Source organism: Bufo gargarizans, chromosome 1 (assembly GCF_014858855.1).
Source record: "Bufo gargarizans isolate SCDJY-AF-19 chromosome 1, ASM1485885v1, whole genome shotgun sequence".
Lineage (NCBI taxonomy): Eukaryota > Metazoa > Chordata > Amphibia > Anura > Bufonidae > Bufo > Bufo gargarizans.
Genome location: NC_058080.1, coordinates 187,292,814 through 187,364,902, shown reverse-complemented (window position 1 = coordinate 187,364,902; position 72,089 = coordinate 187,292,814). Strand labels below are relative to the sequence as shown.

At 43.8% G+C, this 72,089-nt stretch overlaps 1 protein-coding gene across 4 annotated transcripts; it reads left to right on the top strand.

The window, feature by feature from the left end:
* Positions 1–31,890: 31,890 nt before the first annotated feature.
* Positions 31,891–47,055, top strand: LSM6 (LSM6 homolog, U6 small nuclear RNA and mRNA degradation associated). 4 transcript variants are annotated; one of them, XM_044300767.1, is made up of 4 exons: positions 31,891–32,039; positions 35,898–36,002; positions 40,303–40,416; positions 46,825–47,055. In XM_044300767.1, the coding sequence occupies exons 2-4, from the start codon at positions 35,909–35,911 to the stop codon at positions 46,857–46,859; spliced, it is 243 nt and encodes an 80-aa protein (XP_044156702.1). In that variant the 5' UTR covers positions 31,891–32,039; positions 35,898–35,908; the 3' UTR covers positions 46,860–47,055. The 4 variants fall into 4 exon arrangements, with proteins under 4 accessions (XP_044156702.1, XP_044156774.1, XP_044156862.1 ...); XM_044300839.1 differs by having other exon boundaries at positions 32,020–32,065; XM_044300927.1 differs by lacking the exon at positions 31,891–32,039 and adding an exon at positions 32,060–32,107.
* The last annotated feature ends 25,034 nt before the right edge of the window (positions 47,056–72,089 follow it).

Here is a 72,089-nt window from a genome sequence, read left to right as displayed (position 1 = left end):
TCAATGACAGGGGGGTGATCACCCCATATACACTCCCTGATCACCCCCTGTCATTGATCACCCCCCTGTCAGGCTCCATTCAGAGGTCCGTATGTGTTTTGCGGATCCACACATACGGGCGTCTGAATGGAGCCTGACAGTGGGGTGATCACCCCATATACACCCTGATCACCCCCCTGTCATTGATCACCTCCCTGTCATTGATCACCCCCCTGTCAGGCTCCATTCAGACATTTTTTTGGCACAAGTTAGCGGAAATAGATTTTTTCTTTTTTTTTCTTACAAAGTCTCATATTCCACTAACTTGTGTTAAAATCTCACCATACCCCTCACAGAATCCAAATGCGTAAATTTTTTTAGACATTTATATTCCAGACTTCTTCTCACGCTTTAGGGCCCCTAAAATGCCAGGGACATGTGACCCCATTTCGGAAAGAAGACACCCCAAGGTATTCCGAGAGGGGCATATTGAGTCCATGAAAGATTTACATTTTTGTCCCAAGTTAGTGGAAAGGCAGACTTAGTGAGAGAGAAAAAAAAATAAATAATAATAATTCTGCTAACTTGAACTCGCCATACCCCTCATTGAATACCTTGGGGTGTCTTCTTTCCAAAATGGGGTCACATGTGGGGTATTTATACTGCCTTGGCTTTTTAGGGGCCCTAAAGCGTGAGAAGAAGTCTGGGAACCAAATGTCTAAAAATGCCCTCCTAAAAGGAATTTAGGCCCCTTTGCGCATGTAGGCTGCAAAAAGTGTCACACATGTGGTATCGCCGTACTCAGGAGAAGTTGTGGAATGTGTTTTGGGGTGTTATTTTACATATACCCATGCTGGGTGAGATAAATATCTTGGTCAAATGCCAACTTTGTATAAAAAAATGGGAAAAGTTGTCTTTTGCCTAGATATTTCTATCACCCAGCATGGGTATATGTAAAAAGACACCCCAAAACACATTGCCCAACTTCTCCTGAGTACGGCGATACCACATGTGTGACACTTTTTTGCAGCCTAGGTGGGCAAATGGGCCCACATTCCAAAGAGTACCTTTCGGATTTCACAGGGCATTTTTTACAGATTTTGATTTCAAACTACTTCTCACGCATTTGGGCCCCTAAAATGCCAGGGCAGTATAACTACCCCACAAGTGACCCCATTTTGGAAAGAAGACACCCTAAGGTATTCCGTGAGGTGCATGGCGAGTTCCTAGAATTTTTTATTTTTTGTCACAAGTTAGCGGAAAATGATGATTTTTTTCTTTTTTTTTTCTTACAAAGTCTCATATTCCACTAACTTGTGACAAAAAATAAAAACTTCCATGAACTCACTATGCCCATCACGAAATACCTTGGGGTGTCTTCTTTCCAAAATGGGGTCACTTGTGGGGTAGTTATACTGCCCTGGCATTTTAGAGGCCCAAATGCGTGCAAAGTAGTTTGAAATAAAAATCTGTAAAAAATGGCTGGTGAAATCCGAAAGGTGCTCTTTGGAATGTGGGCCCCTTTGCCCACCTAGGCTGCAAAAAAGTGTCACACATGTAGTATCGCCGTACTCAGGAGAAGTTGGGGAATATGTTTTGGGGTGCCATTTTACATATACCCATGCTGGGTGAGAGAAATAACTCGACAAAAGACAACTTTTCCCATTTTTTTATACACAGTTGGCATTTGACCAAGATATTTTACAACTGAAAGTGAAAAATGTCATTTTTTTGCAAAAATTTCATTAAATTTCGATTAATAACAAAAAAAAGTAAAAATGTCAGCAGCAATGAAATACTACCAAATGAAAGCTCTATTAGTGAAAAGAAAAGGAGGTAAAATTCATTTGGGTGGTAAGTTGCATGACCGAGCAATAAACAGTGAAAGTAGTGTAGTGCAGAATTGTGAAAAGTGGTCTGGTCATTAAGCTAGGGGGGCTGAAGTGGTTATAGAGGACCTGTCACCACTCCTGACATGCTAATAGCTTCATGCATTCCCCATGTAATAACAATTCTGGGGCATCTATTCTTATGGCTCTATGTTGTACCATTCCATTATTATTTCTACTAGAAGTTATGAATGACTTGCTAGCAGTCTGCAGTAAGGGTACAGAAGGGTGGTAACCAGTTGGGGGGGTGTACCTGCACAGTCTGACAATGGCAGCACTGATTGGATAGAGTGAGTCTGTGCAGGTTCACACCCCCATCTGGTTAACACCCCTCTGTATCCTTACTGAAGGCTAATAGCAATCCTTTCTCAACTTCTAGTTGAAATAATAAATGAATGGGACAACATAGAGCAGTGATGGGGAACCTTTTAGAGACCGACTGTTCAAACTGCAACCCAAAACCCACTTATTTATTGCAAAGTGCCAACACGGCAATTTAGCCAGAATACTACAGTCCAATACAGTATATCTTCCATGTACTTTATCATTTAGCTATAATATGCTGCCTACATATAGTGCACAGTCTGTGCCGTACATAGTGCGCCCTGCGCTGATGAATGGCAGGAAAAGTCTAAGGCATATTGGTACGCCATAGACTTTTTCCATGGTGCGGGTGCCCACAGACAGTGCTCTGGGTGCTGCCTCTGGCACCTGTGCCATAGGTTCGCCACCACTGACATAGAGCCATAGGAATAGATGCTCCGGAATTGTTATTACATGGGGAATGCATAAAGCTATTAACAGGCCTGTCAGGTGTGGTGAAAGATCTTCTTTAAGTAAGTAACCCAGCGTTATGCTCAGGGTATCTGTCACCAGTTTATGCTGCCCACAGATATGGCACCATAAAACTGCTGACAGATTCTGTTTAAAGAAAAAGAAAGTATAACTGACCACTATTCTGCAAATCAACTAATATATATATATATATATATATATATATATACACACTGTATATATATATATATTGTGGGGATTCGCTTTGGTAGGCAGGGTAAGCGGACGCAGTACAGAGGCAAAAACAAGGTTTAAATCAAAGTTCAGTGTTTATTCACACATAGCAAGAAAACAAGCCAAAAGAAAGTGTTCAGTTTTGGTGCCTGTTCACACCACACAAAGTTCACAGTGCAAAAAAGACGTCACCTGGTCAGCAGATGATTTTCACCCAGAGTCCGCAGCAGTCTTTAGTGGCCTGTTTCCCCAGCCTATGGCTCACACAAACAGATGACTCAGTGTCTCCAAACCACAGACTCCTCAGCTCCTCTGTCATGGAGGATAATCCACCACCTGAACATGCTGGCTGTTTTTTTTTTATTCCAGCCAAAACCCGGCCTGGAACCGTGGGGAACAGCCACCCACCCTGCTCTTTGGCTGCTCCCAATAAGAACCGGCCCGGATTGGCTTTACAGCCATTCTAACAGTTGAAGTGTCAGATTGCACTACAGACCTGACACTTCTGGAAAAAACCCGGTTCTTACCTCACCGAGGCCAGGAACCTCGGTGACACGTATCTTCCGTCAAAGACGGCTCCTTGTTCCTTCTTACATACCTCCCCCCTTTGTTCAACCCTGAGGGGGTGAACACTTGCCAGACAGTGTACGCGGGATAGGGCATCAGCGTTTCCCTGTAACCTGCCTGCCCTGTGTTCCACGGAAAACTTTACATTTTGCAAAGATAAGAACCACCTGGTGACCCGAGCATTCCTCTCTTTGGCCTGGCTCATCCATTTCAAAGGGGAGTGGTCGGTCACCAGACGGAACCTTCTCCCCAAAAGGTAGTAGCGGAGAGACTCGAGTGCCCACTTGATGGCCAGGCACTCTCTCTCCACTATACTGCACCTAGTCTCGGCTGGGGTGAGCTTCCGACTGAGGAAGACAACGGGATGCTCCTCCCCGTCAATATCTTGAGATAGTACAGCACCGAGACCTACCTCAGAGGCATCGGTCTGCACTATAAACTCCCTTTTGAAGTCGGGCGTCACCAAAACCGGGGACCCACACAGGGCCGACTTCAAAGCGGAGAAAGCCTTTTCCGCCTGCTCATTCCAGTGGACCGTCACTGACTTGTGTCCCTTCAAAAGGCCTGTCAATGGTGCGGCGACTGTAGCAAAATTGGGGACAAACCTCATATAGTACCCCACCATACCCAGGAACGATTTTACTTGCCGAGTAGAGACAGGTCGGGGCCAATTCCTAATTGCCTCAATTTTGTTCACCTGAGGTTTGATCACTCCGCGCCCAATGACATACCCCAGGTACTTGGTCTCTTCTAACCCTATCGAGCACTTTTTTGGGTTAGCGGTTAAGCCAGCCTTCCTAAGGGAGTCCACTACAGCCTGGACTTTAGGTAAGTGACTTTCCCAGTCGTTGCTATGGACAACGATATCGTCCAGGTACGCTGAAGCGTATCGACGATGTGGACGGAGTACAATATCCATTAACCTTTGAAACGTGGCGGGAGCGCCATGTAGACCAAAGGGTAATACCTTGTACTGATACAGCCCCTCTGGCGTGACGAAAGCCGTTTTTTCTTTGGCAGCCTCCGTCAAGGGTACCTGCCAGTACCCTTTGGTGAGGTCCAACACAGAAAAATACCGGGCTTGGCCCAACTTTTCAATAAGCTCATCCACTCGGGGCATGGGATACGCGTCAAACTTGGACACCTCATTAAGTTTGCGGAAGTCATTACAAAACCGCAATGTCCCGTCTGGCTTGGGTATTAATACTATCGGACTGGCCCACTCACTTTTTGACTCCTCGATGACACCCAGCTGGAGCATTAGCTGCACTTCCTCCGTGATGGCTTGTCGCCTAGCCTCGGGTACCCGGTAAGGTTTTAACCGGACTTTCGCCTGAGGCTCAGTGACAATGTCATGCCGGATTACGGACGTGCGTCCAGGGAGGTCTGAGAACACATCCGTATTCCGACTAATGAACTCCCTGGCTTCCTGAGCCTGTTTAGAGGAGAGGCTGTCAGCAATTTTCACTGTGACAGCCGCTTCCCCTGCTTCAGACTGAGGGGCCAAAACCGCTTCCCCTAGGAACCCTGGTCGTGGGCTGTCTTCCGTACAGGTTTCCCTTTCCTTCCACGGCTTGAGCAGATTCACATGGTACACCTGCTCTGGCTTTCGCCTCCCTGGCTGGTGTACTTTGTAATCTACTGGTCCAATTTTTTCTAGTACCTCGTAGGGCCCCTGCCACCTAGCTAGGAACTTACTATCTACCGTTGGTACCAGAACCAACACCCGATCACCCGGGTTAAAGTTTCGGACCCGAGCCTGCCGATTATAGACCCTACTCTGGGCTCGCTGCGCTGCCTCCATATGCTCCCTAACCAGAGGTAACACTGTTTCCATCCGTCCCTGCATCTGGGTGACATACTCAACTACACTTTTGTGCGGTGTGGTTTGTTGTTCCCACGCCTCTTTGGCGACGTCTAATAAACCACGAGGGTGTCTGCCGTATAGTAGTTCGAAGGGCGAGAACCCAGTAGAGGCCTGGGGCACTTCTCGCACTGCGAACATGAGATAGGGCAGAAGAAGGTCCCAGTCCCTCCCATCCTTAGACACCACTCTTTTCAGCATATTTTTTAACGTCTGGTTAAACCTCTCTACCAGGCCATCCGTTTGCGGATGATACACGGATGTCCGTAACTGTTTTATTTGGAGCAACTTGCAGAGTTCCCTCATGACCTTGGACATAAATGGGGTCCCTTGGTCAGTTAGAACCTCCTTAGGCAGACCCACTCTAGAAAACATTTCCATTAACTCCTTAGCTATGAGTTTGGCTGACGTATGACGCAGTGGCACCGCTTCCGGGTACCGCGTGGCGTAGTCGAGGATGACCAGGATGTGCTGGTGCCCTCTAGCTGACTTCGGTACTGGGCCTACAAGATCCATAGCGATCCGCTCGAAGGGAACCTCAATAATCGGGAGAGGGACCAGAGGACTACGGAAATGTGGCTGGGGGCTGGTTATCTGGCAGGTTGGGCATGACTTGCAAAACTCTTCTACCTCTCTGAACACACTGGGCCAGTAAAACCGCTGTAAAATCCGGTCCTGCGTTTTCTGCTGGCCCAGGTGTCCCCCAAGAACATGTTGGTGGGCTAATTTCAACACGAGCTTGCGATATGCCTGGGGCACCACCAGCTGTTCAATATGTTCACCCCGTAGTTTATTTACCCGGTACAGCATCTCCTGTTGAACCACAAAACGGGGGAACATAGATTCGGCCCCCGGTTGTTGCGGCTCACCCTCAACTACTACCACATTTTCCCAGGCTCGAGATAGAGTCGGATCCTGGTGTTGTGCTGTACCGAAATTATCCCTAGAGACATTAAGGTCTGCCAGCTCAGGACCCGGCGGCAAATCCTCTACGTCTCCCATCATCACACTTAACGGGGTTGTCTCCCCCTCTTCCACCGAAGTGGCGGTCACCCCTACTGCTGGTCCTTCTGACTCCGGTTCCCAAGGTTCTGGCCTCCCCCCTGAGTCAGGCCACTCTGCTAGGGGTACATCTGTCTCCCGGGTAACTTTCGTATCCGGCCAGAGTGCCGGGAACCCGGGGAAGTCTCTCCCAATGATCAATTCATATGGTAGCTTTGTGGCGACGGCCACCTCATGCATCCACCTGCCGGCCACCATTGACAGAGAGACCAGGGCGGTGGGATACTCCTTTAAGTCCCCATGTATGCAAACAACACCGACTCTTCGGCCAGTATACTCAGCTGGCCGCACCAGGGCAGCTCTTACCAGGGACACCAGGCTCCCTGAATCCAGCAGAGCCACCGCCAGAGTGCCCCCCACTTCCACCTGGCACAGGTGGCTATTGTCCATAGTCTCTGAAGTTCCTGTGGCACACAACATCCTGGCATATAATGAGTGGCGGAAGCCATAGTTGGTGTCCATGGGTTTCCCACGATGGGGACAGTCAGCCCTTATGTGTCCAGGCTCCTGACAACGCCAGCAGACCACCGGGTTGGGGTCAGCAGGGGGTACATCCCGGGCGGGTCTAGCTGGCACCGGCCGCCGGGTCTGGGGTGGAGTTTTCCGGGGTTTGACTGGCCCCTTCCCAAAAGAACCCCCCTGTAGATTTCTGGTGGCCTCATAGCGCTCCACCAGGTCGACCATCTCCACGGCATTATTCGGAGACACCTGGCCGATCCATTGCTGGAGAGGGTACGGCAAAGCCCTCCAAAACACATCCGCCAACAGCCGATCCAACATAGCAGTGGGAGTCAACATGTCCGGCTGCAGCCATTTTTGCAAACGGTGCAGCAGATCATAATATTGTGGTCTAGCGGGTTCAGCCGGGTTAAATTCCCACTGATGCACCCTCTGGGCCCGGACCAATACATTCACCCCGAGTCTTGCCAGGATCTCACCTTTTACTGTCGGGTAGTCGGCCGCCTGATCATCGGGGAGATCAAACAATACTTGCTGGGGACCGGACGCCAGGAACGGAGCAACGACCTCAGCCCACTGGTCTCGGGGTAACTTTTCCCTCACGGCCACTTTTTCGAAGACCGCCAGATAGGTCTCTACGTCATCCGAGGGGGTCATCTTCGGAATCGCCGCGCGGACAGCTTTCCGGGCATCGTGGACATTCTGGGACGCTCCTGACGCCTGCAACGCCATCACATGTTGCAATAGCAGCTGGTTCGTTTCTTGTTGCTGCTTGTTAGCCTCCCGCTGCTGCAAGTTAGCCTCCACGAGGGCCTTCACGACCGCCTCCATTTTGTCAGGGGATACGGGTCGTAACCTTGCCGGCTTAATGTAGGACATGCACTTGTGCCCGGATAAACAAAAACTTTTCGGCCTTCAGGCCTGCCTCACTGCGTTTGCCCGCATTCTCCACCAAATGTGGGGATTCGCTTTGGTAGGCAGGGTAAGCGGACGCAGTACAGAGGCAAAAACAAGGTTTAAATCAAAGTTCAGTGTTTATTCACACATAGCAAGAAAACAAGCCAAAAGAAAGTGTTCAGTTTTGGTGCCTGTTCACACCACACAAAGTTCACAGTGCAAAAAAGACGTCACCTGGTCAGCAGATGATTTTCACCCAGAGTCCGCAGCAGTCTTTAGTGGCCTGTTTCCCCAGCCTATGGCTCACACAAACAGATGACTCAGTGTCTCCAAACCACAGACTCCTCAGCTCCTCTGTCATGGAGGATAATCCACCACCTGAACATGCTGGCTGGGTTTTTTTTATTCCAGCCAAAACCCGGCCTGGAACCGTGGGGAACAGCCACCCACCCTGCTCTTTGGCTGCTCCCAATAAGAACCGGCCCGGATTGGCTTTACAGCCATTCTAACAGTTGAAGTGTCAGATTGCACTACAGACCTGACACTTCTGGAAAAAACCCGGTTCTTACCTCATCGAGGCCAGGAACCTCGGTGACACGTATCTTCCGTCAAAGACGGCTCCTTGTTCCTTCTTACAATATATATATATATATATATATATATATATGAAATCTAGCTGTCATTGTGACCCAACATACATGACACACTGATAATGCAGATGTTGGATCTCTTCACAGTGTATAGGTGGGGAGTGGTGCAGGCTTCACCCTTCTCTTTCAAGATGGCACCGGCACAGGAGCTGGGCAGATGCCATAGCCAGTGGGTGCCTGCTATTTTACATGGCAGACATCTGCCGGCAGTGTCTGCTATCTGAGACCACGTCGATCATGGACATTTCAACCTTAAGATGCTATGGTCAATTACGATAACAGTATCTGTGAAGTTCCTTTTGAGGAAGGGTTCCCTCTGATGCCCAAAAGGCTCACCCACAACAAGATCACAGCAGCCTTCTGGTTGATATGGCAACAGGGGCATTGTGAAAGCTTTTAGGGCTGCCATACTGGAGTTCCTATCAAGCTATAAGAGTTATACTTACAGATAGGGTTGAGCGAATTATGTTTGGATTGCTGTATCCAAACCGGATTCGTTTAAAAACGTTGTTAATAATATGGGATCCGTCTTACTGTAAAATGTATGTCCTCTGCGGAGGTCTTTCTGAAGTTTCTGCAAATATTGCGAGACTTACTTCGTCTCGGCTCTATCACGTGTCAGTTTGTTTAATTGCATAAATTATTGTATCAAAATATGAAAGCTGAACTCGGCTTTGTGCCTCAGCAATGAATCCGAGTTCAACTTCGTATTTTGATACAGTAATTTATGCGAATAAATGAACTGATACGTGATAGAGGCAAAACGAAGTAAGGAGGACATACATTTTACAGTAAGACAGATCCCATATTATTAAGGTAGTTTTTAAAAGAATCGGATTCGGATACAGCAATCCAAACCAGATTCACTCAACCCTACTTACAGATGTAGCAAAAGTCAGTGTGTCATTTAACACATACTGTCGCAGCAAATGTTAAACTGACACTGAACTCAACAACTGTCATGGGATTATAGATTATACTGAACCCCATTCACCCAACTTGAACCTACTAATAATAAAATAAAAATACACATGGACACACCATATAATGGATAAATTTAGGCCACGACCAACTTTATTAAAGACCAGCTCAATATTATATAACCATATACATTCAATTAATAACCACTGATTAGGCCAGCCATAAGCTCGGCCTAAATACCTGAATCAACTTGTCCGCTCGCCACTTATTGGTGAGCGACCTTACCCAACGGACCATGCCACCTAAACCGGTGGCATGGGCCCCACCCAACCCACAGCTAAATCATTCGTAGTCTGCAAATCCAAATTAAATATATCTAAGCTAATGTCGGAAAGATACATTTTATCTGAAAAGTAAAGGCCAGGCAAACCTCCTTCCAAGTCCATGTGTCTAAAAGAAAATCCCCAAACTAGTGGTAGAAAAAGAAGCCATAATCCTGTTTACACGAATTTAAAATTTTATCCAAATATTTTAAATTCGCATAAAACAGCTATAATAATCTTGGCACCATTTCAGAAAAAAACTGACAGACATCGGGAAACAGCAGCTTGACTCTGACTAAGGTCCGTTTCATACTAAATGCCAACTCGTGGGGTGAGCAGCGGGCACCATGGCAGGGGAGAGCACCAGAGTGCTCATGTCAGGGTTCGCGTTTGGTGCCCTCGCCTTTCAGCATGTGAGCTCTGGCTCAGACACGGTAAGTAAGGCAGCAGGCTCCTTTGACAGGGGGAATAGGAGAGGACCCCTACTACTGTTTGTGGGTGTAGTGTGCCTCCACATGTGCCATAGAGACCATGGTCAGTTTTTCTATGTGCAGCTTAGTATGGTGCCCTACGCCTGGCTTCACCAGGATTGCATTTCCAGCTCAGTCCCTGTACACTGGGGGGGGGGGGGGGGGGGGAACATTCCTGTCCTGTGAAAAAGGTAAAAGGGCGTGGTCAATGGGCGGAATCAAGGGGGGGCGGCAAAATTAGCTTTTGCCTAGGGTGGCAAAATTCCTTGCACCAGCCCTGGCTCTTCTATGGGCCCAGTGTACAAAGGAATGGACGACGATCCATATGGTGAGTCCTGAAAAAACTATCAAGAAAACAAACAGCATTAAATAACATGAAGAGATGGAGCTGAAAGCGGTTAGAAGACCACCTTCCCAACCTTTTAATCTGTGACTTACTCATCCCCAAATGAGCCGCTGTTTTTGCTGCCCCAATCTAAAATGAATGAGACGTGAATTTAAAACCCTCTAAACCCAATTCCTTCAAGCATTTGTACAAAACTGCTCCAGATTGATATTGTGTTACCGGTGAGGAATCAGCATGAATAAAAAACAAAACACCACCTGCTGGTCTACAGTGCAAGTAGCGTGATAGTATACCCACAGGGCAGATGTCACCCAACTGGATTCTGCCCACCCAGATCCACAAACCCGTAACTGCCCGATCTGTCTTAGAATGAGGAAGAAAAACTAAATATAATTACTATGCACACGCACGTTCACCCAGGCCAAACCCAAATCAGATGCTCTACTTTTAGGTAAAATATCACTGATCCTGAAAGCACCAAAAAAACATGCATGCAAAAATTGAAGAGAAAAACAAAGCCTCATAAGTCATATGCATTAGCACAGATCAATGACGTTACTTGACATAATGAAGACAACAAACTGGGGGAAATAGGACATCTATTATCAGGAGAACAATTATCCGCTTTATACCGCTTCAAAACTTGCCTAACCATAAAATAATCCAAAAAAGCAGGAACACCCAAAACTCGAAGAAAAAAGGAGACACCTGACAAAACCCGCACAACTGTTGCATGTGCTAAATTCTCCTTAAAAAGAGACAAACAAAAGGATAAGGCCGATTTTTCATCACCTACAAAAGGGGAGCAACCCATAAAATTCACAAAACGGCACCACTTACCCCAAGAACGAAAATAATCTGACCAAGTAGCCAGGGCCAATGAAGACTGCAGATAAGACATACCTAGGACCAAATCAGATTCCAAAGATATAGAGGACATAACTCCCCTTGTAGGTCGGCCCCCCTCGCCAATGAGCGAAAAACCTGAAACTGAAAACAAGAGAGCGTGTCAGCAATAGAATTATCAACACCCGGAATATGCCTAGCTTTAACCCAAATATTCAATTTCAAACAGAGCAAAACTAAATGACACTATAATTTAACAACTAATGGACACTTGGACGACAAACAGTTAATCGCGAACAAAAAACCCTTTATTGTCAGTGTGCAGAAAAATCCTCTAATTAGCGAAAAACTTACCCCACAATACCAAAGACACCACAATGGGAAACAACTCCAATAAAACAATGTTTTTTGTCACACCAATCGTAACCCATGACAGATGCCATTTAGATACACACCAATGACCCTTCCAATAAGCTCCAAATCCACAAGACATTGCTGCGTCTGTAAACAAATCCAAAGAAGGAGCCGAGACAAAATCTTCCTCCCAATTCGAACGACCATTATAGTGCTGAAAAGATTCCAACCAAATTGACAAATCTTCCTTAACTTCCTTGCATAAACACACATGAAATACCGGGTTATGTACACCCGCAACTTTAGCCGCCAATTGCCTACAAAAAACACGACCCATTGGCATAATTCTAGAGGCAAAAGCTAAAAGACCTAATAATGACTGAATTTCCTTCACGGTTGTAGGGATCGACCGATATTGATTTTTTAGGGCCGATACCGATAATTTGTGAACTTTCAGGCCGATAGCCGATAATTTATACCGATATTCTGGGAATTTTCATTTTTGAAAAAAAATTAAAAATTCCCACAAATCTGCTGAAAATTAATGTTTATTGTTAATGTGTATTTTTTTTTTTTTTTTGTAAATCTTTCTTTTTCATTTATATTTAATATTTTGGTGTTTTTATTATTATTTTTTTAACTTTTTTTTTAACTAACTTTTAGCCCCCTTAGGGACTAGAACCCTTGTCCTATTCACCCTGATAGAGCTCTATCAGGGTGAATAGGAGCTCACACTGTCCCTGCTGCTGTGTGCTTTGTGCACACAGCAGCATGGAGCTTATCATGGCAGCCAGGGCTTCAATAGCGTCCTGGCTGCCATGGTAACCGATCGGAGCCCCAGCATTACACTGCTGGGGCTCCGATCGGAGGAGCAGGAGATAGTGGATCCTGTGGGGGAGGGGCGCACTGCAACTGGGGTGGGGGGGAGGGGGGGGCGCACTGCGCCACCAATGTCTGATACTGGGGGGGAGGGGGGGGCGCACTGCGCCACCAATGTCTGATACTGGGGGGCTTGGGGGGGCGCAATGCGCCACCAATGAAGCTTAATCTCTAATTTATTCATATACAGGAGGCGGGAGCTGGCTGCAGGATCACATAGCCGGCTCCCGACCTCTATGAGCTGTAGCTGCGATCCGCGGCACCTGAGGAGTTAACTACCGCAGATCGCAGCTACAGCTCATAGAGGCCGGGAGCCGGCTATGTGATTCTGCAGCTCCCGCCTCCTGTATATGAATGAATGATAGATTAATCTTCATTGGTGGAGCAGTGGCCATAGCTTCTCCCCTCCTCCTGTCCCCTGTACTTTCATTGGCTGCAGCGGCAGGAGCAGCACAGGGGGAGGAGACACTGCTTCCTTCTCCTCTGTGCTGCTGCTGAGGGAACGCGGAGAGCGCTGTCAGCAGCGCGATCTGTGTTCCCCATACACTATCGGAATATCGGCAAAATAAATGCCGATACCGATAGTGTTCAAAATCCTGAATATCGGCCGATAATATCGGTAAATCCGATAATCGGTCGATCCCTACACGGTTGCTTTCCGTTTACCCAACTAAATAGTGATAGCAGAACATATTCTATTCACCTTCTGTACCTGCAGCCGAAACCCACCCTTTACAGAATCAATAACAATTCCCAAATACTCCAAACAATTAACTGGAAAAACCATCTTATCAATCGCTAAAGGAACACCAAACTCAGAACAAATACTAAAAAAGGTCTGAACAAACCAAAAAGTTAACTGGACCAATAAACAAAAAATCGTCTAAATAATGTGTTACAGCTCCCGCATGCTCCTAACAGCTACCGCCCACTCTAGGAAGGAAGAAAAAACTTCAAAATAAAAACAGGATAACGAACACCCATCGGTAAACACTTGTCAAAATAAAATTAACCCTGAAAATGAAAACCAAGAGAAGTAAAAGCAGATGAATGTACCGGCAATAGGCGAAAAGCAAACTGGATATCCGCTTTTGCCATCAAAGCACCATTGCCATAGCTATGCACTAGATTCAAAGGTAGCATACTTAACGGAGCACAATGCCTTATCAATTTCAGCATTTAGAGATGCCCCATAGGTCAATGACAAATGATGAATTAAACAATAAGTACCCTACTCTTTTTTTGGTACTACCCCTAATGGGGAAATGCAAAAATTAGCGAAAGGAGGGGATGGGAAAGGACCAGCGATCCGATCCAATGCCAACTCCTTCCCCAATTTTGCTTGGACCACCAGCGACAGCTGCACCACCAAAGATAAATTATTCACCCACATACAACCTATCCCTGAAAAAAATGGTAAGCGGAACCCTATCCCAAAACCCTCAAGGAGCAGATCCGCCATCCTGTGACTTGGGTGTTGCTCTAACCAAGGACGCATGATCTCCAGCTTTACTGGCGTCCACGTTCTTTGTAATAAATTCCCTGGTAGAAGGCTGATTGGGAAAATTGGCTCTCTTAAAACAGCGGACCATGGGGTGCCTACCCCCACAAAATGTACATTCGTGTATGTATTTACAGGATGAAGGCCATAGACACTGCGCTTCATTAAACGCAAAGCACGTGCCCTTCCTCAGCCCAGATTGCTGTCCTGTCAAAGTTGGCTGCTGCTTAAGGGAGGAAGAAGACGTACGCTGTGGCACCAATAAATTAAGCCACAAACCTACGTTCTTTGTGCCGCAAAGCATACTAGGGTATACCGCCAGCCTTTGCCTAACTCCCTCATCATATTGTAAACCAATCAAATCCCCCAAAATTTGTATAAGCTTCCAAAACATTGTCTAAATGCCGAAATAAATCCAAACATCTTTGTGGGAACTCCTCGCCCATCACGCTGCAAAATATACAATAAGTCTGCAACCAGTTATTAAAAGTTCGAGGGATCGGACGTCTCCTATCCTCCTCTGCCTTATCATCTCGCTTTTCTAATTTAGCCTTTTGATGCAGGCAGCAAGGATAGGATGTAGACAAATTCATTTCTCCATATCTTTTCTTTAACAGACATGGACAAATGAAAACCCAGAGGTGAGATATCACATGGGAGTGTTTCTTTATAGCAAGTCTCAGCTACCTCTCTACCCCTAGAATGTAAGGAGGGGAGTCCTCACTATCAGAGTCCCCGCCCCCCCCCCCCCCCCGGTCACCCGAACTCCACGCATCGGCAACATCAAAAGCCAAAGCAGCCGGACTAACAGGTGAAGGCAAAGGGGGGGACCAAACTCTGCAAGGAGGACAAAACTTTAGACAATGATGCTAGCACAGGGGCTAAACCAGCGGTACACTCACCCCAAGACGCAGCCCCAGGTTGCTCCGTAGATGGACTGGATTCTTCAGGAGGCTGGAAAAGATCTTCTTGGCACGCATCACCCAGCTGCTCAACGCCAGAGCGAAGCTGCTGGGCCGGACGCTGCCCTGAAGGAACCGGACTCCTGCGCTGCCGGTTGTTCTTACGATGCGATGCAGCAAAAGCTCCATTAGACGGACTGCCCCCCTGCAGAGCCGGCTGGGAACTTCTTTTCCATGAAGGCAGATCGGAACCAATCTTCTGGACAAAGTTTCCAGGGGACCTTGAACTTTGGTACACAGCCAGACGTTGAGCTTGAGCTCCGCAATAAATTCCTCCATGGTTAGTGAGGCGACCGGATGCACGCAGGGAAGCAGTCCACACGGGCGGCAGGCGGGCAGTCTTGACCGGCAGCAGGAGGGCAGCTGAATCCTAAAGATGGGCAGACAGCCTAACGCCGGCCACCCTGTATTATATACAAAATATACCCCACCACTCCAGACCTATCCTCCAATGCACTACTTGTTGCTGGGCATCAAAAAACTTCCTAGCCTCAGCAAGCATTCCCCTATAGGATATCCTAACTAGCCAATCACCTGTATTCTTCCACCTACCCAGCAACTATGCAAATTTAGCTAACTTGGCCACTGAGTTTTGGCGGGAAAATTCCCGCCAAAATGCTCTACACTAACTATGGGGAAATCATAATCCCATGTAGATCTCTCCAAATGGGATTTTTGAGATCCTAATGTCATGACCGTAGGCAGGGACACGCACTCACACAGTGAGCTCTAACTTAAACCCAGCCCACTGACCCTGCCTACTTGCAGAACAAGTCCTAGGCGACAAGTCCACAACTAGTCGATGGTCCCTATACTGGTAAGTGCAGAGATACAGTCCAAGTGCCCATGGAACCACAGGCACCTGTTCACACACAGGACAGACAAACAAATGCCAAGGGAAGTTATGCCAGAAACAGTCAAACCAGGAGATCAGTACCAACAAAATCACAAAGCGGAAAGGGGAAGCAATAACAAGCCAAGGGTCAATACCGGACAGTTAGAAAGTACAAAATCGCATTCATAGAGAGAGGTCAAGGTATAGCCGAAGTCAAGTCCAAAAGCAACAGTTCAATTAACACACAGGCAGCAGAGCACAGCAAAGAAAACCTATAACTGGCAAAGGTGATTGCCAGTTGCTGTCTTAAATAGGAAAATAATCACCTGAGCGCTGACATCACCGAGGGCGCAGCTCGGGTGTGAGAAAGGGGGCGTTGACAAAGCGGGCAGTCGAGAGGGGGCATGGCCTAAACATCATTAGAGGGCGTGGCCTAAGCACCGAGTCACCAAGGGGCTTGGCATTACAGCACGTCTGGCACCGCGCTGCAGTGTCCGAGCCCCAGACTGCAGCGCTGGAGCTCGGACAGGCAAGTTGGTGACACCTAACATTCATGTTAAAGTTTGATACCGCATTGTATTTAACCACTTACCGCTAAGCTAACGCCGAAAGGCGTCATCTCCGCGGCGCTCCCAGGCTATGCTAACGCCGATTGGCGTCATCTCGTGTGAGCCGAGATTTCCTGTGAACGCGTGCACACAGGAGCGCGCGTTCACAGGAACGCATAGTGCACAAGTTCATCTGCAGCCTGCCGGCCGCGATCATTGGCTGGCAGGCTGTAGATTTTTGAATCGTCCAATGAAATGGTTATGTCAGACGCTATTTTGAAAATAGCGTCTGATATAACTGCTGCCTGGTCCTCTGGTGGTCTCTTTCGCTTGGATCGACCACCAGAGGACACAGGCAGCTCAGTAAGTAGCACCAAACACCACACTACACATTAGATATTACCCTGTCATTTATTAACCCCTTATTTAGCACCTGATCACCCATATTAGACTCCCTGATCACCCTGATCACCCCCTTGTCCACCCCCCTGTCATTGATCACCCCCCCTGTAAGGGTCCCTCATCCCTGCCAGGTAGTTAGCTACTTGCTAGGTAGTTTAGCGCCCACCGCACCGCACCGCAGTCACCGATTAGTCGCTGATTAGCGTCATCGCTGTCGCTAATCAGCACTAGTACTATATAGTATCTGTAAGTGATCAATACTGATCGCAATCAGATCTATATAAGTACATTAGGGTCACCTTAGGTTCTACAAAAAACACAGTGTTCGCCCGATCAGGCCTGATCTTGTGCGCACACTTGCGTTCAGTCCGCCCCGCCGCAGTGACAGAATTTTTTTTTTCTGATCACTGAAAAAACACGGTAAAATCGCTGCGCCGCTATAAAGATCACTTTTGAGCTTTTTGGATCTTTATTAGCGATCGCAGCTTTACTTCGCAAGCACTCCCTTTTACTAGGCAGGTTTGCTCTTTTTCCCGGGTAGTCTCAGAGGAATACCCCCTAAATTTAGTGAACCCAAAATGTCAAACAAGGGGTATTCCGCTGAAGAGGCCTACAGGATTCTGGCCGTGATGGATGAAAGCGATGGGGACGCCTCATCCGCTGAATCCAGTGGTTCAGAATATGAACCTGTAGACAGCAGTGGCACTCTAACGGCTAGTGAGGATGACGGTCGGATGTCCTGACTACCTGGGGAGCAGTGGCAAGATTGTCTGGGACTTGGTGTCACCCTTACTCCACAAGGGGTACCACTTATACGTGGACAATTTTTACTCAAGCGTGGCCCTCTTTCGGCACTTACATCTAGTCGGAATTCAATGCTGTGGCACCGCGCGACCTAGTCGCCGGGGCTTCCCCCAACGGCTCGTTAGTACCCGACTTGCACGGGGGGAGAGGGCTGCCTTGTGTAACCAAGAACTGCTCGCGGTGAAGTGGAGGGACAAGAGGGACGTTTACCTTCTGTCCACCATTCACGCAGACACGACTGTCCAAATTGAACGGGCAACTGGAGTCATTGTGAAACCCCTCTCTGTCCACGACTATAACCTTCACATGGGAGGGGTGGACTTCAATGACCAGATGTTGGCTCCCTATTTAGTTTCCCGCAGAACCAGACGCTGGTATAAGAAGGTGTCTGTTTATTTGATCCAATTGGCGATGTACAATAGTTTTGTTCTCTACAGTAAGGCTGGGAGAACAGGATCCTTCCTAAAATTCCAGGAAGAGATCATTTCGGAAATCCTGTATCCAGGAGGGTCCGTGCCCCAAGGCCCTGATGTAGTGAGCCGGCTACATGGCAGACACTTCCGGTCTGTCTATCCTGGTACCCCAACTCAACGTTCCAAAAGATGTCGTGTCTGTAGCAGGGGTGGAATAAGGCGTGACACCACCTTTTTTTGTCCTGACTGTCCTGACCAGCCTGCCCTATGCATAGGGGAGTGTTTCCGCAAGTTCCACACTCAGGTACACTATTAGCATAGGGATTGCGTACACAGGACAGGCACACAGGGGTCTTAGGGCCCTTTCACACAGAGCTGCCACAAACCTCTCCTTTCACCTGGAACAAAGTGCATAATGTACTTCGCCGCATCTCTGGGCGATTTGCGCTTTGCACATTGTCCCATGGGGAAGGAAAGGTTTGTTCAATAAAGGTAAAAAAAATAAAAATAATCACCGGTAAGCAAAAAAGTTATTGTTCTGTTTCAAAAGTTTATAAAAGTTAATGTTAATAAATTTATTGCGTTGCGGCCTGGTTTTTTTTTTTTTTTTTTTACCTTCTAGGTGGACCAAGCGATCAAGCAGCTGCAGCACTGATGTGCATTCTGACAGAAGCATTGCGCTGCTGTCAGATTACACAAAAGTCAGTGTATGCGGCGCTGCAAGACGAGATTTCTCCTCTGCAGTAACAGATACGTTTGCCAAGGCATACGAGCTGAGGAGGAGGCGGCGTTCCTATGCTTTGGCAAACACTTTGTATATATAAAAAAAATATAAAAAATCCCGGCAATGATTTATTCATCCACATCGATTGATGTGAATGGAGAAATCGGGTTTGCCAGGGCATACGAGCTAAGTGGGTATGGATGTTGGGCGGAGCTCCTATGTCCTGGCAGACGCCTTTCCCCTCCTTTTTTTTTTGGGCAGAGATTTTTTCATCCACATTGATCGATGCGAATGAAGAAATCTGTGCCGTTCATTTTTTTCTTTCAGCCCAGAGGCTGAACGGGAAAAAAAATCTCATTACCTGTATGCTCAAATAAGGAGAATAGCAGAAACTCCTAATGCTGGCCATACATGTAATGATTGCGGAGACCCTCAAATGCCAGGGCAGTACAAACACCCCACAACTGACCCCATTTTGGAAAGAAGACACCCCAAGGTATTCGCTGAGGGGCATATTGAGTCCATGAAAGTTTTAAATTTTTGTCCCAAGTTAGCGGAAATTGAGACTTTGTGAGAAAAAACTAAAAAAAAATCAATTTCCGCTAACTTATGCCAAAAATGTTTTTTCTATGAACTCGCCATGCCCCTCATTGAATACCTTGGGGTGTCTTCTTTCCAAAATGGGGTCACATGTGGGGTATTTATACTGCCCTGGCTTTTTAGGGGCCCTAAAGCGCGAGAAGAAGTCTGGGATCCAAATGTCTAAAAATGCCCTCCTAAAAGGAATTTGGGCACCTTTGCGCATCTAGGCTGCAAAAAAGTGTCACACGTGTGGTATCGCCGTACTCAGGAGAAGTTGGGGAATGTGTTTTGGGGTGTCATTTTACATATACCCATGCTGGGTGAGATAAATATCTTGGTCAAATGCCAACTTTGTATAAAAAAATGGGAAATGTTGTCTTTTGCCAAGATATTTCTCTCACCCAGCATGGGTATATGTAAAATGACACCCCAAAACACATTCCCCAACTTCTCCTGAGTACGGCGATATCAGATGTGTGACACTTTTTTGCAGCCTAGGTGGGCAAAGGGGCACACATTCCAAAGAGCACTGTTAGGATTTCACCAGCCATTTTTTACAGATTTTGATTTCAAACTACTTCTCACGCATATGGTCCCCTTAATTGCCAGGGCAGTATAACTACCCCACAAGTGACCCCATTTTGGAAAGAAGACACCCCAAGGTATTCCGTGAGGGGCATGGCGAGTTCCTAGAATTTTTTATTTTTTGTCACAAGTTAGCGGAAAATGATGATTTTTTTATTTTTATTTTTTTCCTTACAAAGTCTCATATTCCACTAACTTGCGACAAAAAATCAAAAATTCTAGGAACTCGCCATGCCCCTCATGGAATACCTTGGGGTGTCTTCTTTCCAAAATGGGGTCACTTGTGGGGTAGTTATACTGCCCTGGCAATTTAGGGGACCATATGCGTGAGAAGTAGTGTGAAATCAAAATCTGTAAAAAATGGCTGGTGAAATCCTAAAGGTGCTCTTTGGAATGTGTGCCCCTTTGCCCACCTAGGCTGCCAAAAAGTGTCACACATCTGGTATCGCCGTACTCAGGAGAAGTTGGGGAATGTGTTTTGGGGTGTCATTTTACATATACCCATGCTGGGTGAGAGAAATATCTTGGCAAAAGACAACATTTCCCATTTTTTTATACAAAGTTGGCATTTGACCAAGATATTTATCTCACCCAGCATGGGTATATGTAAAATGACACACCAAAACACATTCCCCAACTTCTCCCGAGTACGGCGATACCAGATGTGTGACACTTTTTTGCAGCCTAGGTGGGCAAAGGGGCACACATTCCAAAGAGCACCTTTCGGATTTCGCAGGCCATTTTTTACAGATTTTGATTTCACACTACTTCTCACGCATATGGTCCCCTAAATTGCCAGGGCAGTATAACTACGCCACAAGTGACCCCATTTTGGAAAGAAGACACCCCAAGGTATTTCGTGAGGGGCATGGCGAGTTCCTAGAATTTTTTATTTTTTGTCACAAGTTAGTGGAATATGAGACTTTGTAAGAAAAAAATAAAATAAAAAATAAATCATCATTTTCCGCTAACTTGTGACAAAAAATAAAAACTTCTATGAGCTCACTATGCCCATCAGCGAATACCTTAGGGTGTCTACTTTCCGAAATGGGGTCATTTGTGGGGTTTTTCTATTGTCTGGGCATTGTAGAACCTCAGGAAACATGACAGGTGCTCAGAAAGTCAGAGCTGTTTCAAAAAGCGGAAATTCACATTTTTGTACCATAGTTTGTAAACGCTATAACTTTTACCCAAACCATTTTTTTTTACCCAAACATTTTTTTTTATCAAAGACATGTAGAACAATAAATTTTGCGAAAAATTTATATATGGATGTCGTTTTTTTTTGCTAAATTTTACAACTGAAAGTGAAAAATGTCATTTTTTTGCAAAAAAATCGTTAAATTTCAATTAATAACAAAAAAAGTAAAAATGTCAGCAGCAATGAAATACCACCAAATGAAAGCTCTATTAGTGAGAAGAAAAGGAGGTAAAATTCATTTGGGTGGTAAGTTGCATGACTGAGCAATAAACTGCTAAAGTTGTGGAGTGCCGATTTGTAAAAAAGGGCCTGGTCACTAGGGGGGTATAAACCTGTGGTCCTTAAGTGGTTAACATGCTAGATGTTGTTATTTGCTACATCTGTACACGCTCTGCTCCACACTCTGCAAACCAATGACTGGCTTAATTGGTCTATTGTTCCCAAGCGGCACATCACTGCTGGGTCACCTACCTCTTGGGGACATTTCATTGCTGATGCCAGGCATTAGCTGCAACAGCGCACGTGACCTCATCTTTCCAGGAAGTTTACAGGTGGGGACTGGAAGTCCAGTGAAGACAGCACAGGAGCCTAAACAAAGTGGCGGGGACCAGGTAAGGCCGTATTCACATATGTGCTGTGAACTTCTCTGCCGGAACAGACTGCTGGAATTTACTGTATCCAGCATATATGCCGGCCTTTGGCCGGACATGAAATATTACACGCATTTTTTCTCCTGCAGCCAGATCCCTGCCTTACAGTAATCCGGAATCCTGTGGTGCACAGTGGTATCTGGCTATGCCGGATACAGTGAACTCCAGCAGTCTGTTCCTCCGCCGGAAAAGACTGCCAATTTCACAGCTTTCACTGGGTAGGGGAAATTTAAAAAAAATTCCTGGAAACCCCTTTAACCCCTTCACTACTGAGCCACTTTTCACCTTAAATCCCAGGCTGAATTTTGCAAATCTGACATGTGTCACTTTATGTGGTAATACCTTTGGAATGCTTTTACTTATCCAAGCTATTCTGAGATTGTTTTCTTGTGACACATTGTACTTCATGAAAGTGGTAAATTTGAGTTGATATATTTAACCTTTATTTCTAAAAGAATCCAAAATTTACCAAAAATTGGGAAAAATCCACAATTTTCTAAATTTGAATTTCTCTACTTTTAAGACATATTGTAATACCTCATAAAATAGTTATCAATCAGCATTCCCCATATGTCTACTTTATGTTGGCATAATTTTGTAAATGTCATTTTTTTTTTTTAGGACGTTAGAAGGCTTAGAATTTTAGAAGCAATTTTTCAGATTTTCAACAAAATTTCCAAAACCATTTTTTTAAGCGTCAATTCAGTTATAAAGTGATTTTGAGGGGCTTACATAATGGAAACCACCCATAAATGACCCCATTTTAGAAACGACACCCCTCAAATTATTCAAAACTGATGTTATTAACTTTGCTAACCCTTGGGGTGTTCCACAAGAATTAAAGGAAAATGGAGGTAACATTTAAAAATTTCATTTTTTTGGGCAGATTTTTTATGTTAATCAAATTTTTTTTTGCAACACAGAAAGGGTTAACAGCAAAATAAACCTCTATATACATTACTCTGATTCTACAGTTTACAGAAATACCCCATATGTGGTAGTAAACTGCTGTAGAGGCACATGGCAAGTGGTCAGAAGGAAAGAAGAGCCATATGGATTTTGTAGGTGGATTTTGCTAGAATGGTTTTAAGGCACCATTTTGTATTTGAAGAGACCCTGACGTACCCCTACAGTGGAAACCCTCAGTGACCCCATTTTGGAAAATACACCTCTTAAAGAATATATATTTTTTGTGGGATGAGATGACGGTTTAATTGGTACCATTTTGGGCTAAATACACCTTTTTGATCTCTTGGTATTACACTTTTTGTGAGGTAAGGTGACCAGAAAATGGCACAGTTTATTTTAATTTTTTTACAGCGTTCACCTGACAGGGTGGATCATGTAACATTTTTATAGAAACGGTAGATACGGATGCGGCGATACCTGATTTGTCTTTTCTTTTTTTCCCTATTTTTTTTAATACATTTTGAAAAAGGACACTTTTTTTACTTTAAATTTTTAATTTTTTATGTGTAAAACTTTCTTTCTTTTTACTTTTTTTTTGCTTTATTTTTTGTCCCACTCTGGGACTTTAACTTTTGGGGGTCTTATCCCCTGTGTAATGCATTACAATGCAGCTGTATTGTAATGCATTGGCTGTAAGTGCATTACTCAGTGTAATACACTTACAGCCTGCTTCCTGTGACATAAGGCATCAGGCTGCTATCTCAGCCATCGGGTCCCCGTCACAGCAGCGTGGAGACCCAATGGCAACTCCCTTCCTCCCCATACATTGCACGTGCCGAGGCACATCTAGGGTTAATGTGCCAGCATCAGTGATTTTGTTGGCCTGGTGCCATATGATAAATACACACAATGTATCACTGCAGCTTTATGTGTATGCTAGATCGGCCTATTTATGAATTGGTAAGTGTCATGACCATGGTTATGGTCGTGACTCCTGATCCGCATGCGGTTGCCTTCGGTTTGGTGTTGTTGTCAACCACATGGTGAGGGCTGCTTGTCTGTTGCCTCACGTGTTGTCGGGCATATTCATATCTGCACATTAAGGTCTGACAATATTAGAGATTCACATTACCTTTAAGAGGCCAAACTCTCTGTTGGAATAAGCCAGAGAAGGAATGGTCACTGGCATACAATGTATATTGTTTTAAAAGTTATTGCCAACAGATGTGGTATCTTAGAGATTGTAATGGGTCTCACATGAACTGTCTTAACTACCGGGGTCATGAGAGGTTATTGCTTAAAAACACTGGTTTCTCTAAACATATCAGTCTGAGGAACAATGGGTGTTATATAGCTAAGCCATGATCTAATAAGAGACATCCATAAAACACATCTGGTGTGGAATGGGTATCTTTTCGTATATATATATATATATATATTCCTGTGTGCATTTATTTAGCGTTTGAACTTGTTAATGATTCATATATAATAAGCAATATTAAGTATTATAACCAGACATTATTAATGTATCTTTTTGTATTGTATCTCATTGAGGGGATATAGCAAGTAGTTGTTTTCTTCTCTTAAGAAGGGTCTATTCAGAGGAGCTGAGGGTATTTCAAACATCATTATTCAAATAGCTGTGACAATTAGGTGTATACAAACCAGGGCAAAAGCTAGAAGTTTATGGTTCTCTTATCTGACCATAAATAAGATGGTCTGTTAACTGTCAAAATGGATCCATGGTGTCTGGGAAAGTGATCCTAAAGTGTCAGAAAGAATACCTCCTAATTGATTTAAGTTGGGGGAGACCAAAGGTTAAGAGGTGTAATAAAGCCGGATATATATGTTAATTCTAAAAATTGCTATATGATACAACAGTGCCATCAAGTGGTAGATGGGCAGAAGGAATGCCAATTAAATGACATCATCTCCATGATTACCATACGTAACACCCACCTTATCTAATTGGAAATCCCTAATCCAAGAGGGGATGGGCATAGATAAGGATGAGGATATCTAAGGCAGTTTTTGGAGATGCAAAAAGAACTAAGATCACTTGAAAAATCACTTGAGACAAAGAGGACTTGAGCCAAACATCACTTGGAACTTCTTCAGAGAGAACACTTGGGAATTCATTCATCAGCATCACTTCACACGTCAGGAACGTACCTTAGGACGGGATAGATCTGAATCTTGGAAAGCTGGGTCCCTTCTAAAAGCTCTTTATCCCAAAACAAGGGGTAATGTATGATCTATTTTACTTGCAGTAATTATAAATCGCTCCAATTGGCATATAGTTGAGACCCCATTATTAGTGGGTCAATAGTGTTAAAACAATAATTTTATGGGAAATTTTAATGAACGTGCACATCATTAGAATTCCTGTAATATTGCTATCAGAGTGGAATCTCTGATCGGATTTTATTATCCGTAGTTAGGTCAACGGGCGTATTTATAAGATGTCTCTTACTGCCATATTCTCTGATTGAGCATAAGGGATTTTCCACAGATTCATTTCTATTGTTTTTTTTTGTTGTTGTTGCATTATAATATTTTGATTATCAGTATATTAATCGGTAATAATTTGATAAAAGGAAGTAGTATTATATTGTACTTAAGTCAGCCTGTAAACGGTGGAGCACCATCTTATGGTCAATTTTGATATATCTTTGTATTCATTTGTATGCCATTTGTACTGCTTGTATTTATAATAAATTATATTTTGTATAATTAATTGCACCCTGTTTCATTAGCTGCACAAATTAACTTTAGATCTCATCAATAAAAGAACTGGCGTTTATATGTCCGCCAATTAAATTTCCATTTTTATTTTTTTTATTTTTCATAAAAAAATATGAAATCATAATTTTTATGATTTCATATTTTTATATATGATAAATACCCGACATATCGGTTGCCTCTGGCAACATTGTTACATTTGGCAGTATAGCAGCCTGAGCTGTTGCTGGGCAGCTTGCTGCCAGGTACATGCGGTTGTACCCGGCAACCTGTCTTTATAGGTGTGCCTTTTTTCTGTTTGGTGTGCACGGGGTTTATATGTCTGTGTGCACTGTGTTGTTCCTTTCACTTGCGGTTGTCTGCGGCAACGTCGTGTCTGTGTACATGTGGTGGCAGTGTCTCGGCCTTCTGGCTGTTTCCAGGACATGATTGCCACGCATGTCGTTGCCGGCGGTAACAGCTGCAGTGTGATACTTGTGTGTGTATTCCCCTTTAAGTGGTTTCACTCCCCTGGTTTGTGTTGGAAGGGTTAACTCCCTTTCCTGTGTGTTTCTGTCTGGGTGTGGCCACTTTGGGCTATAAAGCCTCTGTGGAGATCAGAAGTCTGAGGGGTACTCCAGGCATGTTGCTGGAGTCAGCCTCCTGGTAAACTATTCCATCTGCCAGTGAGGGCCACCCTTGTGGTCATAAAACCCATGTATGATGTCTAGTTGATGTGTTCCTTTCTATGTTTATTACAGCTATAGATGTCCTGGTTTCCTGTGTGTTTTGTCTCCTTAGTGTTTGTGTGGACAGCAATACCTGGTGCATGGGTTCCAGTCAGCAAGGCTGTGGCAGGTTAGTTTGGAACTAGTGTTGTTCACCTGCCATATCTATATGTCTGTATATGTCTCCCCTTCCTTGCAGCTTGGCCAGTGAGACTCCCGTTCCTCCGTATCCAGGAGGAACAGGTCGTCTTACCCTGATCCTAGTAAGGGCCACCCTGATGGCTAGTAGGGACTTAAAGGTTCCGGAGTATGAGCCCTCCCACCATCAGGGTCGGCTCATACAGCTAGGAGTCGGGGTCAGATTAGGGACGTTATAGGAGGTGACCAGCTCCCTGATCCTGTGCTCCTGGCCAAGTGGCGACTAACATCTTCTGGCATCGCACGGCTGAGGGTTTTCTCCAGCCTCAGTCGTGACAGTAAGTATCCAGTACTGTAGAATACTTACCTGGATTTGCTATCCTGGAGCCTGGAAAAGCTGGCTAAGAATCTCCGTGAAAAATCCTCCATACTGTAGCATAGTGAGACACTTTTGTCATTTGGGCTCCTGGGAAAGCCAGATAACAAATTATGTTGAGCTGTAATAGGGACTGCTAACTACTAGGTCTACCTAAATAAATCTCTCTTCTCACTCCCAAATGGTATCATATCTAGATAGATTTATCTTTCAAGGTCCTGGAAAAGCTGTGTTGCAACAATGTGGAGTTTTAATAGAGACTGCAGAATACTAAATATACCAAGATAAATCCCCCTCTCCACTCCTAAATAGTGCCATAGCAAGGCACAGTTGTCATTCAGGGTCCAAGGAAGGCTGGGTCCAAGGAAGGCTGGGTTGAAATTACCTGGGGCACTGACTGTGAGGAACAGCCTGTCTTCAGACGAAGATATGGGGGCTGAGAGGAAGGAGGCATTTATCTGACAGAAGGAAACCTGCTAAAACTGCTTCTGTAGCTTGCAGATGTCCATGCAGAAAGAGCTATAAACAGTTTACTTTATGTGATATGATTTTTATTTCTCGTTTTTCAGGGTTTAATGTTCTTTTGAAGGGGTTGTCCCATGAACAATAGTCTACATTTTTCAACACAGCAGCTGGATTTGAAAATTTTTGTAACCATGTCAATAATTCGGTACAGCGTTATTCAATAAAATTCAATAAAATCTATCTGCAGAGCACTACCTGCTGTTTGTTCTTTTCCTTATTTCTCCGTCCACCTCAGTAACATTGCTAAGTTGGACACACATGCTCAGTTCCATCCTTCAACTTTCAACAACCACATCTACTGTTAGAAGCTGTGACAGTTAGGGCTCATGCACACAAACGTATTTTCTTTCTGCTTCTGTTCCGTTTTTCTTTTGCGGACCATATGCGGAACCATTCACTTCAATAGGTCAGCAAAAACAACAGAAAGTACTCCGTATGCATTCCGTTTCTGTATTTCCGCTCCGCAAAAAAGTAGTGCATGTCCTATTATTGTCCGCAAATCACGGTCCGAGGCCCCATTCAAGTCAATAAATACGGAATGCACACGGAACACATCCGTATGTCATCCGTATTTTGTGGATCCATACTGTAAAGAAATGCTATGCCCAGCCCATATTGCTATGCCCAGCCCATAATGTGTTTGGTGATTAATAATAGGGATCGACCGATTATCGGAGTTTCGGATATTATCGGCCGATATTCATGATTTTTTAAGTTATCAGTATTGGCATCTAACCTTGCCAATATGCTGATCATGCGTCCAGCGCGCTATCGTAGAACATGAGCGCGCTGCTGTTAGCGCGCTCATGTTCCCTCAGCAGCACAGGGGAGGAGTCACTCTCTCCCTCTCCCTGTGCCGCGCTACCAATGAGGAGAGACGGGAGGAGGAGGGGAGGGCGCACTGCACTACCAATGATAAGTAACGTCTAATACAAATACAGGAGGCGGTGCCCAGCCTATATGACAGGAAGCTGCGATCAGCGGCAGTTAACCCCTCAGGTGCCGCACCTAAGGTGCTAACTGTGGCCGCTGATCGCAGCCCCCTGTCAGAGGCAGGGTGGCGGCCATATGATTCTGCGCCGACACACCCGCCTCCTGTATTAAACGTTAAAGGGAACCTGTCACCAGTTTTATGGTGTCCTAACTAAGGGCAACATAAATAAGTGACTAATTCGCTTATCTAAATGCTGGGTCACTTTCTTTAATTGACCCAGTCAATCTGCCAACATCTTGTATTGAAAAGCTCCAGCTGATAATGATGAGTCATGAATATTCATGAGCTCCTGACTCTCCCCGCCCACCTGCTGCTGAATGACAGTTTGTTTCCATAGGAATCAGCAGCAGGTGGGCAGGGGAGTGGCTATAGCTCTGAATTAAATATACGCTGGACTCGATGACCTCACGCCGGACTCGAAACAGCTCATTAGCATGTGGCATGCGGCATCTTTGTGTGTATATTATGAGGTAACCATCTGTCACACCAGTAAGTGAATACATCTAAGGCACTTTTTAGTAGTTAATGATTGTATATAATTAGTTCGATTATAATCAAATATCCACATGACAGATTCCCTTTAATTATCATTGGTGATGCAGTGCGCCCTCCGCAGGATTAAAATCATTGGTGGCGCAGTGCGCCCCCCCCCCCCCCACAGTATTACAATTATTCCCCAACCCCCAGTATTAAAATCATTGTTGACGCAGTGCGCCCCCCCCCCCACACACCCCAGTATTAAAGTCATTGGTGGCAGTGGCCACAGGGTCCCATCCCCTCCTCTTCATTGGTGGCAGTGGCAGCTTCTGATCGGAGCCCCAGCTGTGTAATCATAGGGCTACGATCTGTTACCATGGCAGCCAGGACACTACTAAAGCCCTGGCTGCCATGGTAAGCTCCCTGCTGCTGTGTGTACTATGCACAGGGCAGCAGGGAGAGTGTGAAGTCCTATTCACCCTAATAGAACTCTATCAGGGTGAATAGGACAAGGGATCAAAAGATCCCAGGTTCTAGCCCCTAAGGGGGAAATAGTTATTAAATAAAAAGTAAAATAAAAAATTAAGTTGAAAAAAACCCCACCAAAATATTAAGTATAAATCACCGCCTTTCCCAATTTTACATATAAAATATATAAACAATAGATAAATAAACATATCACATATTGCCACGTCCAAAAAGTCCAAACTATTAAAATATAGAAAAAAAATCTCCTATGTGGTGAACGCCGTAACAGAAACATTTTTTTTTAAATGAAAATGCACAGAATATCGGTATAAGTTATTGGCTATCAGCCTAAAAGTTCACAGGTTATCGGTATCGGCTCTAAAAAAATCAATATCGGTCAATCCCGAATTAATAATTTACTGTTTCTGATCCGCAGAAAACGGATCGCATATGGATACAATACGGATATGTTTTGTGGAATAACGGAACGGAAGAGGACTTAAATCAGAGAAAAAAAAAACCTCAGATACGGAACAACGGATCTGTGAAAAACAGACCGCAAAACAAAGGTCGTGTGCATGAACCCTTACAGGGAGAGGGCTACAACAGAAAAGTCACTTCCCCTAAAAAGGACACCCCTACCCCCTGAAGTGGCAGCCTGAAGAGAAAATCCATCTGGATTCTCTGGAGATCTCTGGACCCATGTGAGTTACAGGACTGGTTCTAGCTTTGTTAGAAAGAGATTGTCATGTACTGTATAATCTCTGATTTTCATTGTTTACATTAGTCATGACTCACTTTCCAGGGGCCCTTTTCATCTAGCAGCTCTGCTCCATCTTCTCAGCCAGGTTGTAGCCATGACATATAGTTTTGTTTTGGCTGCAACGGTGACATCCTGTATACTAATGCAAGACAATCATTGGCCTCAGCAGTGTAAGCAATGAGCCTGCAGAGGCCAGCAATTGGCTGTAGCCAAAACAACATGTCAAGGCTGCAACCTAGCTCAGAAGACAGTGAGGCGAGACTTGATTGGAGGGGCCTTCAGAAGGTAAGATTACGTTTTTTAAAGACACACCCCTACAAAATTTGTTTTTCTCTGGCCTATTAGAAAGGAACAAGGTGTAAATTGTAGTGAATGTTATCTTTTTACCAGTGACTGTGAGTTATAGCCTTCCTTCTGATCCTCAGCTGTGCCATGTGACCAACACTCTGACTCTCCAACTGATACAGTGTCTTACGTGTGGACAGGAAGTCAGTTTTCTCTATTTGTTCCTATGGGAGCCTCAATGCCAGTCTCATAGAAATTAATAGAGAAACTGACTTCCTGTCCACACATAAGACGCTGTGTCAGAGTGTCAGCCACATGGCATTGCTGTTACTGGCGAATCAGTATTATGAACCAAAATTATTTGATTTCATTAAAGGCGGTGTCCAAACTTTACTAAGTGGTGGTTTATCCTTGGGATAGGCTATCACTGCTGATCGGCAAGTATCTGACACCTGCACCTTGTGGATCAGCTCTTTGGGTGTAGCTCCATCGCAGGAAGTCAATGCAAGAACTCTGTCAACCTTGTCTTAAAGAGGGAATCTGTTACTACAGCGCTGCTCCTGTTGAGTGTTAGACCCCCCCCTTTCCCAATCCGCTAGTAATGGCTGGCCTATCCTGAGTAAAGGTTGGACAACCTATTTAGCTAACAATAAGCTTTAAAGGGATTGTCTCATCTCAATGTTACTACGGCAAGATGGGACTAAGCCTCGACTAAATAGAGTCAGTGTTTCCCGGACACCTGGTGGTCGGGGTTCTCGACTTAGTAATGGCAAGATGAGACAACTCCTTTAACATGGGCTGACTACATCAACAAATGATCAGTGGATCTGATGGACAGTCCCATCATGATACTCGCCGGGAAGAAGGCTGGCTGCTTAGTTACATCCCTGACAACAGAGGTCCGCCAGGCTATAATCGATATCGCAGCAGATTCTTTATGAATAAACAAGAGACATGTCCTTTCTGAACGCGCTTTCTGTGTGGAAATGCACATTAGCCGCACTGTATGCGGCTAAATCTCTGGCAGATCGTGGCATACAATGAATGTGTTACACGCTGGGAGTTGTAGTTTCACCGCCGCTACAGTGCCGAAGGCTGCTGATCCCCGCTCTAAGGGCCAGTTTACACAGAGTTTTTGGGGCGTTGAGTTTGGAGTGTTCCTGCCTCAAAACAGCCTCCTATTCATTTCAGTAGGAGGCATCACTTGCTTTTTTTAGGAAGCGTGGAAAAAAGAAGCATCGGGCCCGATCTTGGGGCAGAATCAGCGCTGAATCTCCCATTGAAAAGGAAGCTGAAAAAATACTCCATGGAAGTCCATGCATTTCATTGCGCGCTTTCTGCACTTTTTTGGCGCAGACCTGTTTCACAAACCTCAAGCAAAAAATGTAGCTTTGTGAGAACACCCATTGGTTAAAAAAAAGACACGTCAAAAAGGTATCAAAAACGTGTCAAAAAGAGCACGAAAAAATGCCTGCTTTTTTGTGCTGGGAAATAAAAACACAACGCTTATTTTTTAAGCGCTTTTTAAAATAAAAATAAAAAATCTGAGGCTAAAGGTTGTTAATGCAGCATTTACAGACAGGGAGGCAGCAATAATGACATTATTATGGTCACGCGATCAACTCAACAATTTTTTTTTTTTTCCATGGGGGGGGGGTTGAGATAATGCTCCGGTGCTCATCACGTCTCCCTGCCCCCAACACACCGCTGCTTCCTGGAGACCGCGCACTAAGGAGGATCACATGACCGCCGAAAACCACGTGACGTTACTTCACATGACGTAATTTCAATGTAGACGCGACTCTGTCTACAGCCACCCCTCCCCTTATCCGCTGTCTCCTAAAGAGTTCGCATCTCGATCAAGATTGTCCACAGCTGCAACCCGTAGAGCGGGAGGAGACAGAGACACGCCGGTGGTGGGCTGGTGCTTTGTGGTAAGAGCGGGCAGTGAGAATCCCGGGTACAGTACGAGTAGTGTGTGCAGGGCGGTCACGTGTGTGCTGTAGGTTGTACATGTGTATGTATTGTGTGTGTGTATAGCATGAAGTCTCTTGTGTTCTCCTGCCTTGTGTTAGCAACTGGGGTGGATTCTCCCAGTGGCTATTAGTAATAACCCGGTGTCTGTGTCACGTCATCGTTGTGATGTCACAATGTGGTGCACAGGCAGTGATGTCATAAATTTGGTAATAACTTACTGCCTGTGCACCACATTGTGACATCACAAAGATGACGTATCACAGACACCATAGATATGTCATATATGTGTTCAGTGACTTTACACATGCTTTTCATTAAGTGTTCTAGTCCAGAGCTGTATTCCTAATTCTGCTGGAAGCCAGCGTGTTCCCAGTCTCCTCTTGCTGGGCGTTTGTCATGATGTGTTGGTGCTTGTGTGGAGGTTATACATTTATTACTAGATCAATCACTAGAGTAAAAAGGGCACAATATACCCACGTATGGGATTTAGGGCTCAGGAACACGACATTCCGTGTAATGGTTGTCAGTGGTGACGTTGCTACCTGATAGGTGCAAAAAACCCAGGGACTTAGGATTTTGTGTTGTACGTCGCACAACTTTTCCTCCATTGACTTTAATGGAAGTCACACGCGCCCTAGCTGTGTTTTCAGAGGCAAATCACAGCTGTAAAATAGTCACATGACAGCAAAGTACAGACACTTCTTACATATTTTGGACCCCCCCCCCTTTGCCGGACCTGTAAATAGAGGCCTACCTGCGTGCTGCCGGTGCTGCTCCTTCTTTCTAGGCCTGCACTGTTCTGAGTTTAAACATCCGGTTTGACATTGCTGCAGTCAAATCCCCTTGCGTCTTATGACCATTTGTCATAACTTAAAGGGGTTGTCTCCCTTCAGTAAAAGGCATTTATCATGTAGAGAAAGTTAATACAAGGCACTTACTAATGTATTGGGATTGTCCATGTTGTTTCCTTTGCTGGATAGATTCATTTTTCCATCACATTGTACACTGCTTGTTTCCATGGTTACAGACCACTCTGTAATCCAGCAGCGGTGGCCGTGCTTGCACACTAGAAGTACCGTCCTCTCTGGTGATCAGGAGCTTGCATAGGCCGGTGCTTTTTCCCATAGTGTCTAAGCATGGCCACTGCTGCTGGATTATAGAGTGGTCTGTAACCATGGAAACGAGCCGTGTATAATGTGATGGAAAAATGAATCTATCCAGCAAAGGAAGCAATATGGATAATCACAATACATTAGTAAGTGCCTTGTATTAACTTTTTACTTTTTCTACATGATTGCTGAAGTGAAACAACCCCCCTTTAAGGAGAGCCAGTCGCCGCTGCAGCAATGTTTACAGCCAGGGAGCCCAGTGGTGCAACGTAGGCTGGGAAGCAGGTAAGTAAGCGATAGGTGTCATGGCAAAGATCACTGTATAGCCCCAGCCTTAACGGCTCATGCACACGACAGTATTTTGCGTTGAGTATACTGGACGTTTTTTGAGTTCATTTCAATGGTTCAACCAAAAATACTGAAGTGTCTCCGTGTGCATTCCGTTTCAGTATTTCCGTGCCGTGAAAAGATAGAACATGTCCTATTCTTGTCCGCAAATCACGGTGCTTGGCTCCATTCAAGTCAATGGGTCCGCAAAAAAAACGAAACGCATACGGTAATGCATCCGTATGTCTTCCGTATCTGTTCCGTTTTTGCTGAACCAGCTATTGAAAATGTTATGCCCAGCCCAATTTTTTCTATGTAATTACTGTATATGGCATACGGAAAGGAAACGGAAACAAAAAACGGAACAACGGATCCGTAAAAAACGGACCGCAAAACACTGAAAAAGCCATACAGTCGTGTGCATGAGCCCTAAGTCTCATTCACACGTCAGTGTTTTTGTCAGTGATTGTGAGCCAAAACCAGGATTGGAGCCTCCACAGACATAAGGTATAAGGGAAAGATCTGCACCTGCTCTGTGTTTAGAGCTGCACCTGGTTTGGGCTCAAAAATCACTTATGGAAATCACTGACGTGTGAATGAGGCTTTAGGGCTCATGCACACAAACGTCCCCAGTGCATGGGCACCATCCTTGTGGTTGACACTGACTGATGCAGACCTATTCAACTTGAATGGGTCAGCGATCCATCCGCACCGCAAAAAAATAGAGCATGTTCTATTTTTTTATTTTATTTTTTGCGGTGCAAAGGCACGGCCCGAAATGCCATAGAAGTCCGTAGTGCTTCCGTGGCCTTCCACTCCGTATCTTCTCGATTGCGGACCTATTTAAGTGTTTGCTGGCTGCAATACAGGCACGGCATACACTTTGTATTTTTTTTATATTGCCTCACAGCTGATGGGGGGGGGGGGGGGGATAATGATATATAAAGGCGTATGTAGCCATTTGGGAATTATAAGCTGCCTGTAATCTTGTTTCATGCAAACAAGAAAAATAAATAAATCGGGTGACCCTGGGAGAGTTCAGCTCTGAAGCCTGCAGACTTGTGAATTCAGCTATGGACTGTAATACAGGCTGTAACTTGGAATCGTACCTACATATGCCCACACCTTATCGTAAACCGCAACAAAGTAAAAGAGAGTGAGCAAAAGAATCATGTATTTTTATTAGTGCAAAATCTCAAATATATTTAAAAAATATAATAATTATGTTGCTGTATATTATTACACAACAATATCCACAAATCCTGTCACAATGGGCATGTACCGTATTTTTTGCCCTATAAGACGCACCTATGTTTTAGAGAACAAGAAGAAGAAAAAAATATATTTTCCTCAGGTCAGACCAGCAATCGGACCCCCAATGTTAATCAGACCACAGATCAACCTTCAGACATCTATCAGCCCCCCATATATTCAGCCATCAACCCCAGCACAAATACTCGCCTCGTCTGCTCCTGGACGCCACCGCTCCTCACCATTGAGATCCTTTTCATCCGGGTATCGGCTGTGTATCGCGGCGCACAGTGTGAGGTCAGAGCGCCCTCACGCTGTGCGCAGTCCTGCACAGCCGATAGCCGAGCCGAGGACCAGGAAGTGGTGAGTACAGAGTCTTCACCGCTTCCCGGTCCTCCAGTACTAATGATACGCTTCCATAATGGAAGTGCTTCATTAGTATTTGCCCCATCTTATGGGGTGAAAAATATGGTATATAAATGAAGAAAAAATGAGCAAAAATATACCTAAAATAGGTGATGAATGGAAGGGTATCCTGATGTATAATAGCAGCAGATAAATAGTATAATACAAGAAATGCACACATATTGACAGATCACAGTAACTAAGCATTTTATGAACGTTAATTCTATGACGTATTAAGATGAACCTACAAGGCGATATTCACACGTGTCAGAAATTTCCGCCACTGTCTCACTCATCTGAAAGGGGTTTGAAGAAATCTATTTGCTTGTTGCACAAACGATTACATTCTGATGCTTGGAAATGATTTTCAGTCGCTGATATTTTCCCCTCACAGTGATCAGTATAGCAGTAATAAAGGGCAGTGGTGGGGCACACTGACTGTCAGTACCCTCAGTTTGAGGACTTTTCCTATGGCTACCATCTAACTCTTTCTGCCACTTGCAGTACCCTGGGGGAGGGTGGCACTGTGCCAGTATGGGTAAATCTAGACATGGACAGTTGGCCTGCATGAACTGTGAGATCCTCCTGGTGAATGGCTTTCTATGCTGCTTGACTTGTCCGCATGGTACAGTGAGAATATAGCCATGCGGGTAAGCTCTTTATCAACTCCGCCAGCGTGTGCGAGTAATTTCATAATTTTTTTTTTTTTTTTTTCCTTTTTAGGTAAAATCATCATGAGTCTTCGAAAACAAACACCAAGTGACTTTTTGAAGCAAATTATTGGACGACCAGTGGTTGTGAAGCTCAATTCTGGAGTTGACTATCGAGGTTTATATAATGATCATGATGTTGATTTATTTTTTTATTACACTTTTACATTAGTGTTTCAAGTCATTTTTACTTAGTTAATTTTTTTTTAAATTTTTTTATAGGTGCAGGTGTTTTGCTGAAATGTACACTTTTATTTTTATGCAAATGAGGTATTGGAGCACCAGGAGACAGGCTTATGCTGTGTGAGCGCCGCTCCAGCGAGGACTCTGGTGCTCAATACAGACGCCTCCAGCGTTGCACCCCCTTCCTTACATTGACAGCGCTAAACGTGAATCTAGGGCTGATTTCTCGTGCCTGCGCCTTGGTTCACTAGCAAGGTGCGTGTGCACCCTGCTGAGCACGAAGATGTGCACACGCCATTGACCGCATTACACCAAGATATTTAGGTGACTGCAGATAAAGCTGATGGCGCTTCCACTTCCGAGTTCAGTGGCATCAGCGGCACATGCACACTAATCATCTTCGCTACTCAGCAAGCAGCAAAAAAACATGGCTTCCTACCGAACCAGTGTGCAGGCGTGAGAAATCGGCACTGGACTGACGTCTAGCGCTGTCAATCTAAGGGGAGGTAGGCGTGTTTTTAACACCGGAGGTGTCTGTATTGAGCACCATGGGCGGTTTTTAAACCACCTAAGCCCGTCTCCTGCTCTCAAATTCCTAATTTGCATAAAAATAAGTGTACATTTCTCCAAAACATTTGCGTCTACAAAAAAAAACACAAGTATCGTTTTACTCAGCTGGATCAACACTACCAGGCTATATGCCTGGTTTAATAGGGTTGAACCTGGTGACGGAGCCTCTTTAAATGTATTTTCATCTTCATAAGCTCTATAAGCCACTAACAAGCAGTACATGAATGGCCACATGTAAGGCTACATCTCCCCTGTAGTAGTTGCTGCAGTGGGCAATCTGGTTGTCAGGGGTCTCTCGTAGGGGCTGTCTGCGATCTAATAGGAGAGAGAACTTTTCCCTGAATATTGTGCTGCCATTCAGAACAGATACTGTATTCAGGTGACAGAAGCAGCAGATGGTATAAAGCAGTTATCCTAGACTAAATCAGCCCTCCAGATGTGGCCGACCCACGGTGGTGATGATGCTCATCTGCTCCCCGCTTCGGTCTGTGTGGCTCCTGGACCAGCACTTCAGCACTGTGCACCAATATCAACATCCGTCAAAGGGGAGGGGGACGAGTGACCGCTGCAGCCAATCACAAGTGACGGTGGTGACTTGCTTCTTTTGCGTGAAATATGATGTCACACGGGACCAGGTGGGTCAGCCATGTCTGGAGGTCTGATTTAGTCTTGAATAACCCCTTTAATGATGCAATAGGTACCACATATAAGGCTCTGTTCATACTTTGTGAACTGTGTTCTGTGAAAACTACAGGTGCATACACAGAACCTTTCCATAGGACCCCATTAGATATCGACCGATATTGTTATTTTTTTTTTTGGGCCAATACCGATAATTTATACCGATATTCAGTGAATTGTCAAAATACTACACAAATCTGCTGAAAATTTGTTTATTGTTAATGTGTTTTTTTTTTGTAAATCTTTCTTTTTCATTTATAATTAATAATAATAATATTTTATTTTTATTTATTTTTACTAACTTTTAGCCCCCTTAGAAACTAGAACCCTTGTCCTATTCACCCTGATAGAGCTCTATCAGGGTGAATAGGAGCTCACACTGTCACTGCTGTTCTGTGCTTTGTGCACACAGCAGCATGGAGCTTATCATGGCAGCCAGGGCTTCAATAGCGTCCTGACTGCCATGGTAACCGCTCGGAGCCTCAGGCTTGCATTGCTGGGGCTCGGATCGGAGGAGGAGGGGAGAGGGGACCCTGTGGCCACTGCCACCAATGATTAATACTGGGGGGGGGAGCACTGCGCCACCAATGAAAATAAATCTCTAAATAAATCATATACAGGAGGCGGGAGCTGGCTGCAGAATCACATAGCCGGCTCCCGACCTCTGAGCGGTAGCTGCGATCCGCTGCACCTGAGGGGTTAACTAACGCGGATCGCATCTACTGCTCATAGAGGTCGGGAGCCGGCTATGTGATTCTGCAGCCAGCTCCCTGCCTCCTGTTCAATTTGAATGAATGAGTAAGTTAACCTCACTGGTGGCGCAGTGGCCACAGCCCCTCCCCTCCTCTTATCTTCTCTCCTCTAATTGGCGGCAGCAGCGGCACAGGGGGGGAGGGAGACACTGCTTCCTTCTCCCCTGTGCTGCTGAAGGAACACGGAGAGAAGTGCGATCTGTGTTCACCATACGTTATCGGAATATCGGCAAAATAGATGCCGATAACGGTCAAAATCCTGAATATCGTCTGATAATATCGGTCGATCCCTAGACCCCCATTCCCTAAGGCTGGTTTCACACGGGCGTTGCGGGAAAAGGTGCGGGTGCGTTGCGGGAACATGCGCGATTTTTCAGCGCGAGTGCAAAACATTGTAATGCGTTTTGCACGCGCGTGAGAAAAATCGGTGTGTTTGGTACCCAAACCCGAACTTCTTCACAGTTCAGGTTTGGGATCGGGGTTCTGTAGATTGTATTATTTTTCCCTTATAACATGGTTATAAGGGGAAATAATAGCATTCTGAATACAGAATGCATAGTAAAATAGCGCTGGAGGGGTTAAAAAAATAATAATAATAATTTAACTCCCCTTAATCCACTTGCTCGTGTAGCCGGCATTTCTCCTGTCTCTTTCTTTGCTGATTGCAGTCAAAGGACCTGTGGTGACGTCACTCCGGTCATCACATGGTCCGTCACATGATCTTTTACCACGGTGATGGATCATGTGATGTCACCACAGGTCCTTTGACTGCAATCGGCAAAGAAAGAGACAGGAGAGATGCCGGCTACACAAGCAAGTGGATTAAGGTGAGTTAAAAAATTATCACGCAGCCCCATTCACTTCTATGGGGCCTGCGTCGCGTGGATTATTGCACCGCAACACACAATATAGAACATGCTGCGATTTTCACGCAACGCATAAGTGATGTGTGAAAATCACTGCTCGTGTGCACAGCCTCATAGAAATGAATGGGTCCAGATTCAGTGCAGGTGCAATGCGTTCTCATCACGCATTTCACCCACGCGGAATACTCGCCCGTGTGAAAGGGACCTTATACCTTATTTCTGTGGAGGCTCTAATCCTGGGTTTGGCTCACAATCACTGACCAAAACTGACGTGTGAATGAGGCTATATAGAACTTGCTAGAGTAGATTTTTTTTTTTTTTTTATATATATATTTTTTGGATCTGAGAAATATTAACTTGATGGACCTGTGTCTTTTTTTCATACTATATATGCATATATACAGCGACATACAGTTCAACCTTCCATCGGAGGTGTATGTTGTGAAATCTTCCTAATCTACTAAAACAGGCATGCTCAACCTGCGGCCCTCCAGCTGTTGTAAAACTACAATTCCCACAATGCCCTTCTGTAGGCTGTTCGGGCATGCTGGGAGTTGTAGTTTTGCAACAGCTGGAGGGCCGCAGGTTGAGCATGCCTGTACTAAAATGTAACCAGCACAAACTAGCTGACACGTCAGGGCAGTCGTGTGACAGACGTGCAGGGAGGCCCCACTGTAGTAGATATTTCAAAGGCTGTCCTGGGTGTCCACTTTTATGGTAAAGTCGTAGTGCTGTACATCCATTGGAATATCTTCACAACGTATACATCTGACCAACTAAAAGCAATAAAGACATGTGAACAGATCCTTAAATAGCCAGTTTAGGAATGCACTATTCTTATGCAATCAAGACCCAATCATCAGTTGCCAATATTTCCAAAAAGAAATGCCTATATATCAGTAGCCCTTTTATTGCTTACCCATCTTCAGTGTTTCCTTCACTTTTCACCATTTCTGCATGTTTAAAGCGAACATGTGAAATCGACAGTGAGTGTAGTCTGTATGTTATAGAGCAGAAGGAGCTGAGAAGACTGATCTATACTGTAGTTTTCTGGGAAAGATTGAGCATAATCTGCTTATAATTCATTCCTACTTCTTCTGGCCTTTGGAGTCAAGCATGCTCCTCCTGCTCGATAACATAACATGCTGCCTGCAGCTCAGACACCATGTTAAGGTTACCTTTAAAAAAAAAAAAAAAAAGCTGATACTCAACCGAAACAGTGCACATTGCTGACCAGTAAAATGTATATTTTTATATGGATGCTACATGTACAGCACCAATATACAAAGACGTACATGTTGTCTAAGCTATATTTGTATGAAATAAAATGTACATATACTTATAGAACTATCTGTACGATTTTCAGGAGTCTTGGCATGTTTAGATGGATATATGAACATTGCTTTGGAACAGACAGAAGAGTACGTCAACGGACAGCTCAAAAATAAGTATGGAGATGCCTTTATCCGTGGAAATAATGGTAAATATCATCAAAATTGTTTTCTGACATTCCCTGGCTCATAGATAGGTTTTATATGATAAATGCAAATGATGTCCTGTTGTCTGAGCCCCTATCTACACCGTTTTCTAAGCCTTTCTAAAGCCCTTCCTGCTAGTAATTATTGCTGCACGCCACTATTTTATTAATAAAATAATACTGAGGCAACTCTACATTTTCTGGGGCCTCTCTTATTCCTCCTGACAATGTATGATGTTACAGCTTTCATTGTCAAGGGCTCCACAGTCTGTTAGCACATAGAGGACGTATAGGACCTCGTCTGACACATTCTGACTTGGGGAATGGTGACATCTAGTCAGTTGATTCATAACATAGTAACATAGTTTATAAGGCTGAAAAAAGACATTTGTCCATCCAGTTCGTCCTGTAAGTTGATCCAGAGGAAAGCAAAAAAAACTGAGGTAGAAGCCAATTTTGCCCACTTTAGAGGAAAAACATTCCTTCCTGACTCCAATCAGAATAACTCCCTGGATCAACGACCCCTCTCTAGTAGCTACAGTATAACCTGTAATACTATTACGCTCCAGAAATACATCCAGGCCTCTCTTGAACTCTTTTAGTGAACTCCCCATCACCACCTCCTCAGGCAGAGAGTTCCATAGTCTCACTGCTCTTACCGTAAAGAATCCTCTTCTATGTTTGTGTACAAACCTTCTTTCCTCCAGACGCAGAGGATGTCCCCTCATCACAGTCACAGTCCTGGGGATAAATAGATGATGGGAGAGATCCCTGATATATTCATACATTTACAAACAGAAAAACAAAAGAACTGCACACTGTAGATTTCGGGAGAAATTCTCTAGAATTGTTAAGTGGAATACGAGTATCTACAGATGTGTCAGGATAGCTGACAGGTGCCCTTTAACTCGACTGAGTTAGGCCTCATGCACACGACCGTTGTTGTGTTCCGTGTCTGTTGTTCAGTTTTCCGTAATTTTCTGCGGACCCGTTGACTTTCAATGGGTCCGTTGACAACTCGGAAAGTGCACCGTTTGTCATCCGCGTCCATGATCAGTGTTTCCAGTCTGTCAAAAAAAATAGGACCTGTCCTATTTTTTTTTTTTTTTTTTTTTTTTTTTTCACGGACAACAGTTCGCGAACCCATTCAAGTCAATGGGTCCGTGAAAAAACGGTCTGGTGATCCTCCAAAAATCAATGAAGACACACGGAAACAAAAACGGATCACGGAACAACGGAACCCCGTTTTGCGGACTGTGAAAAAATACTGTCGTGTGCATGAGGCCTTAATCTAGGAAATTACATGTTCATCTGGCCTCTTCTATCATATCAGGTGTATTGCTTGTTTGAAGTTTTGAGAACAGTTGGAATGTCATTCAGTGGTGGAGATAGATCTATCCCTGCCATGCGCCAGTAGCTGGTGTAGATTTAGCTATAACTTCCACAACTTTCTGGCAAAAGTTATAGTAAATGCGCCCCCTTTTTCTCTGCACTTCTGAAAAGTGTCAAGAAGCTCAAAAACTCGCAAATGATGGTGCAAACATGCCGTGCGCCATAATGTGTGCACTTTTTTACACCACAATTGTGGTGTAGAGGCATTGTTAAATGTCCCTCATTAGGCTTTATTGGAAAGGTTTGTTACTTTATTGCGTTTTGAAAACCATTGCAGTTTTGTCCCCGAACCAGTTGTTAAACAGCACTTAGGTCGGACTAGTTTTGTAGTTGAATGTAATTTTAGTATAGCCACTGAGCTATTCAATAATCTACTTGTCCTGATACAAAAAGTAATTTTAAATCAAAACCATATTTAAGTGAATCCCTTTAATGTACATGCCATACTGGGCCAGTGAATCCCTTTAATGTACATGCCATACTGGGCCAGTGAATCCCTTTAATGTACATGCCATACTGGGCCAGTGAATCCCTTTAATAGGGGTGGGCGGTATAGGCGATATGCGATATGAATTTGGGCCACGATATGGATTTTCGCCATATCGCCTATATCGCCGGACCGCGATATGATCATTTTCTCCTGAGCCGACACAGCGGAGGGAGGAGGAGGAGGGAGTCCCTCCCTCCCCACTGTGCGCGGCTGCCGCTGAAAACCAATGAGGATAGAGGAGGAGGAGGGGAGGGACTGTGGCCACTGCGCTACCAATGAATGTGCCGGCCATATCCCACAGGGTCCCCCTCCTCCCTCCCATCATTGGTGGCAGTTTGCCGTTCCGATCGGAGCCCCAGCAGTGTAATGCTGGGGCTCCGATCGGTTACCATGGCAGCCAGGAGTCACGCTGCTGAAGTCCTGGCTGCCATGGTATGTTAGTGAGCAGAGAGCAGCGCATTATACTCACGTGCGCTGTGGCCGCCGGTCGCTCCTTCTTCTGTCTGTGCGGCGGATAGCTAATGCTTACAGCATTAGCAATGCGCCGCACAGACCTATGAGAAGGAGCGACCGGCGGCCACAGCGCACGTGAGTATAATGCGCTGCTCTCTGCTCACTAACATACCATGGCAGCCAGGACTTCAGCAGCGTGACTCCTGGCTGCCATGGTAACCGATCGGAGCCCCAGCATTACACTGCTGGGGCTCCGATCGGAACGGCAAACTGCCACCAATGATGGGGGGTAGGAGGGGGACCCTGTGGCCACTGCCACCAATGATTAATGCGTTGCGTTACCAGAGGGGACATATCAGAGGCTGGGGAAGGGGGGCAGATCAGAGGCTGGGGAAGGGGGGCAGATCAGAGGCTGGGGAAGGGGGGCAGATCAGAGGCTGGGGAAGGGGGGCAGATCAGAGGCTGGGGAAGGGGGGCAGATCAGAGGCTGGGGAAGGGGGGCAGATCAGAGGCTGGGGAAGGGGGGCAGATCAGAGGCTGGGGAAGGGGGGCAGATCAGAGGCTGGGGAAGGGGGGCAGATCAGAGGCTGGGGAAGGGGGGCAGATCAGAGGCTGGGGAAGGGGGGCAGATCAGAGGCTGGGGAAGGGGGGCAGATCAGAGGCTGGGGGAGCACATGAGAGGCTGGCGCCATGGTCAGCTCCCTGCTGTTGTGTGTACTATGCACAGGGCAGCAGGGAGAGTGTAAAGTCCTATTCACCCTAATAGAGCTCTATTAGGGTGAATATGACAAGGGTTCTAGCCCTTAATGAGGCCAATAGTTAATAAATAAAAAGTTAAAAAAAAAAAAAAATTAAACACCCCCCCCCCCCCCCCCCAATATAGAAAACAATATATCGCAATATATATCGCACATGCTTAAAATTATATCGCAATATAGATTTTAGGCCATATCGCCCACCCCTACCCTTTAATGTACATGCCATACTGGGCCAGTGAATCCCTTTAATGTACATGCCAGTATGGGGAAGTCCCCGTCCCCCCCTATTCATGGAGGGTGAGTGGCTGGAAGTTGGAACCTGACAGCACTCCTATTGACACCTCAATGCCAGGGAGAAGAAGCAGAGCGGCAGCCTGACAGCAGAGCATAGCTGACCCAGAGCAGTCACCACACACACTACCTGCTGGGCTATCTATCACGGCACGGGCTGCCACCATGTCAGGAGCTCCTACTACAGCCGCTGACTAACGTGTGCCTCCGCTGGGAGCTGACTTCCAGCCCGTGGCGCCCGACTTCCGGCCTGCACAGGAGCGCTGATAACTAGTGATGGGAAGTTCGGATCTTTTAGGTGAATCGTTTCATTTGAATCAGCTCATTCAAATGAACCGATTCATGAATCGGATCTTCGGTTCACTTGCTGAGTCACTGACTGCAGAGCTGACTCGCAAGTGAACCAAAGACTCTAGGTGCCGATGCGCATGCGCAGATGCTATACAGTCGATTCACAATCACTTGCTGCTGCTGACTCAGTGCAGTCGGCTCTTCAGCTCTCTAATTAGTAATGAGCGAGTCAGGATCAGGAAGAGTGATTTATTATAGTGATAGTGAAGGGAAGCTGAGGCAGGACAGGAGTCAGAAGCTGTCACTGTGGTGTGCAATGTGCATTGTTACCCACAGTGACAACAGTCTGACACTGATATTAGTACAATGAACCAAGTGAAGTGATGTGAACCCACCCTTAGCTATATAGCTACTTAACTGAATGAGATGCCTTTAACATATATATCTCCTGACAAGCCAATTTGATCCTAAAGGGTTAATTTAATTCAACCTGTAATCTAAACTCTTGTCATCTGTCACTTCTCCTATCCCTTAATCTTATCACTGCTGCAACAAAAGCAACCAGACAGCCTCAGTGTAAACTGTTCTCCAGTCTGACTCCCGGCTCTTGGCTCTTTTAACTCAAAGAATCGAATGAGTCACAAACTAAGTCGGATCTTTAGATTCTTTTAACTTGTGACTCATTCCATTCATTTCTATTCTTAGACTCCCCTGTGTGACTCAGAGCTGCTAGTGTGCTTGCCCTGCCCCCTCAGCTCTGGTCGGTGATTGGTTGGTGGGCGGGGAGGGGCTGGCAGAAGCCAGCTTCCACTCTGAGATCATATTACGCTCCTCCCCGTCCCTCCCTCAGGCTCCCTGCTGCCAGCGTCTCTGCATTGTCTGTGTGACTGAGCTGAGCCGTTTCAAACGGATCGGATCAGTCAGCCCTGCTACTTGCCCGCAGGGCTAAGCTGCCTGCACAAACTACCTGCCCGGCGCCCGGAACTGCATGTCCCGGGCGTCGGGCGATAGGAATTCCACACCCCTGAGATCTGTGTGTATAAGGCTACCTGCTGTTTGCTCTTTTCTAGTGATGAGCGAACTTCTGTTTTAAGTTCGGCGTCTAAAGTTCGGCTTCCGGTTAGCGGAGAATCCCGATATGGTTCCCGATATGGATTCCGACTTCCGTTGTGGTCCGTGGTAGCGGAATCAATAATCGGCCATTATTGATTCCGCTACCACGGACCACAACGGAAGTCGGAATCCATATCGGGATTCTCCGCTAACCGGAAGCCGAACTTTAGACGCCGAACTTAAAACAGAAGTTCGCTCATCACTACTCTTTTCCTTATTTCTCTGTCCACCTCACTAAGGTGGACACACATGCTCATTTTAAAGCTTCAACTGCCACCAGCTGTATCTACTGCTAGAAGCTGTGACAGTTACAGGTAAAACTGTGAAGAGAAGGCAGCGCTCATGAGCACTGCGTTCTCTTCAAACAGCTGCTCGTCAGGGGTGCCAGCAGCCGGGACACTGATGATCTGATATTGATGACCTATCCTGAAGTAAGGCCATCAATATAACCTATTTAAAGGAGTTCTCCAGGAGTAAAGACACTTTATCTGGTGCCCTAGGCCTGCCTCCTGAAACAGAAGGTTCATACCTACCTGCTCCATGCTGTCCCCGCTATGTCAATCCTCTGGTCTAGCATGGGCATGGTCTCATGCTCCACTGCAACAATAACTGGCTTCAGTGTTGATGTTGACACAAGCAGCACGTCACCGTTGAAGCCAGTAATTAGCTGCAGCGTAGCATGTGACTTTGCTCATGCACAGCCGGATATAATCAGTGCAGAGGACTAGAGCAACAGCCAGCAGGTAAGTATGAATCTTCTGTTTCGGGAGGGAGGCTGTCGACATTAGATAAAATATAAGTATTACTGGAAAACCCGTTTTAAGGCAGCCATACACATGAGAACTATTCTTCAACCAACAGCGATCTCACTTAACACTCTGCCATACACATGCATGCTCAGTCGAGCATATGTTGTCAGTGGAGGAAAGAAAGCTGCTGCCAGACACATCTGGCAGCATTTTATCTCCCTGGGACCAATTGAAAAGCTACTTTATGTACACACAGAAAGACAAAGCTGGAATTAAACGTGCTTGTCATTACTACTTCATCCTTGGGATAGGCCATCAGTATTAGAATGGTGGGGGGTCCAATTTCTGCACCCCATTGATTATCTGTTTGAAGAGGCCATGGAGCTTGGGCTAATGCCACATCCTCTCGATTGTTTACGATGCCGTATACATCTTCATCCCATTCAAATGAATGGGACTGAGCTGTAATACCAGGCACATGCATTACTAAAAGCACAGAGCTGTGATGTACTGAGCGCTGTAAGCAAAGAAGGGGGCACCACACTTTCTGGAGCGCCACAACCTTGACAAGCAGCTGTTGAGAGGGGGTGCTGAGAGTTGGAACCCCGCAATCTAATATTGACAGCCTATCCAAAGGATACAATCATCGGAAGCCTCTCCTGCAATACTTATTAATAGCTTTGGAGGATAGACTTTTGGCAGTGTATGGTTGCTTCAGTGGCTGGTTGTCCCAACGGCCTTTCCCCTACTTCTAGTAGGAGACACCGCTGTAAACCTAAGTGATGGGATGCCTTTTCCATGCATGTGAGGCTAGCAGGGTCTGTGTACTAATGTTTTTTTTTTTTTTCTCCCCCGTTTCTTTCTTTCTTTGCAGTTCTGTATATAAGTACGCAGAAGAGAAGAATGTGAGATCCCATATTTTTATTTTTTTTGTATGGAGAGTCCATTTATCCTATTTTGCAAGACAAACATTTATGTAGTTTTCCTTTAGGATGACTTAAAATATGGAAGAAACAATTTTTTTATTTAGAAAAAATGATCGCTTTATAAAATATTTGTTTTTTAATGCTGTTCATTGCACTGTAAAATAAAAAAATTAAAGTGACTTCTTTTTTGTTCTTAGCTTGGTGTGAAATATTCATATTATTCAAATATATATATATATATATATATTTTTTTATATAGACATTGCATCTATTTAGGAATCTGTATTGCACTACTTTTATATGAACAGAGATACTGCCATGTTGTGATGTTTTTGGATATAAAAAAAAGGCTGAGGTAAAAAGTTCACTGAGCCTTTGAAAATGAATTTTGGTATTGCACTTTTTATTGAGTGAAGATGTGATGCAGTGCACAAGTTCAAGGCTTTGCTTGCCTAATAAGGCAAGTATTAAGAGCTATAACAAATAAAGATACTCGCGCTACCACAATAAAGGAGAAGGGAGAGATGTTATATACTGTAGCTATACTATGTCTATCGCTGCCGGTCTAGAGAGGGTTAATTGCCCAAACCCTCAATGAAGATATATAGATCTACAAAGGTAAAGACCTAGACCCGCGCTGACTACTTAGTATAAGAATAGTAGTGAATCTCGTAACTCACGTGTTTGTATCTTTTCCACGGGACTACTAGGTTGCTGTTTACTGACAATGCCGAGTTGTCTCAGTTCTTATGTCCCTGTTTCTTTCTAAAATTAGTATATTGCTTTTCCACTAAACTTTATTAGGGCAACAACGCAGGATGACTACTTGCCTGGATTACTATGATGTACAGGATTCCCTGCAAATAGTCCCGGTAGCTGGATTCAAGTTGTAAAATCTTCAGTTTCCTCTGCAAGCGCACACGGTCCCGGCAGGTGACACGTGCGCGCGAGGTAAACTGCGCTGGAAGTCTTTGGGAGCGAGAGTTCTGTGTGACAGCACACTGGAGACTGGTGCCTCCTTGGACCACAATACATCCAACGCATTTCGGAATTACCAAAGGAATTCTCGCTCCCATGGACTTCCAGCATGGTTTCCCTCGCGCGCACGTGTCACCCGCCGGGACCGTGCGCGCTTGCAGAGGAAACTGAAGATTTTACAACTTGAATCCAGCTACCGGGACTATTTGCAGGGAATCCTGTACATCATAGTAATTCAGGCAAGTAGTCATCCTGCGTTGTTGCCCTAATAAAGTTTAGTGGAAAAGCAATATATTAATTTTAGAAAGAAACAGGGACATAAGAACTGAGACAACTCGGCATTGTCAGTAAACGGCAACCTAGTAGAGAGCACCAAACATGGGACATTCAAAGGTGGAAGAAATATTTGTATTCTCTGATGAGATTTTTTTTTTAACCTTGATGGTTTCCAACATTACTGGCATGACAAGCAGATCCCACCTGAGATGTTTTCTATGTGCCACAATGGAGGGGGTGCCATAATGGTCTGGGGTGCTTTTTCCTTCAGTGGAACAATGGAGCTTCAGGAAGTGCAGGGGCGTCAAACGGCTGCTGGCTATGTCCAGATGTTGCAGAGAGCATTCCTCATGACGGAGGGCCCTCGTCTGTGTGGTAACGACTGGGTTTTTCAACAGGACAACGCTACAGTACACAATGCCCACAGGACAAGGGACTTCTTCCAGGAGAATAACATCACTCTTTTGGCCCATCCTGCGTGTTCCCCTGATCTCAATCCAATTGAGAACCTTTGGGGATGGATGACAAGGGAAGTTTACAAAAATGGACAACAGTTCCAGACAGTAGATGGCCTTCCTGCGGCCGTCTTCACGACTTGGAGAAATGTTCCCACTCACCTCATGGAAACGCTTGCATCAGGAGGTGTGGTCCTAAACTTTTGATCAGTTGAAAAACAGCCTGTTTCAGTTTATTCGTTTTTCATTAACCCTAAGTTCACACTTGCGTTTTACAGTGCGTTCAAACGCGCTGTAAAACGCATAACCGATGCAAACCAATGCTTCCCTATGGGACTGGTTCACATTTTCGCGTTTTACAGCGCGTACGATCGCGCTGTAAAACGCCCTACGCTCGAAAAAGTACATGAGCTTCTTTGGGGCGTTTTGTCGTGCGTTCCCGTACATAGACATTCGGGAACGCGCGACAATGGGCGCTCGCTTGTCTCTGTATGCGCGATTGCAAACGCTGGTACAATTGCGCATACAGAGCGCTCCTTTCAGAACGCTCAGGTGTGAACCCAGGGTAAATTGAATGCTCAAAAAATGTTTTGTCTCACTCCCATTTCTTCTTGTTGCATGTTGAAGCTCTACTTGGAACCTTGTTAAAGAGGACCTTTAACCAGAATAAGTGCAGGGGGGTCCCTGGGCGCCGCTCTACATGCCTGTATAGTTAGTTTAGAAGTTTTATTCTGGTGAAAGGTCCTCTTTAAGATCCAGCCATGCTAAATATGATTTTTTTTTTGCCATTTTTCAAGTGGTCTTAAACTTTTGATCAGGACTGTATAACTTATAATATGCAAGTAGATGAAGATTTTTAGAATAACTTTTTATATTAGTTTGATTTAGGTTGATTCTGTATTCATGGTTTCAGGTTTGTAGAAGTTAGGATTAAGGTTTTTTTTTCTCAACTCTGTTCATGTTATAACATTTTTGCTGTGAAGAAGAGGCATGGGATCTCTGCTGAGTCAAATTCAGTTTTGAGAACTGCAAAAGTAAACCAAGCATCTGTGATAATATCTTGTAGGCAGAAAAACTGCCCAATAATCTTACAAAAACCTCTGGAAGAGCATGACATTGTGAATAGATTAATGGAATTTTACCAATTGTTTTTTACATATACAGCCTTGTTCTACATAATTAAAAAAACGAATCTTTATTTCATGATCGAATAGCCTTTGGATGGTAATATATTTTCCTCAAAAAGCATTTTATATAAAAAAATCCGATTTAAATTAAATTTTTTTTTTTTTTTTTTTAAATCATTGCTTTTCCACCAGGGTGCATAAAAATCAATGTATTAATTTATATAACTAAACAGGGACATAAGAACTGAGACAACTCGGCATTGTCGGTAAACAGCAACCTAGTAGTCCCGTGGAAAAGATATAAACACACGAGTTACGTGATTCACTACTATTCTTACACTAAAATGTCAGCGCCGGTCTAGGTCTTTACCTTTGTAAATATTAAGAGCTATACAGGTGCCTCTCAATACATTAGAATGTCATCATAAAGTTAATTTATTTCAAGAATTTAACTCAAAGTGAAACTCATATATAGATTAATTACACACAGTGATTTATTTCAAGTGTTTGTTTCTTTTAATGTTGACGATTATGGCTTACAACTAATGAAAGCCCAAAAGTATTAGAATATTGTGAAACGGTTTAATTTTTTAGACTCGTGGTGTCGCACTCTAATCGACTCAAAGCATCTGCAAAGGTTTCCCAAGCCTTTAAATGGTCCCTCAGTATGGTTCAGTAGGCTGCACAATTATGGAAAAGACTGCTGACTTGACAGTTGTCCAGAAGACAGTTATTGACGCCCTCCACAATGAGGGTAAGCACAAAGGCCGCTTTCTGACAAGCGTATTTGCAATGCGTATATAGTCAGGATTTAATGTAACGGAATCCACTGCTAATGTATGGAGCTATTCACATGGGCGATTAATTTCCGTCCGTATTTAAAATCGGCAGCATGTCCGAGTTTTGTGCGGATTTGTTTCCAAATATGCACATTACAGTCTGTGAAGTGCATAAATAATGAAGGAAGAAATACCCATGTAAATCCTGATGAAAAGCTGAAGCAATCCTGATAACAATACTGATGGTACATCATCAGGATCCTGAGCCAGAATACTGATGGATTTTAATATGCTTGTCTGAAAGCGGCCAAAAGGTCATTGCTAAAGAAGCTGGCTGTTCAGAGTGCTGTATCCAAGCATATTTAGGCTACATTCACACGTCAGTATTTTTCTATATCCCGAATTTCGGTCCGTTTTTTGCGGATCCGTTGTTCCTGAAAGTGTTTCCGTATGTCATCCGTTTTTGCGGATCCGCAAAAAAACGGAAACATGTATAAATTTCAATAAGCAAATAAAGTTGTTTGGATTTCTTTGAAAAAAAAAAAAAGTTTCTGTGGGCAGGATTTAATTTCCAGGAACGGAATCCGCATAAAAACGGATGTCATACGTAATGACATACGAATGTTTTTTGCGGATCCATTGACTTTGTATTGTACCAGGATCCGATTTTTGCAGAAAAGAATAGGTCAAGTTTTATATTTTTTCGTACATACGGAACAACGGAAACGGACAGCACACATTGTGCTGTCATATTTTTTTTATTTATTTTTTTCAGGACCCATTGAAAATTAATGGGTACAGAACTGGTCCAGATCTGTTCCGCATAAAACGGAACAGATCAGGACAGAAAAAACGGACGTGTGAATGGACCCTAATAGAAGGTTGAGTGGAAGGAAAAAATGTGATAGAAAATGGTGCACAAGCAACAGGGAAAACCACAGCCTTGAAAGAACTGTCAAGAAAAGGTAATTTAGGAATTTGGGGGGAGATTCACAAGGAGTGGACTGTGGCTGAAGAAAGTGCCTCAAGAGCCACCACGCATAGATGTATCCAGGACATGAGCTACAAAAGACAGTGTCAGAAGTGTTACCTGGGCGGAGGAGAAGGACTGGACTCAGTCCAAAGTCCAGTTTTCAGATGAAAGTAAATTTTCATGTAATTTGGAAATCAAGGTGGAAAAACACACAGTCCACGTTGCTTGAGGTCTAGTTTGAAGTTTTCACAGTTGGTGATGGTTTGGGGAGCCATGTCATCTGTTGCTGTTGGTCCACTGTGTTATATCCTGTCCAAAGTCAGATCACACATCTACCAGGAAATGTTAGAGCACTTAATACTTCCCTCTGCTGACACGCTTTATGGAGATAATGATTTAATTTTTCAGCAGGATTTGGCACCTGCCCACACTGCCAAAAGTACCAGTATCTAGTTTAATAACCATGGCATCAATGTGTTTGACCAGGAAACTCGCCTGATCTAAACCCCACAGAGAATCTCGGGTATTGTCAAGAGGAAGATGTGACACCAGATCCAACAATGCAGAGGAGCTGATGGCTGCTATCAAAGCAGCGTGGGCTTCCACAGTGCCACAGGCTGATCGCCTTCATGCCACACCCCATTGATGCAGCTATTCATGCAAAACGAGCCCAGACAAGTACTGAGTGCATATACTGTACATACTTTTCAGTAGGCCAATATTTTTGTATTTTCACTTTTTTTAATAGGTTTTATATAATCTAATTTTCTGAGATACTGACTTTTGGCTTTTCATTAGCTATATGCCATAATTATCAACATTAAAATAAATAAATGCTGGAAATAGATCCGTCTGTGTGTAATAAATCTATATAATGAGTTTCACTTGTTGAATTGAATTACTGAAATTAACGTATTGAAATGCACCTGTACACATGAGTCAGATTACCAATTGACACGATTGCTTGTTATAGTTAGGGTGACATAGAAAAAAAAAAAGTAAATAAATATATATCCAATCATCCCCTTTTCCTAGAATAATAAAAAATAAACATGCGCCTGAAACCGCCCGTACTATTAAAATATTTATCCTGTACAGCGTAATGCTCAAAAAATAAAAATGGCAGATTTTTTTTTTTTTTTATATTTAACTCCCCATAAAAAATTAATTAATGAAAAAGTTATACAAACTCCAGAATGGTATCAATAAAAACTACAGATTTTCCTGCAAAAATGAGCTAGCTTGCAGCTCTGTAGACATACCTATAAAAAGGTTATGGGGGTCAGAATATGGCGATGAAAAGAAAGATGTTAATTACTTACCGGTAGTTTGATTTTCCATTTAGCCTCTACAACGGCACTAAGCAGGAGGGTTACCCCGCCTTCCAGGGACAGGAAACAACGTGGAGAACAAACCTTTAAAAGCCTCCTCCCATTTTCCTTCTCCAGTAAGTATCCGAGTAACTCAAAGATGATGCTGAACATAATAGTATATTAAAGATTCCTTTAAACAAAAAAGAAACGGAGCACCATGCAAAAAAATAATAATCAAGGCACATATAAAATCATAAGGGTGGGAAATACCAGTGCCGTTGTGGAGACTAAATGGAAGATCAAATTACCGGTAAGTAATTATCATTTCCATGCGCCTCCCCAACGGCACTAAACAGGAGGATTAACATAGAAAACATCAAGCCTTTTAGGGTGGGACCACCGCAGACAGGACTTTGCGTCCAAAGGAGAGGTCCTTGCAGGAGGCAATGTTCAGCCTATAGTGTTTGAAAAAGACCAGGTGGCCGCCTGACATATCTGATTTAGGGAGGCGGAAGCATTTTCCGCCCAGGAGGTAAAAACAGCCCTGGTAGAATGGGCCGTTAGCTGAGATGGAGGAGAAGAACTTCTTTCCTTATATGCCCTGGAAATAATTGTTTTTATCCAACGGGAGATAGTCATTTTAGAGGCTCCTAGGCCCTTATTTTTCCCTGCATATTGGATCAGCAGACGACTAGATTTCCTAAAGTCCTTTGTGGCTTCTAGGTAGGCCAGAACGCATCTTCTGACGTCCAAGTGATGGAATTTGGCTTTCTTTTCAGTCTTGGCCTGGTGACAGAAGGCAGGCAATGAGATCTGTTGGTCACAATGAAACTTAGAGAACACCTTAGGTAGAAAAGTGGGTTCATGCTTTTGTATTATTCTGTCCTTTAGCACTGTCAAGTTTGGTGGATGGCAGGACAAGGCTTGGATCTCGCCTATTCTTGCGAAGGTGATGACGATTAAGAAGGCGGTTTTCATGGAGAGCAGACTAAGAGGTATCTCTGCGAGGGGCTCAAAAGGAGGGTCCAAGAGAACAGAAAGGACCAGGTTAAGGACCCATGGAGGAACCATGGTTCTAACTGTATGTTTCAGTCTACTGGCACCCTTAAAGAAGTGCCTGATTAGAGGTATCTCCGCTAGCTTAGACTCTAAAAAGGCACTAAGGGCTACTACCTGAACTTTCAAAGTACTAACTCTTAAACCACTTTCAAGATCTTTCTGGAGAAATTCTAGAATTGTTCTAATTTCAGTTTTTTCTGAAGGATCCCAGCAATGCTGTGAAAATCGCAAAAAGGCTTTCCAGACCCTAAGGTAGATCTTTGAGGTGATCGGCTTACGGCTGTACAGAAGTGTGTTGATTACCGCATCTGATAGACCCCTAGCTCCTAGGAGGGAACACTCAGTCTCCAGGCTGTAAGATTCAGCTGCCGGGCATCCGGATGATGGACAGGGCCCTGAAGAAGAAGGTCCGGGATTCGAGGAAACATCCAGAGGTTCCCTTTGGCTAGGCTTAACAGGGGAAACCAAGTCCTCCTTGGCCAAAATGGGGCTACCAAAGATTATCTTGCATCTGACCTCCATTACTTTGGCTAGGGTTCTGGGGATTAGAGATATAGGGGGGAAGGCATATAGTTGGCCAGGGATTCGAGAATGCATCCACCCCGTTTGGGTTGTCCTGAAAAGACAGGGAAAAGAACTGTTCTACTTGCCTGTTTGCTCTGGAGGCAAAAAGATCCAGGATTGGAGTACCCCACTTTTCGCACAGAAGTTGAAAGACCCTCTTGTTCAGGGGTCATTCTCCTGACTTTAGGGGATGTCTGCTCAGGTAGTCTGCCAACTGATTTTCTTTTCCTCTGAGATGGACTGCTGATATCGAGTTTATCCAGAGCTGTGCCCAGGAGAACAAAAGGTAAGTCGTCTGGCTGAGGTTTTTGCTTCTCGTGCCCCCCTGCTTGTTTACATAGGCCACTGCTGTACTGTTAAAAACCTAAAATGTTGTCCAACAAACAACAAATGAATGCCCAATGTAAAAAATATCTTTTTTTTATTTCATCATAATAGACAATACACGATTCTTAGAATATTAGGGATAACAAAAAATAGGATTTGAGGAGTCAGCAGAAAAAACCCCGGATGCTGCAATCCCCCGGCTGGTATCTCTATAACCCACCAAAAGATGGAACACATGTCAGATAGAATATAGCTGAGGCGAAACGCGCGTCGGGGTCCTTTGCCTGTCTCGGGCCTGTTGTCTCTGCCCTCCATCATGTCTAGTGGCACGTTGTGACTTTCCATCAAGTTATCCACGGATAAGTTTCTGCTTACAGCTCTCATGAGGGTCTGGTGTATGGGGTCTCATTTACCTACTTGTTTTGTATCCCATAGGGGCATTATATTTTGCCTATGCTCTTATTTGTATAGTAAGACCCAGCGCTTGAGTCTCATCTTGTGGATATGTACATAGGTGATGATCACAGTTAGAATTATTTTTCAGGGGTTTGTGTATGACATAACCCTCTTTTTTTTGTGAATCACCATATTACATATTCTATATACACCTGACATGTGTTCCATCTTTTGGTGGGTTATAGAGATACCGGCCGGGGGACTGCGGCATCCGGGGGGTTTTCTGCTGACTCCTCAAAACCTCTTTTTTTATTATCCCTAATATTCTAAGAATCATGTATTGTCTATTATGATAAAATAAAAATAAAAAAAATATTTTTTACATTGGGCATTTGTTTGTTGGACAACATTTTAGGTTTTTATAGTTGCTTTTCTTGTTTGCCCTTAATTATGGTATTATAAGTGAGGCCTTTTTCTTGTCTGGTTCACTGATGTACTGTTAGAAAAAATTTTACGTCCTTTTTGATGTATGGAGGATTGAAAGGCTTTTAGGGCCAGGAAAATCGCTTGAAGTTCCCTCAAGTTTGAAGACATGGGAAGGTCCAAATGCTTCCAAACTCCCTGAACAACCAGGTCTCTGCAGTGAGCCCCCCAACCTAAACTGCTTGTGTCGGTGGTGATCACAATTTGGTTCTGCGGTCTCCATTGAACTCCTTGAGTCGTTCTGAGCTTTTGTTCCAGGTTGATAAAAGAAAATTTTGTAGAGGCCTGCTGTGGAACTGTGTCCATTTGACAGAGGGAATGGTTGAAGTCATCAGCCCCAGGATGGTCATAATTTGTCTGAAGGAGACTTTCGGTGACGACTGAAATGACAGGATTTTTAATCTCGGGTCCTGAATTTTTTTTTCTCTGGGAGAAAACATGTCATTACACGGGAATCCAGGAGAATTCCTAGAAATTCTTTCCTCTGAGTGGGAATGAGGTGCAATTTTTCTAGGTTTAACATCCACCCCAGGGATTAAAGCGTGTTCCTGACTACCTGTAAGTCGCTGAGAAGGTTTTCCGGAAGATGGCCTGGTATCAAGAAGGCGAAGGCAAAGAAGCCACTTCTCTAAAAAAAAAAAAAAAAACACATCAGGGACAGTTTGATCTTCTGCAGAAAATATGGTGAATGGACTGCTGAGGACTGGGGCAAAGTCCTATTCTCAGATGAAGCCTCTTTCCGATTGTTTGGGGCATCAGGAAAAAGGCTTGTCCGGAGAAGAAAAGGTGAGCGCTACCATCAGTCCTGTGTCATGCCAACAGTAAATCATCCTGAGACCATTCATGTGTGGGGTTGCTTCTCATCCAAGGGAGTGGGCTCACTCACAATTTTGCCCAAAAACACAGCCATGAATTAAGAATGGTACCAAAACACCCTCCAACAGCAACTTCTTCCAACAATCCAACAACAGTTTGTTGAAGAACAATGCATTTTCCAGCACGATGGAGCACCGTGCCATAAGGCAAAGTGATAACTAAGTGTCTCGGGCACCAAAACGTTGACATTTTGGGTCCATGGCCTGGAAACTCCCCAGATCTTAATCCCATTGAGAACTTGTGGTCAATCCTCAAGAGGCGGGTGCACAAACAAAAACCCACTAATTCTGACAAACTCCAAGAAGTCATTATGAAAGAATGGGCTGCTATCGGTCAGGAATTGGCCCAGAAGTTGATTGAGAGCATGCCCAGTCGAATTGCAGACGTCCTGAAAAAGAAGGGCCAACACTGCAAGACTCTTTTCATAAATGTCATGTAATTGTCGATAAAAGCCTTTGAAACGTATGAAGTGCGTGTAATTATATTTCACTACATCACAGAAACAACTGAAACAAAGATCTAAAAGCAGTTTAGCAGCAAACTTTGTGAAAACTAATATTTGTGTCATTCTCAAAACTTTTGGCCACGACTGTACAGATGCACTATTACAAGGTTCAGGAAAGGGGAAAAAGAACATACGAAGGGGACAAGGAAAAAAGAACCAAACACAATAGGTAGCACTAGCACTACTAATCACGATGCAATAGTAAATTTAAGTCCTATCACTAAAGGCCCAAAATTTGCACCAACGGCTAAAGTGAACAAATTTAATACGTAAATAGGGGTAGAAAAATTTATTCGGAAGTTATGTCTAAAAAAAATTATCTAAAACCCCCATTAATTATGAAGTCACCGCTATAAATAAATATAAACACACAGAGTTGAAATCCATTGAGTCTTTCCGGAAATGCGTAGAATCTTACCTAAGGAAAATAAAGAACACACCCATGAGGAATAATAATCAAACTAATCAAACAACTGCAAAAGGAAGAAAACATTGTAATACGACCTGCAGACAAGGGAGGGGCGATTGTGATCTTAGAGGCCAAAAAATTGTGATGTATGTAAAAGACAATTAGTGGATGAATCAACATATAAGAAATTAAATAATGACCCAACAAAGGATTTTAATCAAAAACTTATTGAATACTGTCAAAAGGGATTAGATAGCCAAATACTTTGGGACCATGAATATCAATTCATATTAAACACACAACAAAAAATACCAGTCTTCTACTGTATACCAAAGATCCATAAAAATCAGGCCGACCCTCCAGGGCGACTAATTATTTTGGGCATTGGCTCTCTCACATCGAATTTATCCCAATACATTGATAAGTTACTGCAACCGACGGTCATGAATATAAAATCATATATAAAAGATACTACTCAAATTTTATTAAATTTGAACCCCGTTGGCTTAATGGTACTCTTGATGTGCACTCTTTATATACCATAATTGACCACAACCAAGGCATAGAGGCAATGAAATCACACTTACAAAGTAGTGGTAGATTCCACTTAGAACAAATTGAATATCTGTCATAAGGAGTACAGTTGATATTAATGCATAATTATTTTTATTTTGAATCCTCCAGATCAGAGGTTCCTCCATGGGGACCAGGTTTGCCCCCAGTTATGCCAATTTATTTATGGGACAATGGGAACTGGAAAACATCAATCCAAGACTAGGGACAGACCTGGTCTTCTGGCATCGATATATTGATGACATCATTTTCATCTGGCAGAATGGAGATAGTGAACTCCAAGCATTTTTGGAGTACATTAATACTGATTCATATAACTTACATTTTACATTCAATACTAGTAGATCATCAATCGAGTTCTTGGATCTACAGATTACAGTGGACCAAAACAAACTAGTATGTAGCACTTATCAAAAACGAATAAATAATGTACTCGATTTGCCACCTACTGAGATGGCTCCTCAATATCCCGTCAAATCAGTTTTGCCATAGGCTAAAGTAATGAAAGAACAATTAGTAATGAAAAAGTATTCACTAAATGTAATTGAATCATCTCTGTCTAAGGTGAGGGAATTAGACCGTCAATCTTTGAGAGGAGGAAATTATCCGTATCGTCTTACCTTTCAATTCGCAGTATAAAAAAATAGAGCAAATTATGAAACAACATTGGCATTTTATTTTGAAAGACAAACTGATAGGCCCCCTGGTAACTACCACCCCACAAATTACATACACGAAGACTCCGAATTTAGGCCTGAAAGTGGCACTGTGAATTAAATCATCTAAAAAGGAGAGACAAACCATAAATAAATGGCTTAACTTAAAAGGGTTCTATCGCTGTGACAAGTGTAGCAACTGCAAAACTGTAGCATTCCCAAAGAAGACAGAAAAATAATCTCTACACAAACCGGTTTCACGTATGAGATTGGGGAATTCCTGACATGCAGTTCCACCAACGTCATATATATGTCACAATCAGTGTGTGGGGGGGACTCCACACTGAACACAGGAGGGAAGGGGAACAGTAACTGGGCCTGGAAACTAAGAAACAGGTCACCTCTTATACAACACTAATCCGGGCCCTGATTGCCTATCAATATGAATAGACCTTGAAGGTAGGAATATTCATAAGCAGGATACCTAGGCCCTGATTTCCCTATAAGGCCCTGGAAAAAGTATAGGACCAGAGACAACCCATTCCTCCCCAGATGGACGAATGGAAGTCTCTGTTTCAGGCTGAGATATAACAACAGGGAATATAACAAATACAAACAAACGCAACACTTAACTTCTGTAGAGATGGAAGAATAGGAACACTAGAGAGGATCTCACACCAGCTCAGCCAAACCCAAATTAAGCTATCAACTGAATAGTCAGAAGAGTGGGGTGAGACTATAGAGGGTAGAAGTGATGACCACTGACCAACAGCTGAGAAAAGTGAAGTGGTCATTAATCCTATCAACACTGAATCAAGAGAAATCAAGGATGCTGTTAGATCCCTCCATGCTCAGCCAATCTCCTTTATTTCCTGACAGTCACCTGAGCGACCATGACAGTAACCCCCCCCCCCCCCCCTTCTACGGGTGACCTCCAGGCACCCAGGACCAACCTCATCAGGATGGACTCTGTGAAAGACCTTATCCAGACGATTCGCATTAACATTGGCCGCTGGAACCCACATCCTCTCCTCTGGTCGTAACCCTTCCAGTGGACAAGGTACTGGAGGGATCTATGGAGAACTCGGGAGTCCACAATCCCGCTGATTTGAAATTCTAAATTACCATCCACCATGACAGGAGCTGGAGGTAAGGTCAACAGGTTCAACACATTTCTTCTTTTTTTTTTTTTTTTTTTAAATCAGATAATTTTTATTTGAGTTTCATAAAAACAATATACTATTACAATAACAACCCCTTACGCCCACCCACCCCCCTCTTCCCTCCCACCCCTTTTTCAGTCCTGCGACCAATTAAAGTCCAGAATCATCTCCGTGATAGTATTTGTAATACCATACACCATTAACATACTCTCTCCTATATGTCTTCCATGACCGCCATTCCATCCTCTGTCCTCAACAGACCCCATATTCATCTTTCATCCATCCAACAGATAAATAATCACCATCCTTCCTAACAGTCAGAAAATAAAATAGACCAGCATACAATATTTTGGACACATTCCACCCAATATATTGTTAAATAATGTTGTAATATCTCAACCACGAGAACCATACTGTTTCAAATTTTTTGACCGCTCTTCTCTTCTGATAGACATACCTTTCTAACTTTACCAAGATGTGAACCCTGTCTACAAGCTCTTTCAATGTAGGTGATTTCGGATCTATCCAGTGTTGTGCAATACTTTTCCTGGCTTGATATAAAACACGCATAATGGCCGTTTTCTTCTTTGCCATCCCTGGCTGAACTTTAACACATCCTAAAACACACACTAGTGGTGTAACCTCTATGTTAGTTTGGAACACAGCATTTATCAAGCCCACAACAGCCATCCAATATCTCCTAAGCTTTGGGCAATTCCACATCAAATGGATAAGGTCCGCGTTATGCCTATTACACCTTGGGCAACAGTCATCTGCTCTATATCCCATCTTTTTCAACAGAACCGGAGTTCTGTACACCCTGTGCATCAAGTACAATTGTGATACCCGTTGTGCTTCACTCACTGCTATGATTTGAAAATTCTGCATTACTTCATCCCATAAGTTCCCCAATTACTTCATCCCATAAGATCCCCAATTTCAGACTTCCATTTCCCGTACAATCCTAACGGTCTATTTTTATGCTGCATTTCCATCAGGGTCATGTAGTGAAGAGATATTACCCCATTTGTGCTCCCCTGCGTTATGGTGAGGTCTATAATACTATGCTTTGATGCCTGAACAATACTTTCTTGTTTTATTTGCGATTGTATAGCATGCCGGAGCTGAAGATAGAGATAAAAAGAGTTATGTGGTATATTAAATTCTTGTCGTAGTTGTGCAAATTCTTTTAGAGTATTATTAGAGAATAACTGAACCATTCTATTAAGACCATACCTCTCCCACACCTTTATTTCTGACACTTTACCTATTTCTTTATACATATAATTCGGCCATATTGGTGTATATACTGTATATCCCGATATTTTAGCCATAGACCTGGCTTTCCACCATATTTTGTGAATCACTCCCAATATCTGATATAAAAAGTACCCTCCTCCAAGGCTGATAGCAGACATGTTTTCCCTATAAGGTGTTTCACTATTTTCCCCGTCTTGTTTAGATTTTCACTATCACCCCAACCCCTGATATGTTGCAATTGGGCTGCGACATAATAAACCCAAGGGTCTGGTATAGCTAGTCCCCCATGTGTTTTAGGCCTCTGTAACGTACTTAATTTTATGCGCGGAACACCTCGTTTTCATATAAGATCCCTAAAGATTGTATTAATCTTGTGGAAAAAACGGATTGGAATCCATGTTGGAGCATTATGGACAAGGTATAACAGTTGGGGCATAAGTATCATTTTAATAAGGTTGGCTCTACCAATCAGCGTAAGGGGTAACTTAGTCCATGCTTGCATTTTACTCCTGAACTTTTCAAGTAGGGGTACTAGATTCAAATCACTGTATTCTCGAGTATCAGTAGATATTTTCACCCCCAAGTACGTAAAGGATGTAACAACTTTAAGATCCGAAGACACTAGCAAGGACGGGTTCACCGCTTTAGATAAAGGCATTACATTAGATTTTGACCAATTTATGGTTAATCCGTATAGTTGGCCAAAGTCATTTATAACCTTAATAGCTTCCGAAAGGGACGTTTCCCAATCTTCCAAAAATAACAATAAGTCGTCTGCATACAATGCGACTTTTTCAGTAAGATTCCCATACTGAAAACCTTTTACTAGGCCTGCACTTCTAAGGGCTTCAGCTAGCGGCTCTATCGCCACCGCAAACAGTAACGGTGACAGAGGGCACCCCTGCCTAGTCCCCCTATAGATATTGAATGGGTCTGATAAATTACCATTCACTCTTACGGACGCTCTGGGACTAGCATATAATAACTGTATCCATTTTATGAACTCTGGGCCAAAGCCCATCTTCTGGAGTACAGACCACAAATACCGCCATTCCACACTGTCAAATGCCTTGGCCGCATCAAGAGATGCGACCGCCGCATTCGAGGTATGAACCTGGCCCGCCTGAATATTTAAAAACAGATGCCTAATATTCACCGCTGTGGACATATTTGTCATAAAGCCAGCCTGGTCAGTATGTATGAGAGACGTAATTACCGTATTTAAGCGATTTGCCAGAACTTTAGCTAATACCTTCACGTCCACTGGAAGCAAAGATATAGGTCTATAAGAGTCAGCTTCTAGAACGTCTTTACCTGGTTTTGGTAACAACACAACTATAGCCTCATTCATGGATAACGGTAAACTGCCCAAACCCTTAGCTTCCTCACAAACCTCCAACAACTGAGGCAAAAGTGTTAAAGCATAAGACTTGTATATTTCCACCGGTAACCCATCTTTGCCAGGGGCTTTATTATTGGCCATATCACTGAGGGCTAACTCCATTTCTTTTAATGGTATAGGCCCCTCAAGCATATTCCTCTGATCTTCAGAGAGGACATTTAAATGTAACGGGTCTAAGAAGCCCTGCAAATCCTCATCCGATGCACACATCTTAACCTCATATAAAGAAGAATAAAATGTGCGCATGATATCCAGTATACGCTCTGGTGATGTGTGTATGTTCCCTTCCCTATCTCTAAGGGCTGCTATGTATGCTGTTTGTTGTTGGGCTTTAGAAATGAATGCTAACATCCTGCCTGCCTTTTCTCCTTCATAATAGGACTGTTTCTGAAAAAAACTTTTATTTTGTGCTGTCTGTAATAGATTGTCGTTCAGTGTTTGTTGTGCCTCCCGACATCTCTTTTCCATTGTTACGTCAGGCGAAACAATGTACTCTGCTTCTGTTGCTTCCACCTCAGTCATTAGTTTACGTACATTAAGCCTGGATTCATTTTTCTTTTTATGTCAGCTATCAATAACCCCCTCAAGAAAGCTTTCATTGTATCCCATACTATCAATTTGGGAGCTGATGGAGTATTAAGTATGAAAAACTCCTTTAGTTTCTCCCCAATTCCACCAATAGCCGGAAGTATATGCAACCAGTACGGATTGACTTTCCATACCCTAATGCCTTTATGTTGGGAAGAAAGAAAGTCAGCCGTTGCCATTACTGGAGAATGATCTGAGATCCTGCATGGTAGATACTCTACCTTTTGGACAAATTGTCCCATACTCTCATTATCAAAATCATGTCTATCCTAGACAGGGAACCATATGTTGTAGAGTAGCATGAATATTGTTTTGTTTGTGGATGTTTCATCCTCCAATAATACAACAGGGAAACCTCTTGAAGTAGTTTGCCAAACTGAGTGATACCACCCCCCGCAGATTGTGGACCCCCACTCATCCTATCCATATCAGTATGTATTACCGTATTGAAGTCTCCTAACAATAAAACTGGGACCTCTGGTAGATCCGTCACAAAACCCAGAACAGTTCTGAGCACAGTAGGGGAGTGCGGTGGTGGCACATACAGTCCTATTATAACACATTGCATATTATATATAGTACAATATAAACAAATAAATCTCCCTTCAGCATCTATTTTTTGGGATAGGCATTCAAATGGTATATTCCTATGTATGAGGACGCTCACTCCCCTTGCATACGTGGAATAGGTAGCATGGAAACAATGCCCCGCCCATCGAGGACTGAGCAGCGAGGTCTGCTCCTTAGACAAATGCGTTTCCTGTAAGCAACAGATCACGGGGTGACATTGTCTCATGCTATCCAATATTGCCTTTCTCTTGTTGTTATCTTTTACCCCTCTGACATTCCAACTAATAAATTTAATTGTTCCTGCCATTTCTACACGTTGCACACATATTCACCGGGTAAAACCCTATATAAGTAGAAGACACATCAAGACATTTCTCTGGTGCATAGTATACAAACCAAGCTCTAACATAGTTAGTCTGAACTATAATGGCCGCAGTATCTGAACAAACAACTGGTAACTTCCCCTTTAACAGTTTTGCCTCCAAAAGGGCAAGGTTAGTGCTTCAACCTCCTCCACGAGTCCCCACTACAACACCGTTTGATTGGCCCGTGGGATAAAACAGCACCCGCTGCTGAGGCCTAGCACTGATCAGCAATTTACCTTTGATAACACAAGGTATAGTAACTGGGCTGGCTAACCCTAAAACTTATCAACACTTAAATTGATTATGTGGTATAGTGATAATAATAACGGGCTACTGAAACCCGCTAAGTACTCTGATGCATATTTTAACCTTATAACAACCGTTATGCAGCCACTTCAGCATTCATACCCTCCAATCATGCTCACATATACTCATATCGCCAGATGATAGGCAAAGATTAAGCCCACACGGGGGAGCATGTTCTCTATCATCTCGGATAACGTCAGTTGTTGTTTTCCACCAGTTGCCGTTCATGTCGATCCAGCCATCTCAGCGCCTCCTTCGGATCCTCATGAAATGTTGTATTTCCCAGTGCGACAATTCTTAGCTTGGCTGGATAGATCATAGAATAGGATACATTCAACGCCCTAAGGCGACGTTTAATGTCCAGGAATTTAGCTCTTCCTTTTTGCACTTCCTGAGAGAAATCTGGAAAAAGCGCCACCTTCTGTCCGTTAATGGTAAGATCAGCCACATCTCTGGCTTTTCTCAGGAGAATGTCCCGGTCCTTGTAGTGTAGTATTTTCATCAATACTGGTCTCGGGGGTGCGCCCGGAGGCAACCGGCGCGTCGGAACTCTATGAGCCCTTTCAACCGCAAATAGTGGTGTCAGCGCCGCCTCCCCAAATTTTTCTTTTAACCAGGTGTCAAAAAAGTCTGTAGGATTAGCCCCTTCTGTTTTTTCAGGCACTCCCACCAACCTTATATTGTTACGGCGCGACCGGTTCTCTAGGTAATCTTGTTTAGCCGCAATAACGTCCAGACGCCGCATGTATTCTGTAGCATCTCGCTTCATGGGTGGTATGGCATCCTCAACTGCTCCCATTCTTTCCTCCAGAGCTAAGGTGCGCTCTGCCAACTTTTTCAGGTCATGGCGAACTATAGTGACATCCTCCTTTATAGCACCCACTTGTACAGTAAGGGGATTCAGTGATTTGCCGCACTTTGATATAGCGTGCATAACATCTTTCAGGGTGGGTTCGTCAGAGTCCTGCTCCCCTGTATCAATGTCATCTTCTTCTGCCTGCAGGGCACTGTACCTGTTGGATTTAGTACTGTGCGCCCCTGCAGCTGCATCCCTTTCAGCCACTTCATCTGCCATCGATTCTTCTGACAGTTGTGCCTGCCGTTTATTCATTTCCCTGGTGCTTTGTGCCGTGGGCGTCCTGGCATATTTCTCCAGCCTCGCGGCTGTATCTCTCTGCACCTCCCCCAAGCGGCTCTGTCTGCCTGGGGTTGCCGCTCCGCCATCTTGAAAATCTCTGTCCCCGCTTTTGGCGTCTTTTTTTATCTTCATGGCTGCGATGTATCAGCCCTGCTGCGCACCGGACAGGTCAGTAGCGGCCTAGAGATAGATTAGGGGTTGTTTGGGAGCTATATTCGCCCGTTTTCAGGATAATTTCGCCGATAATGCAGAGGAGCTCAGCAGCCTCGCGTCTGCTCACATGCAGTGCTTGGCTCCGCCCCAACACATTTCTTCTACAACGACTTATTAAATACATTATGAATTTTCAAAGCCTGAGGAAGTTCAAGACGGAAGGCTACAGGGTTAACAATACAGTGATCTTATATGGACCAATAAATCTTGGGCCCAACTTCCAAGAAGGTACCTTAAGCTTAATGTTTATTGTGGAGAGCCACACAGAATCACCAACTCTCAGGTTATATTATATAACTGAGGGGTATCAGTGTGCATTATAAAAGGGGGTAATATAACTAAGGGGTATAAGGGTGCATTATACAGGGGTAATATAACTGAGGAGGGCTATCATTGACATTATACAGGGGTAATAAGAGTTATATTTCCCCTGTATAATGTCCCCTGTCAGCCCTCCTCAGTTTTATTACCCCTTTATAATGTACCCTTAAAGCCCTCCTCAGTTATAAATAAGGTTGGAGCTGTACGATAGGTTAAATAAAATAGTCTGTTCTATAAGCACCACATTATTTTCTGTCCGCTGCGACAAAACAATCTGGAAGTGCCCCTCCCAAGACAGGCTCTGGATCTGCCACTGCAGAGAACAGGATCATTCCACTCCGTATCCGTAGCCCATCTCCTAAATTCAGAGCAACAGATCTCCCTGCCGTAAACCACGTAACTTGGTCTCAGCCTGAGAGATCTGATCCGGATCATCATAAATAATAAAACATTCATCTACCGACTGGAGGGACGGTAATCCGGTCGGCAGAGAAATAACCCAAGACTGTGCATCATCTGTAAGCAAAGAAATGATCATACCCACATGTTGACACTCATCCCCAGAAGAGTATAGACGCAGCTTAAAGTACAATTTACACAATTCCCTGAACCGAATAAAATTGTCACTACCCCCAAAAAATCTGTCAGGGAGGACAACCTTGGATTCAGGGCAGGCCTGGTACCCACCATCGGAAACAGCCGCCTGTGGTATCTGAATCCGTAAGACTGTCGCACGGAGGTCAGCTGCCTCCAAAGACAGTCCCTGCAGCTGTTTGACCAATACAGACATAGGATCCATAGCTGCACTGACCTGAACTAAATGGCGTTTTTTTGTGGCGGTTGATAATGTCGCGATCAGTCTGGGGGTAAACCCCACACTGAACACAGGAGGGAAGGGGAACAGTAACTGGGCCTGGAAACTAGGGAAGAAACAGGTCACCTCCTAGACAACCCTAATCAGGGCCCTGACTACCTATCAATATGAATAGACCTTGAAGGTAGGAATATTCATAAGCAGGATACCTAGGCCCTGATTTCACTATAAGGCCCTGGAAGTATAGGACCAGAGACAACCCATTCCTGCCCAGATGGATGAATGGAAGTCTCTGTCTCAGGCTCATATACAACAACAGGGAATATAACAAATACAAACAAACGCGACACAACGTCTGTAGAGATGGAAGAACAGGAACACTAGAGCGGATCTCACACCAGCTCAGCCAAACTCAAATGAAGCTATCAACCACAGAGTCAGAAGGGTGGGGTGAAACTATAAAGGGTAGAATTGATTACCACTGAGCAACAGCTGAGAAAAGGGAAGTGGTCATTAACCCTATCAACACTGAATCAAGAGAAATCAAGGAGGCTGTTAGATTCCTCCATGCTCAGCCAATCTCCTTGATTTCCTGACATCAGTCACCTGAGGGACCGTGACAATATATCATTCTATCTCCATGTGGGAAACAATACGTTGGACGAACCAAGAGAACCTTGAAAAAAAGAGTTGTGGAACATATAACAAATATAAAAAATGGATATGAGAAACATACTTTGTCAGACCCCTCAAGGCCTTACTTTTGCAGCCTTTGAGCAGGTAGAAAGGCATTGGAGGGGTGGAGACCATATCAAAAGGATATCACGGTTAGAATTGAGAAGTATCTTTGAATTTAACATACTTGTACAGGGAGGCCTTAATGCCGAACTAGAATTATTTGGCTTCCTGTAGAGACCCTATGAGGGGACTCCTCTCACTGATGGGAAATCGTAGCCAGGCTGTGCTACCAGCGCTCCGATCTCCCCTTGGTGAGAGGTCTCCACACCACTACTCCATATATCATTCACTTCCAAGAAGAGGACTGAAGGTTATAGATATTATAATACTAATAAGATTTTTTTTTTCAGTTGTTAATAACAGTTATTGATGTAGCTAGAGTGCCATATGAGGGATGTATGGGGAATTGCCATTCCACTTTGCCTCAGTTGTTTCATCCAATACTATTATGTGTAGTTAAAGAATGTTTTAATAATGAAGAGCATATTATTGCCACCACACTATATGTCCCTATGAATATCTTCCACAATATGTGAAATAGGGGTCTGAATTGCCTTTTAGGAGACTAATAGCAGCTCCTCATAAGAAAATGCACCTTCTCTACTAAAAAACGCATCAAAACCACATAAAAAAAGCATGTGCGTTTTTTTGGGGAGAAGCTGCAGAGGCTTAAGATACATATAACTTATATATTGGATTTTTATTATAACGTGGTAAAATGGTCTAAATGTAATGTTAGTGAGATAAATATGTTGATCCAGTACGGGTTTGTAAGATGACCACTATTCCAGATTTTTTAAATAACCACCGGTTTAGATGACTATATAAGAGTTAGCAGGTAGCCACTGATGAAGGAGTGTCTATACTCCGAAACGCATCTGGTTTCTTGATACCTGCAAAATTGGATGACCTCTATTCAATATCGATGGATAAATAATGCGAGTAAGGCTGCATACAAGTGCCACTTTGAATCTTACAACCTTTCTCCCAGTATTCTATTGACGGTGGGACCTCAAGAGAAAAGTCGGCACACGTGAGAGCTTGACCTCCGAACTATCGAGTCACGTGGGACGCCGAGCTCGGATCTTCAGGAGCGGCACAGTTGGGGGATACGGTACTGCCTGCACCTTACTCTTCAGGAAAGAAGTAAAACATATTGTACCCAGCTTGGCACGTGGGACGCCATGGAGCAGCGGTGGCTAGTAACTCTACTGACTGTTACTAACATCGGGAATATATCAGTGTAAGCAGTCATTTGATATTCCAATATCATTTATTACTAATCAATATGCCAGAAAGACTTATCTACTGAATTCAGTTACACCTATTATGGGATACAAATCATGTTGCACAAATATGAATGAGTAAGCTCTGGATGGATATAAAGTATAATTCACTACGGTGGAAGTATTTTGGGGGATGATTAACCCCATGTGGGCATTTTAGTATAATTTTTTTCTTTTAATATTGTGGCCATGTCAAATCTATTTGTTGGACATTATGACAAATTGATGAACACCCAAAATAGGTATTGTCATCCCTAATAACTTACACGATGCATATGGGGTTCCGTTATATGGTTTTATGACATAACATAAAGGTGTGAACTATACGGCAGGTGGATACTTACCAAATACTTCAATAGCTGTGACATTCTTGCTATTTGTTGCATTGAGCCAACAAATAACAAGAATGTCAAGAAAGTACAAATACTGGCCGTATTTTTTTATTTTGTTTATTATTTTTTTTATAGTTTTTCTTAGGTTTTATCTTTTTTATATATATGTATATTGGATGTAATAAATATACATTTTCTACCCATTGTCTTCGGGTGATCTCGAGTGCCTGTCGCCACTAGTTTAATTATATATCCTAAATTTTGATAGGGTGAGGGTACTTTCACACTTGCGTTAAACTTTTCCGGCATAGAGTTCCGTCCTAGGGGCTCAATACCGGGAAAAAACTGATCAGTTTTATCCTAATGCTTTCTGAATGGAGAGCAATCCGTTCAGTATGCATCAGGATGTCTTCAGTTCAGTCACTGTACGGTTTTTGAACGGAGAAAATACCGCAGCATGCTGCTGTATTTTCTCCGTCATAACTTCCCGAACACTTGCCGGAATGCCGCATCCGGCATTATTTTCCATTGAAATGCATTAATGCTGGATCCGGCCCCAAGTGTGCCGGAAAACGGAAATGTGAAGAAAATAAATACCGGATCCGTTTTTCCAGATGACAACCGGAGAGTCAGATCCGGTATTGCAATGCATTTGTAAGATGGATCCGGATCCGTCTACAAATGGTATCCGTTTGCATACAGATTGCCGGATCCGGCAGGCAGTTCCGGTGACGGATCTGCCTGCCGTAATCCAACAACGCAAGTGTGAAAGTACTCTGAGCCAATTACGACAAGAGCACCATAATCCTGTTAACAGATGGGGAGCCTCTATAAGATTATATATTTCTACAATCCTTATCTTACTGGTAAGAATGTTGCTTAAATCAGTGTTTATGACCGCTTAGTAGTTTAGAGAAGAGGGTTATTAGATGACGGCTGAAAGTGAAAGTACCAGTAACACAATTAGAAAAACAGTTAACGCTTTGTAAAAGAACAGCTTAATATTTTTTAACAAAGGCCAATCAAAATATAATTTTTAGCCAAAAATGTGTGAAATGCAATCATAAACAAAAATTGCCTCCAAAGGTGTACATAGCCTTTAAGGCCCTAATACATGGATTGAATATCGTACAGATTCTTGTGCATGTGAGTAAACATGAACGAGAATCGTGTGATGTGATTGTAAGTATGACCGATTTAAAGACGAGCGACAAATCGATTGTTTCTCATCCATCGGAATCTTTCAGCATGTTAAAAATGAATCGCTCCTCGTTAATATACCGGTTCATATAATATGGAGTCGTCACTAACGATCTCATACATGCCTTTTGACTAAGCATCTTGCCCCATCTTCACATGTAATAACAAGGAACGATTTTAAAAGCGAATGATTAACGACAGCAAGTATGAACGATAATCTATGTGTATGATACGTCTTCGATCGTTTATCATGATCTGTATGACATCTGCTGGTGTAATAGTACCTTTACAGTGTTAATGACAATCCTGTATTTTGAAAATCTGATTATCCAGCAAATGGACATTTTAGGTAAGCATTAGAGTTCTTCTCTAACGAAGAGTGCTGCTGTAGAGGTTTCAGAATTTAATAGAGCAGTGCTGTCATCTCCATCTCAATAGAGATGCTACAATGTTACTCAGATGTGAGCATTTCAATAAAACTAATTTAGATTGCATGGTTGATCAAAATTGTAGGAAACAGCTGATCAGCTCACCTCCACCTTTTTACTCCATATTGATGAAAATCATTGGCCTAGCAGAACAGCAACAAATATCTATATTTGCAATGTGTGAATTTGAAAAACCATCTGGCACGGTCACGTTTCGTCCTGCTTTTCCATTTCCCAGTCTGCACAAGATGTTTGTCACTGTTCTGCTAGCCAATGTTTTAATGCAAGCAAACAATTGTTTGCTTTTGCTTGTCAGACATGGTAGCATACGCCTGTACATTGCTTTCATATTGTTCGGGGGTGCTGATCTAACTTTGTTTTTTTGCATTGCACATTTGTGCATCTGTCCAAGGCTTTTAATTAGAGCATAGTTTAGCTAGATCCTACATTGCCCTGAACCTCATTTTGTAGGCCCAGGAGAAGCAAGTCTGAGCAAGTAGGTGCCCATCTTAAAAGAAGTCACTTTGACAGTGGGCCCACACACTGTGAGGAAGATTTACTAGTAATAGTGCGCTTTAAAGAGGACCTCTCACCCCTCCTGACATGCCTGTTTTAATAGCTACATGCACTCCCCATGTAATAACAATTCTGGAGCATCTATTCTTATGGCTCTATGTTGTGCCATTCCTTTATTATTTCTACTGGAAGTTATGAATGAATTGCTAGCAGTCTGCAGTAAGGGTACAGACGGGTGTTACCAGTTGGGGTGTGTACCTGCACTGTCTGATAATGGCAGCACTGATTGGATAGAGTGAGTCTGTGCAGGTACACCTCCCCCCTTTCCCCCCTGACTGGTTACCACCCCTCTGTACCCTTACTGCAGACTGCTAGCAATTCATTCATAACTTCTAGTAGAAATAATAAAGGAATGGTACAACATAGAGCCGTAAGAATAGATGTTCCTGAATTGTTATTACACGGGGAATGCATGAAGCTATTATAACAGGCCTGTCAGGGGTGGTGAAAGGTCCTCTTCAAACTGCCTAAGAACACAAATCACAGTCAAATAATTTACTATTCTGGCATGGACCTTTATAAATTTGTAATATTGTAAATTCTGCGCCAAATTGACAATAGAATTCTGTCTGTGGACCAGAATATTGTCTGTGCGCCAAAAAATCTGTCAGTGCAGCAAAAAATGTGTCTAAGTTTACATCTCGCAAAAACTAAACCCGCCAAGATGGTACATTTACAATGTGAGGGAGTATATACATAGAATTTACTTTAGACACGTTCCCACATATAAAATATAACTTTTAATAAATAACTCTAAAATTGGA

Bases quoted from the DNA above. Each gene is read 5' to 3' on its own strand.
- LSM6 (XM_044300681.1), top strand. The intron at 36,003-40,302 runs GTTTATATAATG...TACGATTTTCAG, and splicing joins TTCTGGAGTTGACTATCGAG to GAGTCTTGGCATGTTTAGAT. The intron at 40,417-46,824 runs GTAAATATCATC...CTTTCTTTGCAG, and splicing joins CTTTATCCGTGGAAATAATG to TTCTGTATATAAGTACGCAG.